A 72,089-nucleotide genomic window follows, 5' to 3' on the forward strand; every position below is an offset into this window, starting at 1 on the left:
ATAACACCACCAGGTTCAATAGTGGATGGGGGAGGGAAATAGATTGCAGGTTTCATCTCTGCTGGAAACAAATTGAGAGTAACCCCAGTGGCTCTCACTGATTGTGAAGTTATGTTTTAACTGACCAATGCAAACGCCCACTGACCATAAATCATGTCTTCAGTGACTGGTCCAGTGCCCATTGGCTTTGGGTGGCCTTCTGTTTATATTTTTCATATGGTCACTTTAAGACTGCCACACACTTCGGTATGGAGACATATTACAGAGAACAGTGCTGGTAAGTGTCATATTCCTGACTGCCACAGAGCCAAACAGCTGGGAGAAATCATTGATCTCAATCAAGGCATACGACATGTTCATGTCCCTCACAGAAAAGTCTCAAGCCTCAGTTCCTCCTTCTGTCTTATGAAAATGACGGCATCTGGGGTGACAGTAGGCGAGTATTTCTCATCATTCCTGGCTTTCAGGACCCATGAAAATAAAAAATGAAGTGATACATCAGCAGGTGTATAGTTTGTTATTCAGACTGATAAGCACCTTCCAGTAGTCTGATGCTGATGGAACTGTTTCACAACATGACTCAGCATATTCACAGAGGGAATTGAACTGGGAAAAAATAGCAGCTTTCCCCTTGCAGTCAGCTGACATGAAGACTAATGATAAGTAACAATAAGACTCCGACAAATAGTAATAGTTGTGAAATGAATGTCATCATTACCCATTGAAATATCGAGGGATTTCCTCTAGCTTGATCTTTAGTAATACCTGCACCTGTAAGTCTTTGCTCCACAGATTAGACTATTACATTATCTGACTATACCTGACACAGACAAGCATATAAGCTGAAGACAGAAACGTGCACTGGGGTTTGAAACACAAACCTCAGTTCCTGGATTGATTATTCTCTGGATCAGCAACTTAGCAACGCCATTATACCATTGTCTTTACAGAGGTACAAGCAGGTGCTGACTGCATTGTTTTGCCAAAACCCAAATGCATCAAATAAAAGTCAGAGCATGGAAAGCAGGAAACTGAGTTTGCTAAAACAAGAGGCATTGCAGAAGGGCAAGAGGAAGCAAAGTCTCCTCAGAGTGGAAGAAAAGGCAAGAAATGGAGTGGCACGGTGGCTCAGTGGTTAGCACTACAGCCTCACAGCGCCAGGGACCCGGGTTCAATTCCAGCCTCAGGAAACTGTCTGTGCAGAGTTTGCACATTCTCCCTGTGTCTGCGTGGGTCCCCTTCAGGTGCTCCGGTTTCCTCCCACAGTCCAAAGATGTGCAGGCTAGGTGGATCGGCCATGCTAAATTGCCCACAGTGTTCAGGGGTGTGTGTGGGTTATAGGGGGATGGGTCTGGGTGGGATGTTCCAAGGGGCAGCGTGGACTTGTTAGGCCGAAGGGCCTGTTTCCACACTGAAGGGAGTCTAATCTAGACTCAGGAAAATACTCCGTTCTGCAGGGTCTGGGAGTGAGATAGGAGCCCAGGCACATGGAAGTGTTTAGGTTATCTTGGGAGATCCAGCACTTGGTGATAATAAGCAACTGACAAAACTAATAGTCTGCCAGTCAAGATTTGGTTGCACATCATTCCTGGGAATGGCAACTTTGGTGAGATGGGAGGCATTTTCTTGGATGTTTTATCACATGATGTCCCAGCAACACATCTTTTATCTGTCACTCATCTGTGTAGTGGCTATGCTTCCATCAGGGTAATTTTATCTGGTGCAGTTTGTTTTGTAAGTTCCCACAACATATGCATTAGACGTGGGTAATGTGTTATTGAAAGATTCAACAAATGATTACAACAGCTCCTGATATGTACAAATTTTACAGTCACAGGCACTTTAACTAATATTATGCTATTAATTTACAGCTAGTAGCACACTTTCATGTCATGCTTCTCATGGCCCCAATTAAGATGGAATTTGAGTGTTTTATACCTTCAGGTCACATGCCGCGATTCAGTGTTGATATTACAAGTGTGTCTCTTAAAAATACACTGCATACTAATCATGAAGCATAACAAAACAGTCATCAATATTTTTATAACTGATAAAGAGAAATGAAAAGTAACCTTATTTTAATGATTTTTCTTTTTGATTTTCTGAATTTTTTAGTTCATGGACAATCCAGAAGGGTTGACAACTTTACTCAGAATGTTACATACAAATATGGATTGTGATATTTATAGATGGAATAGGACACACTTGCAACATAACTGTGAGCTAGGTAACACAAACTGCATGAATCACAGAATCTCTACAGTGCAGATAGATGTCATTCCATGCATTTGGTCTGCACTGACCCTCCAAAGTGCATCCCATCCAGGTCCACACTCCACCCTTACCCTGTAACCCCGCATTTACCATGGCTAATACACCTAGCATGCACACCCTAGGGCAGTATGGAGTAATTTAGCAGTCCATCTAGCCTACACATCTTTGGACTGTGGGAGGAAATCTAGAGCACCCAGTGGAAACTCACGCAGACATGGGGAGAATGTGCAAACTCCACATAGACAGTCGCCCAAGGCTGGTTCCCTGGTGCTGTGAGGCAACAGTACTACCCACTGAGCCACTGTGTCCTATCGAATGACTTCGAGTTTCTCAAAATGCTTTTTCTCTTTCATATGCGTGTATAAATATCAGGTCAAAGTTTACAATTATTTCTATGCGGGTTGGTGTAAACTTCCTGCCAGACTCTTAAAGCCACAATTGACCTATGAACCATATATGTCAATGTGAACCTTTGCCTGAAAATGATCACATGACTTTTTTTCTACAAAAGACAAGCTGAGAGGATCCACCTCAATTTGATCGACATGTTTTATGCTTTCAGTTCAAAGGCAAAATATTTTCAAGAGTGCACCCACCTTCAAACTCTTTGAAATTAAATGTCATAAAAATGCTTTAACAATAGTTAAATTTCCTTGATTTTCCTGCCTCACACAGACCTGTCATTTTGGATCTATTCTTAGGCCAGTCCCTTCATATTGAATTTTGCTTAAAAGAAGGAAGAAGTTCACAACTCTGAAGAGGTTAGTAGTCCATCGAGAGGATTTTTTAAAAAAAAATGGGGTAACAGCTTGAATAAATAACCTACAAACATTAAGGATATTGAATTACTGAAAGGCAACAATTTTCTGAGGACATAATTTTCAAGCAGTTATGGGGAAGATATTTGAATAGAAGGCAGTAACTTTTATTTCCTTCTCCTGGAACAGTACCAGTTGCACTATTTGATATGATTACACAATAATGATATTGTAGGAATGGAATGGGAATCCACTAAGCCTCTGCACCAACAATGACCCTCAGACAATCACTGAGCATCGCATCACAGAATCACTCCACATGCAATAAAATTTGCAGGGGGAGAGGAGTGGCAAAATTAGCAAATAACCAAACGGAACATTAATTATCTTTAAATGCTAAATTAATATACAAACCGAAACAAAAGTATTTCATAACTAATGACGACTTTCTTCTAATATTTCAAAACCTTTGCAGAAATTCCCCTGGTGACACCTGTTGACAGAAGAAGGTATTACAAAACTAAAAGCTGCTTTGGTATGACAAATCCTGAGCATTTAAAGGCCATAGCGTTTCATTCTGATGCTAAAAATACAGCTGTGACCAGGTTATGTTAACTTTTACCTGGCAAAGGACTCTGAGCACTGTTGTTTCTACATGTCGTATTACGACTAACACTTCTATAAAAATACTTCAGATACTTTGTCATAATAATCTCGAACATAGAACTAATCTCATTCTGTGACTTTACACAATTTGCATAAAATGTGAAGATATGAATAAAACAGATGTTTCAACTTCATGTCAGCTACGAGGAGATTGGAAAGAAATATTCAACATCAGTTCAAATTTCCTTCTCTGTCAATTTTGATTGTTTCAATAGTTTATATTTACATAGAGCCTTTAGTGTAAATAAATATCCCAAGGCACTTTGCAGTAGCATTATAACCTAAATGATGACACTGAGCCTCAAAACGAGATAGTAAATCAGATGACCGCAATTTGGACAAAGAGGATGATTTAAGGTGTTTATTAAAGGAGGAAAGCAAGGTAAAGAGACTAATAGTTTACATAAACGTTCAGAAAATATCAATTCCTCAATATATATTCTCTTCAGATAAAATATTAAGTATCATTGCTGAATTATTGGTGTCATTTACTCCTAATATTTTGGTCACAATTGCACATTCTGTAGAATCCATTTTATAGGGATCTATTCATTTCAGCAGAATAGGTATTTCCCTAGCATGCACCCAGTGAAGTAGCCAAGTCATTGGGAGAGATCGTGATGTACTGGTAATGGCATAGGACTAGTAATACAGTACTCCAGGTTAATGATCTGGGTCTATGAGTTCAAATCCCACCACAGCATCTGATTGAATTTAAATTCAATAGATTAAATATGGAATTACTAAACTAATCTCAGAAATAGTAACCACAAAACTACCACTGATTGTGCATTGTGTTCATCAATGCCCATTACAGAAGGCAGACTGCTTTCCTCATGTGGTCAGGCCTACATGTGACTTCAGACCCACTGCAATGTAGTAGGATTCTACCTGCCCATGAAATGGCCTGGCAAGACCCTCAGTTAAAGAATGGCTGATAAACACTGGCCATGCCTGCAAGACCCACATCCTATGTCACACAACACTGGATTATAGTCCAACAGCTTTATTTAAAATCACAAGCTTTTGGAGCACTCTCCTATGCCTCTGAAAGCTTGTGATTTTAAATAATTCTGTTGTACTATAACCGGGTATTGTGCGATTTCTGACCTTGTCCACCCCAGTCCAACACTGGCACCTCTGCAGATTTGCAAATAAGCAAAGCACTAGCACTTTGGCTCTGGCCAGAATGCACTCAGCCTGATGTGGGCTATATCATAGAGTCATACAGCATGGAAATAGGCCCATTCGGGCCAACCTGTCCATGTCAAACAAAACTAAACTAGTCCCACCTGTCTGCTCCTGGCCCATATCCCTCTGAAATCTTCCTGTTCATGTACTTATCCAAATATCTTCTAAAGGTTTTAATTGTACCCATATCCACCAATTCCTCAGGACATTCATTCCAAACACAAACGAGCCACTCTCTTAAAAAAAATTGCCCCCATGTCTTTTTAAAAGCTCTGTCACAGGATGTAGGCCAGCATTTATTTCCCATACCTAATTGTCCCTGGAAGGTGGTAGTGTGCCGCCTTCTCCTTGAGGTGCAGGGACACCCACAGTGCTATTAGGAATGGATTTGCAGGATTTTGACCCAACAACAGTGAAGGAATGCAATGGAGCTTGAAGTCAGGGTGGTGTGTGATCTGAAGGGGAATTTGCAAGTTATACTGTTCACCTGCAATTACTGCCCTTATCCCTTTAGGCAGTAGAGTTTGTGGATTCAAAAGATACTGCCACATGAATCTTGATGAGTTGCTGCAGCGCATCTTGTAGATAGTACACACTAGTGTTACTGTGCACAGCGGTGGAGGGAATGAATGTTGAAGGTGGTAGATGGGGTGCTAATCAAGTGGATTACTGTGTCCTGGATGGTAGAACATAGCAGCCGCACTCATCCAGGGAACTGGAAGGTATTCATCACCCCTCCTGACTTGTGCTGTGTAGATGATGAACAGGCTTTGGGGAATCGTGAAATGAGTTACTCACAACTGAAGTCCCAGCTATTGACCAGCTCTTGTAGCCACAGTATTTATGTAAATTGCTCAGTTCAGTTTCTGGTCAATGGATTCAGCACATGGTAATATAATTGAAATTCAAGGGGAGATGGTTAGATAGTGTCTTGCTGCAGATGGTCATTGCCTGTCACTTGTGGGTGTGATTGCTGCATTTTGCGATGACAATGACAGCGAAATTGTCACTGTCGCAGCAATTTATAAGCCTGCACATGCACAAAATAAAGGGGAACTCTAGAAGCTGCTGTTGGTGGGTTTTTGTTCCTCAATACGGTGTGCTGTTGGACCGATATCCCTAGCCTGCAATCAAGTGGAACTCTCTATGTTAGCAAATTCTTCCACTCTGTGCCCTTCCGCTCGTTGTAAAAACCCTTGTAACTGGAACTTAAGCTCACAATTACTGTGAAACATCCTCATCGCTTTAGATAAACATACAACTTATTTTTTCTGATGCTGATTTCACCATTAAGACTTAAAAATTCCACACTTTTAAAAAAGTGTGTAAGGTTTTGGCTTTTATCATAATATAAAAATTATTTCACTATTTGAAATTCTGAAATCATAAGTGAATAGATTCACTGCTTTTACCATTCTGGTTTTGCTCTTTTTCAGTGTTTGGCTGCCAGATCTGATGTTGAGATCACTGGTGCTGATATCCGGAGATCCCCTTGCCTTGTTGCCAGATCCAACTAATTGTCAGGAAAGGTGAAAACCACACCATGGAACTCAAAATCTTCATGGGCAGACAACACAAGCACAGTTGCTTCACTGCTGACCACAGAATACCATCTGGTGTGTAAAATGGGCTTTTATTCTGCTGTAACAATAAAGAGTGCTCAAAAAGTCTTTATCACAATTTTAACAGATCCATTTTAGGTGTCAACATGAAAAATGGTTCTGCACTGAAGTATTTCATAATCACCAATTATTCAGAGTGACATTTTCTTTGATTGCCATTTTGTCAATAAATTAACCACGTTGACTAGTCAAAAAGCTAAGACACATTCCAAGCTGATAGCAGTCAGGATCCATTGTAGAATGCAGGAAAAGAGAAAAGAAAACAAAATTCACCTTCATATCATCATATGGAATCCCTTTTTGGGGAAGGGGAGCTTATCACTCAGTTGGTTAAAACTTAATGACACCAACATGCCTAAATTCAGTCTCTGTGCTGGCGGGGTTTTCTTGGGTAACACGTCCACATCTTGCCCATTAATAATATCACGACATCGAAATGCATGGACAGCCAAGATTTTTCTCTTTCCATATATCTGTCTTATAACGTGTGAGTCACAACACTACTTTCTGCATTGACTTAATGAATATTATCAAAACATTCAAATCCATCAACATAATATTAAGATTTGCAATGTTGGTAATCTCTTTCAATCCCACAAGCCTGTGGGATCTCTCCCCAAACCCCTTCCAAATCCACACACAGCTCCTGATATGCCTGTATTTGACAAACGCAATCACTTTGCTGGCTGGAACCTTCAGTCAGTTTTCATACAAGAGGAATAGCAACTGGAATGAAATGACTGGGAGTGTTTTAGACAAGAAGGTAATGCTCATGAAGATATTGAAAAAAGAATTGTAAACACAATTGTCACTCTTAAGATCTTAACAAGGCATTTTTATGTAGAAAGTGCGCTTGTAAATTGACTGTGACGATGTCAGAGTGGGTGGATCCAGTTTAGTAATTACAAACCTCATATGACAGACTTATTCCCTTGATGTCTCATTTCTTTTGCTCCTCACTTCATTTATCCACATAGTTGAATTTCATATCAATGGAAAATTTTATGTGTTTGAGTATATGAAAGCCTACTGCATACAAGGTTGACAGTTAGGGGATGAATTATAGCCATTAATCATATTGGTTAATTAGTTACAAACTTCTACTTTTTTGCCAAAGAATATATGTTACTCATTTTTACAACTTGCCCATGAAACAACTTACTTAACTGTCTCAATCTCTACTTTTAACACATCTCACACCTAAATTCAAATGAAAAATTAAATAACTGGTGTCATTTGGTATTTGGGAGTTCCAGGTTATGACTCTACCATCCAAATTGCTGAGCATCAATCTATCTGCATGACCTTTCTTCAGGCGTTCATTTGGCTCTCTGGAAAATTACATTTCACCATTAGTTGCTTATGCTTATTATGTGAAATAACAGTGGCCTGACACAATATGCTGCAAGCTGCCTCAGGTATAAAAACTGCTCATTTGCTTTGACCTTGGGAACACATCCTTAGTGGGATGATTTTTTTTGTTTCAAAAGCAATTCTAGCTCGTTTTCTATCTTCTAAAAATGTTGACTCTGTGCTAGTCCTACAGGTCTCACCCTTTACATTGTCAAAGTGGCTGTTAACTACTTGTGAGTAATAGCAGTGAGTGATTCTGTGGGAGTGTCAAAGCCAACATAATCATACCCTCACCCAAAAGCAACACATTTTCAACTGTAATAACTAAACAGCGGATGAGAAATGGGAGCCATGACTGTTCTTTTTAGTACTGCAGTCAATGTGTGACCCTATTTACTCTTCCTATCTATAGGAAACTTTGATGTCAACTGATTTCGTTGACCAAGAAAGAGTCAACTTGATGGAACTCTATAATAAAAGGGGCAGTCTAAAATATTTAACCTGGCTAATATCCTCTTCCACAATCCAGGGCATTGAAGCTAAGTACAGTATCCCTTTAAAGAAACCAGCTGAGAGACAAGAAGTACTTAATAACTAGTGATTCAGTTGCTCAATAGATGAGCATGGACTCAAACAGAGCTCAAGAAAGATTTTCGTTTCACAATGTCTCCTCAAGTCTCTTGGATACAGCTGTGTAACAGAACTTCCAGTAGCAGATGGCGTCTGTGAGGAAAGACACTGAGCAGGGGAGCTCAAGCAGTCAGGAAATGACATCCACCAATTGATGCTGTTGATGAGAGAGACCAATTGGAGATGTCCAATAGACCCACTCTGAAAAAAATGGTTTATTTGCGTAAAAGGAGAACTCATGGAAAGAAGGAGCAGATGAGAAAAGGATTCCTCAACCAAAAGTAAATACTTCCTTGTTTAGCCTTAATTTTTCATCATGTTTGTAAAGACCAGCTGCCGGTGAAATAAAGAATTATGATTTTTGGATGCTATGAATGTTCAAATCTCATGCAACAAAATCAAAGTCCTTCTGGTTCAATAAATTACAGTCAAGTGCAGATGCTTTTTATTTAAAGGAAGCAAATTGTCCTGAGATTGAAGCAAAAGTATTTTCCAGGGCTTTGGGAAAATTCTATTCTTCTTTGATTAATGCTTTAGGCTCTCCAGTGAATATGGATGCGAGAATAGTTCGGGGTTGAAAATCTTCAATGAGGATAGATCAGAGAAGTTGGTGCATTTACCTTGCAGCAGATAAAGTAAAGAGGGGACTTGATGGAAGTGTTCAAAATAATGACAGGTATATAGAGTAGATAGGAAGAAGCTGACAGTACAGTTTTAAAGTATTTTGCAAATGAAGCAAATGCAACAAGAGAAAAGAAACGTTTTCACACAGCAAAATGATCTGGATTTGGAAGACACTGCCTATAAGTTGGGTAGAGGCAGTCCAGTTGAGGTATTCAAGTAGGCGTTGGACAATTACTTAATGAGAAATAATGCACAGGGGGGTTGGGGGCTAAGGCAGGAGATTGGCACTATGTCAGAATTCTCAAAAAACTGTTGCAGATATTATGGGCCAAATTGTTTCCTGCTGCACTGTAATAATTCAGTGAAACTTTGTAGTGTTTGGTCTAAGGTTGTTTGAACAACAACTAAAAGGCTTCAATACCCATTGCAAGGAGTGCACTTTATGCTACACTTGCAGTTTCAAGCAGAATTTTAATTGTTTTTGAAGATTTTCCAAAATGTGAAATGATTCATAAGGTACTTGTGGTAATTTTGAAGATTCTTGAAATGACTAGAGTTGGACAATACGTCATAAAGGAGAGGCGTAATTGTAATTTCAGGTCTAACTATGTAAAAATACTAGATAGAAAGTACAGCACAGAAACAGGCCACTTGGCACAACTTGTCTATAGTGGTGAAAATAAAGTGTGGGGCTGGATGAACACAGCAGGCCAAGCAGCATCTGAGCAGTACAAAAGCTGATGTTTCGGGCCTGGACCCTTTATCAGAAAAGGGGGATGGGGAAAGGGTTCTGAAATAAATAGGAAGAGGGGGGAGGCAGATTGAAGATGGATAGAGGAGAAAATTAGTGGAGGGGAGACAGACAAGTTAAAGGGGCAGGGATGGACTCAAGTCTCCTCCTACTCATCATTGAATAGATCATAGAATCCCTACACTGTATAAACAAGCTCTTTGGCCCAATAAGTCCACATTGACCCGGAGAACATCCCACCCAGACCCATCCCCCTATAACCCTAACCACATGTCCCTAGACACTACAGGCAATTTAGCAAGGCCAATCCATCTAGCCTGCACATCTTTTGGACTGCGGGAGGAAACTGGAGCACCTGGAGGAAGCCCACACAGATACAGGGAGATGTACAAACTCCACACAGACAGTCGCCTGAGGGTGGAATCGAACCCAGGTCCCTGGCACTGTGAGGCAACAGTGCTATCCACTGAGCGACCATGCTACCCCTACACGCCTCCTCTAACTCTGTCAGCTTTGTCTCATAAGCATTTCTCCCTGTGTTTATTTAGGTAAATCAGCCTGGATACTAAGACTGACCTTGATACCTTTGCATCAGAGAGTTCTGTTGATTGAGTTTTCCTGAGCAAGTAACAAAGATGGTTGATGAGGGGAGGGTAGTTGATGTCATCTATCTGGACTAAAGCATTTGACAAGGTCCCTCATGATAGGCTAGTTCAGAATGGCCTCACAGGCATCCATGGCCAGTCAGCAAGTTGATACAAAATTGGCTTGGTCATAGAAGACACTGGGTAGTTGTGGAGGGGTGCTTTTCTGACTGGAAGTCTGTGATCAATGGTGTTCTACAAGGATTGGTGCTGGGACCTCTGTTGTTTGTAATACATAAATGATTTTGTTGAAAATATAGGTGACTTGATTAGTAAGTTCACACATGACATGAAAATTGCTGGAGTTGTGGATAGTGAAGAAGGTTATCAAAGGATACAGCAGGATATATATCAGTTGGAAATTTGGCCAGAGAAATGGCAGAAGGAGTTAAAACTACATAAGTGTAAGGTGATGCATCTTGGGAGGTCAAATGCGAGATCAAATTATGCAGTAAATGGCAGGATCCTTAGGAGCATTGATGTACAGAAGAATCCTGGGGTGTAAGTTCATTGCCTCTTGAAAGTGGCACCTCAAGTGGTAAAGAAAGCATATGGCATGCTTGCCTTTATTAGTTGGGCATTGAGTATAAAAGGCAGCAAGTCATGTTGCAGCTGTATAAAACTTTAGCTGGGCCACATTTGGAGGAGTACTGTGCGCAGTTCTGGTCACAACACTAAATGAAGGACGTGGAGGCCTTGTAGAGAATGCAACAAAGGTTAACCAGGATGTTGTCTGGATCAGAGGCTAAGGGGTGACATGAAAGAAGTAATTAAAATTTTGTGAGGCATGGGCAGGCTGGATTATTAGAATCTTATTCGGAGGGTGAAAAATATGAGGTGTATAGGTTTAAGTGAGAGGGAGAATGTTTAAAATACATGTATGAGGCATACGTTTCTTTACATAGAGGGTGGTAAATGCTTGGAATTTGCTGCCAGGGGAGGTGGTCGAAGCAGACATGTTGGCAATATTTAAGAATCAAGGCAGACAGATCAACAGACAGGGAATAATGGGATACAGACCATGTGCAGGCAGATGGGATTATTTCAGAATGGCATTGTGATCAGTGCACACATGGTGGGCCGAAATGCCTGTTTTTGTGCTGTATAGTTCTATGTTCAACGTTCTAGGATTACTACTTGATGTGCTTATATGTGGATGGTGGCAAGAGCTAGAAACTTGGCTTTGATGCTCCTTGAATTTGAATAGCCCATTGATCCATGTTACAATCTTACCAGAGACCAATAACAAAGATGAAATAACATTTAGAGAAATATTAGAATCCCTTATTGTTTATTGGAAGAATAATAATTCTAGCATACGATAGCATTCATGCTATAGTTTGAGAGAGAGAGAAGGTAGACTCAGACGTTATAGCCTGACAATTCTGCAAAAATAACTAAAAAGACATGGGGGAGGAGCTGGCCAGAGCTGATTGTAAGGGAAGCCTAGTGGGGAAAACAGTGGCGCATCAATGGCAGGAGTTTCGGGGGTAATTTTGGAGGCACAGCTGAAATTCATCTCAAGGAAGAAAAAACATTGTGGTTGATAAGGGAAGTTAAGGACAACATAAGAGCAAAATAAAAAGCATACAATCTGGTGAAGATTAGTGGGAAGCCTATAAAAATCAGCGCAGGTTAACTAGAAAAGCAATTGGATGGAGAAGATGAAATATGAAAGTAAGCTGGCTAGTAATATAAAAGAAGGCTGCAAGGGATTTTTTTTAAAAAGTAACCAAGAAACAAGAGAGAACATTGGGCCATCAGAAAATGAGACTGGAGAAGTATTAATCAGGAACAAAGAAATAGGGGAGGAACCGAACAGGTACTTTGCATCAGCCTTCACAATGGAAGCCACCAGCAGCATAGCAGAACTTCAAAAGAATCAGGAGGCAGAGGTGAGTGTAGTGGCCATCACTGAGGTGGTGGTGCTGGGCAAGCTTAAAGATCTGAAGGTGGATAAATCACCTGGAACAGACAAACTACACCCCGGAGCAGATCACATGATCATCTTCAGCCCTCCGTTTTGTTTTACATTATAAGGATAGTCCCATAATTTTACAAAATTCATATCTGTAACACCCTGACTAAAGAAAACTTTGCATTTATATAGTCATAATTTCATCATGTCCTAAAGCACTATACAATCAACAAAATACTTTTTGACGTGAAGTCACTGTTATAATATAGGGCACACAGCTACCAGTTTGTGCACAGCAAGCTCCCCATGCAAGAACGTCCAGATCATCCACAATAGTGATGTAGGCCAGGAAATGGATCTGGGATTAGATACTGGAGAAAACCAGGATCTAATCCTCTTCAAGGTAATACGAGAGCTTTTGCATCCACTAGAGACAGCAGACAAGGACTCAGGTCTTTGGCAGTACAACATTCCCTAGGTATTGTCGATACAGTGTCGAGCTGGAAAAACACAGCAGGTCAGGCAGTAGCAGAGGAGCAGGAAATTCAACACTTCAGGTTGATACCCTTCACAGGATTCCCTCAGTCTTGCACAGGAGTATCAGTTTACCTTTGAGCTCATACAAATATTACTAACAACTGTCACTTGACCTTTGACATCCCAGACAACCAGACAGGATCAGTGACTTTGCAGCATTGCTGCATCGAGAAATCAATTTATTTCAGATCAAAGGAGAAAGCTGGCATGGGGAAGCAAAAATATTCACTTAGCACTCTTAAAATTGTTCACTAGATCATAGTAATCTAAAAGGGCAGAAGGCAGCTCGTTCAAACATGACTGCAGATATCCTTACAAGACACAAACCAAATGCAGGGCGTTAACCAAATACTCAAGAACATGGCAACAAAGAGATCCCTTTATTGTCTCATGTCCAGACAGAAATACTTCAGATGGGCAGGAGATCAGAAAAAAAAAACTAGGGAGTGACTCAGACGGAAGCAAAGAACAGTATTAGTTACCTTTCATGTTGTCCTTCACATAATAGGATCACAGCAATCTTATATCATGAATATGGTAGCTTTAAAGAGAACACACCCAGAAAATATGAAGTTCAACTCAGACCACTAATACTGTGCCCACAAAGTAAGACGGTAGAAATTAGAAATGCACCTTTACAGTATGAGCTATATTCAGGCTGGCCTGTAATCAGGCAAGCAGCTAACCAGTCATGTATGTCCTCAGCTGCTTAATCAGATGAAGACACTTCACCAAAGATCACAAAACACTTCATTACTGTAGAACTTTAAGACGTACCTGTCCTCCTTTTGGCACAACAAAAATACAGCGGGTGTCACAGACAGCCCGGGATTGCCTATCTCAGCTTTAACTTTGCCAGGACATGGCTGTGGGCCAACTCAGAATTGAAGCCAGCTAGATTTTGTCTTGCATGGTACATTAGACAGCCTGGTGGGTGCTTGAGGTTTGCTAATTCATTTCAATTGAGACCCAAAGCCAAACTTGACTTGGGCTGCCTCCTGCTTGCTGGAACGTTTTAACAAATTGTTTTTAAAGGGAGCATTCACACCATTGTCACCACTGTCAGGCTCTGTCACCATGATCCACTCCCCTTTCCAAAAGGGCAAATCATTGGCCAACTCCATGCAGAAACTGACAAATTTTTCTGTCACATCAGTCCTGCAAGTTTAAGAGTGATCTTTAGCACAGGCCATCGAATTGGTTCAGGTTCTTCAACTTTGGGTACAAGTTCGTTCCATGAATGCACCAACTATATTGCACTAGTTTCAGGCTCAGCCTGAAAATCATCCCTCCATTTTAGAATAATTCTTTCCAACGGCAACATCAGACTAAAAACCATTACATACAAACTGCTCACATCTATCACGACCTCATTACAAACTTTTCTTTAAGTTGGAAAGTGCAGGACCGAAGGTAAGAACAGACTTCCATCTTTATCATAAACACAAAATGCTGTGGGCACTGCAGAGCTGACGTAAGAGATAGAATGCTAAGAAACTCAGGAGGTCTGGAAGCATGTGTAGAGAGAGAAAGAAAGTTAATGTTGAGTCCAAGATTTTTTCAAAATCAAAAATGATGCTGCCGGACCCGGTGAGTTTCTCCAGCACCTTCTGTTTTTATTTTATTTAACTATGTCAAACTGGGGAGCAAACCAGGGCTAAGAGTTGAAAGGACATTAAACTGATTCACACTGAAGTTAGTTTCAATTTCAGCTTTAATCATTTTGTTTATCGATGTGGAAGCCACTCTTGCACATACTAACCGCAAACTCTGGGCGCATGCAGTCATCTGAAAGGTGTAACATTATTAGTTTAGAAATCCTTTGTTTAAAGAAAAATTTCCAGTTGTGCTGGTGGCTTCGATGCTGTTGATGCAAAACTGAAAAAGTAGTTGTCATAGTTCTACCAGATGACAAGGCTGCTCTCTCATTAGAGGGAGATCTACAAAATCATGAGGGGTATAGACAGGGTGGATAGCAAAAAACTTTTTCCCCCCCAGAGTGGGGGACTCAATTACTAGGGGTCATGAGTTCAAAGTGAGAGGAGGAAAGTTTAAGGGAGATATGCGTGGAAAGTTCTTTACGCAGAGGGTGGTGGGTGCCTGGAACGCGTTGCCAGCGGAGGTGGTAGACGCAGACACATTAGCGTCTTTTAAGATATATTTGGACAGGTACATGGATGGGCAGGGAGCAAATGGACACAGACCCTTAGAAAATAGATGACAGGTTAGACAGAGGATCTTGATCGGCGCAGGCTTGGAGGGTCGAAGGGCCTGTTCCTGTGCTGTAGGTTTCTTTGTTTCTTTGAGATGATTGGTGGTGAGTTTAACCCGAGGGTCACCACACCTCAGGGAAGGGGTAAGGTTGAGAAGATGGGTTTTCATGGTAATCTCAGCTTGTACAGGAATTGAACCCACGCTGTTGGCATCACAGCATTGCAAGCCAGCTTTCCAACTGAGTTAACTAACCACATTGCTCATATCATACCAATCACCACACAACAAAACCAAAGGCATTTGGCTAGAATTTTTTCTTCATAAAGTGATACATCTTCTGTCAATTCATTTTGCATGTAAATTACTATACTATTGATGAACATTGCAAAGCACTGATCACCAATACAAACTAGATGTATGAAATGGGTAAATCTAAGTCCAGGTTACATTGGTACCTCATTTATCTTGTAGCTGCAGTGGCTTGCACCCTGCAGAGGGTGCATCCCTCTCTTCAGTCCACCCCAGCCGCTTGCAAATAAAGCAGATCTATTCCGAGCTGTTATTACCATCCTCCTGGGAAAGGACTGCAAGACTTGGGCTTATCTGCAGCATTTATCAGCAGCACTCTGGTCACCTAACAAGGAAAAAGTCTCTCAAAATTACAAAGGTAATAATATACTCCAGCACCCATTTGACCCCAGTGAACTGGTGCTACGCTGACCAATTTCTGCCCTGATAATTTCTTTACCATAGAGTGGCTAGTTTTTGTAGAGAAGTGTGTTTGAATTTCAGTTGTATAAACATCAAGTTATTTTGCAATCTTAGAAAGAAGCCCCATTGCAAATATTGACCTCAATATGTGCACCTATAATTTGCAGCTAGTCATCAGCACATCCAAGTCCTTCAGGATGCCTAATACTATTTGTCTTTGGATAGGTTTGAAAACCAAGTTTAAATCACTTTGGGGAGATGTACATGCTCTATTTTGCAGGGTTTTTTGGGAGGAGGGAGTAGACAGTGCATAGCAAATATAAATGAGTGAATTTGACATTATTATGTTCAACAAAATATTTGTCCGTATTTGTTTCACCAGATTAGGTCAATGGAGAGATCTGCCTGAAGGTTACCACCATCATCATGACCTCCACTCACATCCCAAACATGCAAGTCTAGATGGTAGAAGCCAGCTGTTGGCAAAAGGAGAATGAAATACAAAAGGAAACTGGCCAAGTGTTTTTTGTGTTGTTTGGGAGGTGTATGCATTACTTACGTAAAGCAAAATAAGACTGTTATACATTGTGGGGTCTTGCATATCTGGTGAAAATTATACATGGATAATATAATGTAGGTATCTCAAGCTATATTTATGTGGGTGTGTCCTAGCAGCAATTCATTAACAAACTCATTAACTAAAGCTATGCCTTGTAATTAAAACTGCACTTCAGTTGGAACAAAACTAAATAGAAAATGACTTGAATACAGCTCATGGATTTAAACAAAAAAAAAATCTACATAAAGAATAGTTAATTTCCTCAAAGCCTTTTTTTTGCAAGTGGCAGGCATTTTAAAAGCATTTTGAGTCTGATAACACATTGAATAGTTAAGGCAATTCAACTTCCAAAAAGCTAAGCAATCAGTTCGTTGCAAACTTGAAATTGACCCTGCTCCAAGTATAGACTTGGCAGGATGAACTACTCCAGGTTTGAGGAGGTCTAAACCTGTTCTATTTTTGTGATGCTCAATCATTCATGTGTGATTCATTTGCTGCAGCATTGATAAAATGTGGTGGATTTATAATGCATCACTGTAGAAACACCCTTCAATGTCTGGAGAAGCAATGCTGTACTGGCATGGTTGACCGGTTAGGAAACCCACAACTTGGAACATCTTGGCTCAGTTTGAACAGTGAATCTTGACTCAGTATAATCAGCACTTTGAATTTCATATCATTTTACAAGTTCATCCCACCTCAAAAAATGCACTCAAAATATTGACAGGCCACAAACTGGGTGTCACTCAGCAAAAATCATCTATTCATACAATCTATCCTTCAAAGTTTTAATCTATTTCAAATCCTTATAAAAAGGTCAGATTGCACTCCCAGTGGCAGCTGCAGTTAAAGCAGCACGTACCAACAGTAACAAAATTATATAAAATAAAGAACTGTGAATGCTGAAGATCTGAAACAAAATCAGAAACTGGTGGTGAAACTCAGCAGGTCTGGCAACATCTGTGGCGTGTCAGCAGAGTTAATATTTCAAGTCCAATGGCCCATCTTCAGAACACTTCAGTTCTCAAAATATTAGCTCTATCTCCACCGATGCTGCCAGACTTGCTGAGTTTCTCCAGCAATTTCAGTTTTTGTTTCTAAGTAGCAGTTCACCTGATTCATCCGAAAGTTGTCTGAAAACAGAAAACAACCAATTCATAAGTTTCAACTTCATTAAAAGGGTATATACTTTTGTTTAAATTACTCCCTAAAAACATAAAATATAGGAGGAAGAGTAGGCCATTCAGCCCACTTTGCTTTTCAGTATGATAACTGATTATCCAACTTAATGCCTTATTGACATTTTTCCCACATAGATTTTTATCTATTTAGTGTTAAGAACCATATCGACACCCTTCTTGAAAGTCTTCAATGTTTTGGCCTCAACAAGTTTTTGTGGCAGAGAAATTCCACAGGCTTACCAGTCTTCAGATGAAAGAATTTCTCCTCATCTCTATCCTAAACAACCTATCCCTTGTCCTTAGACAGTGACAATTTTTTCTGGACTTCCTGGAACCTGGACTTTTCTATTGAGAACTTTCTTCATTTACCTATCATGTTTAATAATTATAATTTTATAGATTTTTATGATATCCCTCTCATTCTTCTAAACTCTAGTGAATATAGTCTCAAGCAGTTCAGTCTCTGCTTATGTCAGCCCCATCATCCCAGGAATCAGTCATTGGAAAAATAAAGTTTACATAGGATCATCTTAAGGAATCTGAGATAACAAGGTGTGAAGCTGGATGAACACAGCAGGCCAAGCAGCATCAGAGGAGCAGGAAAGCTGACAATTCAGGCCTAGACCCTTCTTCAGAAATGGGAAAGGGAATTCTAAAATAAATAGAGGGGTGGGGGAAGATGGATAAGGAGAAGAGAGGTGAAGAGAAAACAGACAGGTCAAAGAGGCAGTGATGGAGCCAGTAAAGGTGAATGTAGGTGGGGAGGTAGGGAGGAGATACGTCAGTCCAGGAAGGACAGACAGTCAAGGGGGCAGGATGAGGTTAGTACGGAGGAGATGGATGGGGTCCCATCTCCTACCTGCCAGGAGGGGGAGGGAGAGGGGGAGATGACAGGAAGAGATAATGAAAAGGACAAACTATCACCCCATCCTCCTCCCACCCGCAGCAGAAAGCCATGTCTGAAGGACATTTAAATTTTATCCATTCAGAAACATAAAAAAGGAGTTAAAGACTGAACACCACACTGATCTGTGCGCGCTAGTGAACGGAGGTTGGGGTGTACTAGCCTAGGGTCAGATGCTACTGTGCTGTGAAGATTAATTTAGTCATGGGATAAGGGGCGTTGTGTCGCTGGTTCAGCCAATATTTATTGACCATCCCAGAGGGCAGTTAAGAGTTAACCACATTGCTGTGGGTCTGGAATTACTTGCAGACCAGATCAGGTAAGGATGGCAGTCTCCTTTCCTAAAGGTCATTTGTGAACCTGATGGGTTTTTCCAACAATCGACAATAAATTTATGGTCATCATTGGACTCTTAATTCCATATTTGTTATTAAATTCAAATTCCACCATCTGTGGCAGCAGGATTCAAACCTGGGTCTCCAGAACATCGCCTAGGACTCCGGATTAACAATTCAGCAATAAGTATCACAAGGCCACCTCCTCCCCTACAAAGCAAATGCAAAGAACCACTCATTAGTCACCCTGCATTGCATTTAAAAGGGGTTCTGAGCGCTCAAAGCCAACTACTCATAAGCCAACCAGAAGGAAACAGAACAAGGACACTCCCACTGAGTGCTATCAGCCAACCACTTTTAAAGAACACAGGTCAAAAGAATTACAAACTAACCACAAAAACCAAAAACCCTGAAATCTATCTACATTCCGCTATCTACTCTACACAAACCACCCAGAGAGATTGCTAAATAAACATTTGCACCATATGGTTAAGCAGTGCAAAAGCGATAAGTACTTTAATAGTCCGGTGTGATGAGTCAAAGCTATGACTGCTTAAATGACAATATTCAGCTCATAATTCAGTACAACTGCAAACTAAAAAATGCCTTGCTAAAATTAAAACATGACTGCAGTCTTGCTACTATCAATGACAAAGGTTAGATGTGGAGTGATGAAAAGAAAGCAAAGCACAAATCAATAAATGATTTAAACATCAAACTTTCAGCCAGTCTTAAAATCAGTTACAAATAAAAGGCACTTTATTTCCATTTTCTCGTAGACTACGGTGGTGATGAATAATTATTGCTCCACCAATGTCACTTTAAAATCACTTGAGAAGCTATGGGAAACCAAGAAACTCCTCCCTCTGCATGTCATGTCCCAACATTGAAATAGATCAATGAATGCAAGTCCAGATCCTACCATAAAGAAATGCTATCATCAAACAAAACTTGGATTCTTATTGTCCCCCTCCTTCTCCTCCTGCGTATCTCAAATTATCTAAAAACTACAAAACTGGTTTGGAGACAGCTGCTGCAGCTACCAGCACAAAGAGATAAAATTAACATTTGCTGAGAAAGGGCATGGTAAAAGCTGATTAAGGTTGAGCCTACAAAGATTAATTCACCCACAATCACTTTTCAGTGTGACCTCAACAAACAAAAACTGTATTAAAGCAAACAGCGAGTGTATTCTCAGAGATCTCAATATAAATCAAAAGGTACAATAGGATTAATTGCGACATATGATGACAGTATTTAAGTTATTTTTCCCTATGTCCCCATTCCTTGTCCTTATACGAAACAATGGTGAAAGCTCAAAAACAGTGAGGAAGTGTGAAATCAATAACTGGGACAATAAAAACTGAATCCGAATCTCTCTAGATGGTTGTTGGGTGGGGCTACTGTTATAAGATACTGGCCATAGATGTCAGCATAAAATTATCCATTACAATAGAACAATTGGATAAAAGAAACTGTAATGAATATATATTGCTAAAAATATATACAATTGCAATAGAATAAACATTGGTTTAGTTTTAGGGTCAAGATTGCATAAGCAAGGTAAAATAAAGAGTACACATTGAAAGTAAAACAGGAGAAAATATGTGGTGTTCTGAATACTAGTATTGTTAAATTATTGTTTACTATAATGTTATTGTAATTATTTTATAATTACATAATATATTTGAGTGAGAGAGGAATCAATTGATTTAAAATAAATTCTGATTTCTTATTTGAAGAAAAGTGCAAACTAAACGTTTGACTTTTTCAAAGCCTTTATTGGACAATGCATTTAATATAGGAGTTGCCACGTGCAGGCTGTGCAGGACATTGATCAGACCACTTTTGGAATACTAAGTGCAATTCTAGTCACCCTGCTATAGAAAGGACGTTGTGAAACTTGAAAGGGTTCAGAAAAGATTTACAAGGATGTTGCCAGGGCTGGAGGCTTCGAGTTACAGGGGGTGGCTGAATAGGCTGGGGCTATAATCCCTGGAGCATCAGAGCCAAGTAAACTACACAAGTGTGGTGAATATTGCTCAGTGACAGCAAGGAATTTAGATAGCTGCTCCAGGAGACAAACAACCTGGAACACCACAGATGTACTAACATAAATATGATCATGTATAATACTGATGTTTGGGGGATATATTTAATTATCTCCAAAGTTACAGCACAAACTTACAATTAGCCAAGAGACAGAGCTATCTGTGAGCAGAAACAACTAGAACTATGCAAAGCATTGTCACTCAGGTATGAGAGTGATAAAGACAGCAACTTTTATATGAAAAGAAATGTACACTTGCCAAATATCCAACAAGTACTACAGGAAATAAAGCAAAAGCACTATTGACATCACAAACCACTTAACAGGAAGAATCTAATTTCTAAAATATATTAAGATATAAAGTGATATATAGTGTAAAGTCAAAACAAAGTGCCAGGAAATTCAAATTTAGCAGTATGTGCAGAGAGAGAAACAAAGTCAACGCTGAGTTAAATATGATTCCTCTCATTCAATTCAGACCTTTTTAAAGCATCACTGTTTTTATTTTGGATTTCCAGCATTCATAGTATCTTTTTTAAAGCATGTTTCCCACCAATTCTATTTATTAAAACATTAGAATTGTTCAAAATCAGCCTAAACTTCAAAAGTTATTTAGACATCAATATCAGTTTTTATCATACTGAAATACATTTCTATTTGTAGGACCTTCTCAAGCTTGTTTCCCAGTGCACAAGAGGACCTTAGGACTCAGTGGTAGTGTCCCTACCTCTGTGCCAGAAGGCCTAGGTCCAAATTCTACCCGTCATGGAATGTGTCATAACATAGCTAAATCAAATTGATTACACATAATCACAAGAACTGACATTTCCAATGGGCTTGTGGAGTAGATATGTTCAACTCACATCACCAAAAACAAGTTGATCTATGTAATTTATACAACAGACATGCTTCAATTCAATAGACATATTAATAGGACGATCTGTTTCCACATGGAATTGGGTTTCTCCTTTGAGATATTTAAATAGCGTTGATCATCAAAAGAAATTATAATTTATGGGACCATTAAGGAATGACCAAAACTCAATATTAACTGTATAATTGGGAAGAAACAAGTATTTGCAATACTTTAAATCAATGAACAAATCAAATCACATCTATTGCAGCCGTCATGTTGGGAACAAAGACAGTAGCCCATTTTTCTAGATCAGGTGATGAATAGACATTTCTGCATGTCTCCAAGGTGGATCAACAAACTGAAATTCTATCAAAGGAATGCATTATCAGACAATTGCTGTCATGTTAATTAATGATTTCTAAACGCATCTCAAGGAAGGTCTGACAAATCCAGATTAGGTTAGATAGATCAGGGGTTGCGAAATTCAAAAGAACCTGGCTGGCACAGATGTATTAAGGATTTTATCACCCACATATTAAAAGGTTACCATACATTAGATTTTCTTAGTTAGTCTTGTGCTGCCAGATTGTCAACTGTTCTCTTCTGGTTCTGGTGACCTCTTATTCAACAGGACTGCAGCAATATTCTTTAGAACCTGTCAGCAAGATGATCAGTGTCATGAGGTTCACCAAGATGGATTTGTGGATCACGAACCCAGTATACATTAAATTCATTTTGTTATTTACATGCCCCCGAGGTGAAAAGGATTATGCTTCCAAACAAAGAGGTCTACTTGCAAATGTTTAGGAAAACAGCTTTTCACTGATTGAGAAACCATGACACATGAGAGCATGAGATGAAGGATCTCACATATCCAGCACTGAAAGACCAGTCACATTCATCCCCAGCCCAGGGCCAGGAAGTCATGATTCCTTTGACACAGGGTCTCCAGGTGTCCATGGTGCTGACAAAGTACAACTGTTTTCGGATTATGTGGTTGCAATTCACTGCAGTTAAGTTCCAGAAAAGCCCATACAGTTGGGCCTGAATAGCAGGTTCAGCAAAATAACCTTAGAAAAACAAACAACCTTGCCCATCATTACCAATGCAATTGCAGTAAGTAATGCAATATCAATCTCAAGCCTGTAACATGCTAAAGCAGTACTGAAATGCCAGGTCACTTTCGTGTTGAAGCTGTAAAGAAACCCATATGTGTCACAATTTTGCAAGGAATCATACAACTGAGATGAGGAGTTAACGTTGAGAGGCACATGTCCCTTTGCAAATTCTGTCAATGATATGGCATACAAGTTTGATTAACTCTGTAAAACCAAATAACACTGAATAGATATTTTATTGAAAGATGTTAATTTGATTTACATAAAGTACAAATTAACAGAGTACAATTCATTGGTGGACTTGAATATCAGTTTCATCTACCTTGCTGGTGTACAAGTACTTTGCCCCAGACAAATTATGGCATACATCTGACAAAGGACGAGTTAACATCCTTTCAATTGTTTGTTGTTTAAAATTGTGCATAATCAACCACTGAAGAGGAGAAAGTACTATTAAAATTTTGGGCTCCTTTACTAATGGTCATCCCAAAGATGTCATATGCTGCCTTCATTCTGCAGCACTACCTTTTATATTTAAAGTTGGGGAAGGAGAGTTCTGAAGGTTATATTAGCACAACCTTGCAGCCAATCAGGTTTAGCTGGAATTAAATTCCACCAGTGCATATTCTGCAGGCTTTGCCAGTAAAACTTGAAGCAGAGCTGAAAAATTACAAAAATCTTTTCAGGTCAAATAGGAAGGCAAGCAAAAGAGGGCTTCACACAAGCATGACAGGATGACAAGAGTCACAGTGACTGCAGATGGGTTACAGTGGATGCACACGGATGACGCAAGACAGATGTACCATAACAGAAGATTGCTAGCAGGGAGTAGTTAGAATCAGTAGCATACCGTGTGTTCAGGAACTGAGTAAACAATGTAATCTGCTAAAACTGGCAAGGTGTTAAGCAGGACAGAGGGAGCACATCAAATTAGTCTTCTCCTGTTGCCAAAATGAAAAACACACCAAAGTCCATTTGCGTCTTCTCTACATCATTGACTCACTGAACAATACAAGGCTCATCAAAGCCAATATTTTACTGACGATGGAGACAGTTGTTTTTGATAAAATTCCATCAAATACGGTTTGTGTATAGATACTTAGATTAAACCAAAATAAAGAGAGTCATTACTGGAGAAATTTAACTTTTCTTGGTTTCTCTTGAAGATGTTAACTCAAACGAGGGCACAGTTCGTTTGGTGCCAGTCCATTCTGAAAACTCATCTGAATGACAACCTTTATGTGAGGTCAACTTTGGACTATCAAAGTAACTCAATCTGATGGTAAAGCCAGGATTTAAAAAAAAACCACAGCAGCACTCAGCCCTATCCTATCCTTGCCCAAGAACTACACATAACTACATTACACGTGGGACTGTTAGACTAAACAGTTGGTCCCATCATATTTTATCAGAACAGTTCTGAGGAAGGGTCACTAGGTCCAAAACATTAACTCTGGTTTTGTCTTTAGACCCTGCTAGACCCGCTGAGCTTTTCCAGCAACTTTGGTTTTTGTTCCTGAATTACAGCATCCACAGTTCTTTCCGTTAATATATTTCGTCATCCTGGCTCAAGAATACTGAACAAAATATATTATCCTGTTTTCCCAATTAGCTCACTCTTCTTAAAATGAGACAATTTTCAGTCAAGCCCCTTAAGGAGAAAGAAAAATCATACCACAGAAATTACCCTTTTTGACACTATGTTCACAAATTAATTTGAGTCTCGAGTTTAATATGCTGAAGCTACCTTATTCTTTCAGTATTTCAGCATCAGCAGAACTTGGCTTTTACTCAAGGTTTCATTAAAAACCTTGTGTAAGTTTCAAATCACAAATAAAAGGTTACCTATTCTACATTTGCATTAATTGGGGTGGCAACTGCACAGATTCTCCTAATGCAACAGATGGGTTAGCATTTGTCATTATTTTTGGTCAATGCACAAAATGTTCATACAGCTGTCAATTTACAGTTAGCAAAGTGCAGAGCAGGGTAGATACGCAGTCATGCTTGGTTGGAAGTTGCAGAAAAGGGCTTTTGCTGGTTTTCATTTAAAGGAAACAATGGAGAATCTAACTAAAAACCTATAAATGCAATGTACTTAATAGAATGTTGTGTAAAGTACACTCATTTATGCTATGGATTTTTATGATGTGCAAGCTTTAATTATACCAAATATTAAATGGACTTTTATTTCTACTGATATCCTTGGGATCACCTGTGTCACATTAGAAGACAGTTTGGGTAGCACTGACAAATGTATTCATCCAGCAACCGAGCCATACAGACCTGTCATCGAATCCCCACAGTGTGGAAAGAGGCTTTTTGGCCCATTGAGTCAACACCAATGCTCCAAAGAGCATGTCACCCAGGCTAAGTCCCCTGCCCTATCCTAGTAGCTATCACAGCTAATTCAGCTAGATTGCACATCTTTGGACTGTGGGAGGAAACTGGAGCACCTGGTGGGGGAGTACATGCAAACTCCAAAGTCAGTCAGCTGAGGCTGGAATTGAACCTGGCACTGTGAGACAGCAGTGCTCACCACTGTGCCACCATGACCCCAGTCAGGACTAAGAATTAATTCTTGGTCAATGCAAATACTTAATCTCCATTGGAAATACAGTAAAGATATCAATCTCTGAAATAAGGAAAATAACTGTGAAGTTCCTGGAGTCTTGTAGCCCGCTAACACTTGACAATTATTACATGTGAAAAATGATCACAAGGGTTAGTAACTTTGGAAGGGTGATTTACACAGTGGGACAACAGGAGAAGTAAATATTTGAGAATATGATTTCAGGAGAATTTAATAAAACAGACAGGTTGGTTGTTATGTATTTATTTCTTTAAATCCAATCCATTTAACTGAACTGTTGCCTTCTTCCAAAATGAAGATTGACCAATCAGCTTCATGAAACTGTTTGCCCTGCCAACATAAAAAAACAACTGTAAGTAATAAGTTCAAACCTAGGTGGAAAGAATAAATGCAAATCTTACAGAAAGCATCAAGAATTATGTTATCCATAGCTGAAATGAAAAATGCAACCCAACTTGTTTTTTAGTTGAATGTTTGTACTTGTCAAACTTAAGGATCAGTCCTGCAAAGTTAACCATTTCCTACTCAAGCTACCTATAACTATATCAAACACTCCTGGGAGAGTGGACACATTGTCTAGGGGATATAACACATTGAGACAAAGTCCCTTAAATCTGGATAACACTGAACTTGTGAATTTGTAACTGAACAGCAAGACTGACATCCAATACTTGGATAATGTTAACAGTCATTCAATGGAACGGCTGAAGTGATACTGTCAGAAGCTGCCTATTCACAGCCTTGATGATAGCACTGACTATTTAAAAACAATTAAGGCATTCACAATATACCTAAAAACACTTCCTAAAATAACAAATTCAGAGTATTGATTTTGCCTTTTAAAAAGATTTTTGCACATTCCAAAATGAAAAAAAAACCCACAATAGTCAGAAAATTTAAAATAACCAAAACAAATACCTTTATAACTCAAGATTTATATTAATATCCCAATCTTACTTGCCCAAGGATTCCCTGAGTTGATTACTCAATGTCTAACCATTATATAGATATCAGAATGCACTTGATATGAAATAATTTAAGCCAAAAGGTAATTATGCTCCGAAGAGTCATTGGACTCAAAAGTTTAACTATTTTCCCTCCACCGATGCTGCCAGACATGCTGAGTTTCTCCAATGTTTTTGTATCAGATTTCCATCCACAGCTCTTTAGATTTTTTACATAATCATATTAAGTTAGTCAGATATTTCCTGTAGTTATCAATTCTGAAAGACCTGAAAACCACCAGCAGTTTCGAAGACGATTCAAAGAATCAGTTTTATTGCAAATAGACATTCCCAAACCTGAATTACCAAGGGTCAGTGAGAAAGAAGTGAGATTCATTCATTTCTGATTTAAAGTGTAACCTATTTGTGGGATGTCACTTTGAAAAATACATACATTATATTTAAGAGATACTAGGAACTGCAGATGCTGGAGAATCTGAGATAACAAGGTGTAGAGCTGGATGAACACAGCAGGCCAAGCAGCAGAGGGGCAGGAAAGCTGATGTTTCGGGCCTAGACCCTTCTTCAGAAATGGGAGCGGGGAAGGGGGTTCTGAAATAAATAGGGAGAGAGGAGGAGGCAGATTGAAAATGGGTAAAGGAGAAGATAGGTGGAGAGGAGACAGACTGGTCAAGGAAGCGGGGACGGAGCCAGTAAACGAGAGTGTACATAGGGAGGTAGGGAGGATGGATAGGTCAAGGCGGGGGGGCGTGAATGAGGTTAGTAGGTAGGAAATGAGGGTGGGGCTTGAGGTGGGAGGAAGGACAGGTTAGGGAGGTGGGGACGAGCTGGGCTGGTTTTGAGATGCGGTAGGGGGAGGGGAGATTTTGAAGCTGGTGAAGTCCACATTGATACCATTGTCTGCAGGGTTCCCAAGTGGAATACAAGTTGCTGTTCCTGCAACCTTCAGGTAGCATCGTTGTGGCACTGCAGGGGGCCCAGGATGGACATGTCGTCTGTAGAATGGGAGTGGGGGGGGAGTTGAAATAATTTGCGACTGGGGAGGTGCAGTTGTTTAGTGCAAACCAAACGTAGGTGTTCAGCAAAGCAGTCCCCAAGCCTCCGCTTGGTTTCCCTGATGTAGAGGAGGCCACAACAGAAACAGTGGATACAGTATACCACATCAGCAAGTGTGCAGGTGAACATCTACTTGATGTAGAAAGTCTTCTTGGGTCCTGGGATGGGGGCGAGGGGGGAGCTGTAGGGACAGGTGTAGCACTTACTGCAGTTGCAGGGAAAAGTGCCAGGTGCGGTGGGGCGGGAGGGGAGTCTGGAGCAGACAAAGAGTGGTCCCTCTGGAAAGCAGATAAGGGTGGAGAGGGAAAAATGTCTTTGGTGGTGGGGTTTTATTGCAGATGGCGGAAGTGTTGGAGGATGAAGCACTGGATCCGGAGGATGGTGGGGTGGTACATGAGAACAAGGGGGATTCTGTTTTGGTTTTTATTGCGGGGAGGGGGTGTGAGGGACGAGGTGCGGAAAACACGGGAGACACAGTCTAGGGCGTTCTCGACCACAGCAGGGTGGGGGGGGGGGTTCCTTGATAAACAAGGACATCTGAGATGTTACTTGGCCTGCCGTGTTCATTCAGCTCTACACCTTGTTATCTTGGATAATACTTAAACTGCTTCCCTCAGTTTGCTGAGAAGTATCATTTCTAAATGTTAGCCTGACAGCTCCGATATGCACGCAAAATTACACAAAGACAAGAATTAAGTCAATGCGATTTATTTGATGACATGGCAACAAAATAAATCATACAATATCATAATCTGGTAATTAGTCAGCATATTAGAAAATACTGCATATTGGGTAATATACTTTAGAAGGTGCACACCTAGGTAAGGGAAAGGAAAAGGAAAAGGAAAAGGAAAAGGAAAAGGAATAAAGGGATCTCAGAGTTTAAGGACAGGCGTCATGAAATTGCACTACGGTATTGCAAGGTCATAAAACAAAGTCAAACTGAGCACTTTCAGAGGAATAAAACTGAATAGCAAAGATGTTATACTGAATCTGCACCTAACCTTTGGTTAGGCCATATTTTGAGTACTGCATGACATTATATGACAACTTTATAATAAGGATTAAAAACACTGCAGATGATGCAATAACAATTTACAACAATAGTACCAGAAACATGTGGACATATACAACAGCGAAGTCCCAATAAAAGGGTTACTTTTCTCTCAGCAGCTGAAATATGACCTAGACACACTTCTGACAGATTCTGATGCAGTGGATGCAGAGAGAATGTTATGTAGCAAAGCATGACTACAGGTCATCGTGGTAAGAAAGTTACCAAGGACCCAACAAGGAATGCAGAAGAGACTAATCCAGATTGGTGAAAGCAGAACTCACTACCATGGGAGTGGTTGAAGTAAACAGAAGTGTTGCACTTAAGGGGAAGCTGGATAAGCATGAGGAAAGAGGAAATACAGGACTATTGTAATAGTTTCAGAAGAAAGACAGGAAGAGACTCTGAATGAGCACAAGCACAGGAGCAGACAAGTTAGGCCAAATGACCTGTTTTCTTGCTGTATATCCAGTGTAATCCTATGCAGAGAAGTTTAGCAGCTACTTCAAGAAAGCAGCAAATGGCAATACATTAACCAGAAAAACACAATGGCTCAATGGTTAGCACTGCTATCCCATAGCAGCAGGGATGCAGGTTTGATACCACCCTGGGGAGACTGACTGTGCGGAGTTTGCACATTCTTGCCATATCTGTGTGGGTTTCCTCTGGGTGCTCCCGTTTCCTCCCGAAGTCCTAGATCTGCAGCTTAGGTGGATTGGCCATGTTAAATTGTCCATAGTAGCCAGGAATGTACAGGCTAGGTGGGTTAGCCGTAGGAAACGAAGGTTTTAGGTGCAGGGTTGGGGATGGGTTTGGGTAGAATGCTCTGAGGGTTGGTGTGGACTCAATGGGCCAAATGGCCTGCTTCTATGCTGTTGGGATTCTATGCTGTGTCTGCCCACACTCTGACAAGAGTCAGTTTAAATGTGAAGTCTTCGAGTATTTAGCTACATAAGGTGAAGAAAAACATTTCTTGTAGTTTAGTGCATCACAAACACAAACATTAGGAGGATTAGCCATTTCAGCCCTTTAAGCGTTCTGTGCCTTTCGATTAGATCATGTCTAATCTGTTTGTGTTCCACAAACTAGACTATCCCCAATCACAAAATAAAACAAAGAACTGTGGATATTAAAGGTCTGAAACAAAAACAGAAATTACTAGAGAAACCCAGTGAGTCTAGAAGCATCTTTGAAGTGAACACTAGGTGAACATTTCAAGGGCAGTGACCCTTCTTTAGGTATCACTCGAGGGAACGTCCTCTGAATTGGATTATATAGATTTACATCCTTCCTTAAATGAACAGACAGAAACACATACTTCTATCTGCCAATTCTTTGCGCACACTTCAATTGTCTACATCAGTCTGCATGCTTATTATGGCACATTCACAGCATACCTCCCTATCTTTATCTCATCTGCAAATTTTGCTATTGTGCCTTCAACTTGCTCACCCAAACCATTGATACAAATAGTAATTAGTTGAGCATCTAGCACAGACCCTTGCAGGACCCCATTTTCATACACTCCCAAGTTGAATCAGATCCATTCAGGCATACTTTGTTTTCTGTCAGCCAGCCAATTCTCTAGTCATCTGCAACAAGTCATATTTGAATTCTGAAACAGAATTCTACAACTACATGCAGACAGAAAGCATAAATACACTGCACCGCAGCAATGATCAAATCCTGTTGCATGGGAGCTTTAGACTTTCATAATAGAATACAAAATGACTAATAACTATTCAAACATTATACAGCATTGTTCAAAAGGCAAATGGATTAGGATTTGATAAAAAGATACAAGGGGCAAGGAAGCTATTTCATTAAATAGCTCCAGCAAGGCAACCATAAGCACAGGTCAAAGAGCTTCAACCTGTGCTGTTATTTCTGTGATCCAATGGAAGACAATTGCATTAACGCAATCTTTCCATCATATTTTGCTACCAAAGAACACAATCAGCTAAAATCAGTGAATTTTGACTTCTAAATGTCGTGTAGGTCCAAGTACATATTGCTAAGCTAAATTATTAAGCTAAAGTTTTACTTTCTGAATTTTGTTTTAAAACTGCTTTCACATAGGCATGTTTGATTTTTATTTTCTGAATTTAGTGTTTCTTTTCTAATATCCAATAACTGCCATACAACTTACACATTTGAAAAAGATGTACATTCATTACATTTGATTCTTTTTCATTAAATCTGACATATAAACTCTTGTCCTTATAATTGAAAGCTGTTCTGTCGGTTCAGGAATCATAGCTAGTAATCAAATCATATGCTGTAAAAGACCTGAAATTGTTAAGGTTACAGAAGGTATCAGTGTGAAAGGCTGCCCAAGGGTCACAAAAATTCTTCATTATACTGACACTTTTTTTGCTGTTGCAGCAGATGAGTATTACTTGCCTACAATTCATACAGCCAACAGCAGAAATTGACATTGCAGTTGTACCTAAGAGTTCAGTATGTTACATCTTATACCATGAGCTACCTACTGAATAATGCTGAGTCAATGTGGATTTTAGTTGGTTTGATATAATTGAAGTGTTAAAATGTGAATCTTTGCATACGATATTTTGTACAGAAAATTCAGAAATCTATTTATCATCCTTCCAGGAATTAATCAGTTGCTACAGTGATTGCAATACTATTTTAACCAAAGAATATCTTGCTTCAATACAAACCCCAACTTGAAAGGCTTCCTACTATCTTCAGAGAAAGCACTGGAGGACCACTAACTTCAAGTTGTGAAACATGTAGGTGATAGTTAAGCAGGAAACAGAAAGAGACAGATACCAGTGGATTCATCCTCAATATTTATAGACAGAAATTTACCAAAGAGCTTGCTTCTGTTGGTAATGGATACATGACACCTTTCAGTTAACGCCACTTAATTCCAGCTACACAAAGAACTTTAACAAAACAATCCAATCAAAAATCTGTACAAATCTGAACATGTAACAGATTGAGATATATCGCTCAAATCAAAAATCTCTTACCCAATAGTCAAGTTAATCCAGTGCTTTTATTATTGCTTCATTAGTTTCTATGCTAATCAATGCCTCTGCCCGTTCTACCTCACCAGACGCAGATGATAGTTCAGCATTGGCTTTGTCTAGGTTAGCCTTTGCAGCCTGTAACAAAAATTCATAACTGTTTAACTCAGGGCAAAACAACGTGTACACCATTTCATTAAAAGTGGGATATAAATCTATTTAAATTTTGCCTTTTTAACAAAACAATGCAAACTGCTTTGTTCAGTCAGTTTTTGGAAAATACTTGTTACATTTATCACTAGCCCAAAAATATGGTCTATAACCCACTTAGTTGGGCTGTCCAAAAGGAAGACATGTAATTCTCTGAAAATGTAAACAGAAGTACAAAATTGTAAGGAACAGGAAAAAAAATTATTTTGTGAAAAATCTGATCCTGAAAGAAATGGTCATATTGCATACATTGCTGTGCTTTTACGGGGGAATCATTATTCAATCCAATTTAAAAAATACAGTTGTCAGTGCCATTCCTATGCATAGAACCACAAAACCCCACCACTATGGAAGTGAAAATGGACTTGACATTTGAGAAGTTTAACATTACGCTTACATTCTTCAACAGAAAAAAGTGATGACATTTCTTCAATAAAATCATGATTCACTAGACTAACTGTTTTATGTATTTCACCACAAAACCTGTAATTGTAACAAAGAATATGATCCATAAATAGTGTTCATAACTTGGGCCCAGTGCTAAGTACAGGAATTAAAGAAGTGAGCTTGCAGATTTTGTATTTTTCTTAGTTAACAAATCAATGAAGTGAGAAGGTCAAATGTGCAGGACATGACTGAGTTTGAAGTTAATCATAAAGTTGCCCGAGTTCAGTCAGTTCTACCCTACTTGCCAAAAAGGAACTCAAAAATGTGATTAGTACTATACTGCTTGACACCTGCATACAAAGTAAAATATCATCCGTGATAACAATGACAAGTAGGGCATCATAACAGCAATACCAAATTCACAGTGTCCTTTAAATACTGAGATTTTATACTGCAAAGTAAAATTTTAACCAAAATGGGTAATGCTTATTTTCCAACTGATGGGCTTTTTGGATATGTCATCCAAATAATAGCCATTTGATCCTCAATGATGGTAAAAGCATTGGCTGGGTGGTTACAAGAAACAACGAGTCTAATTGGGTTCAGTTTTTCCCACCTGTGAAGTGAGGCGTAATTTGATATCTGCCAAAACTACAGATGAGATTACAGACTTTTAGCACTACTCAGACAAATTGCACCCTCTGCATATCATGGGTGGCACAGTGGCTCCAGTTTCCTCCCACAGTCCAAAGATGTGGAGGTTAGGTGGATTGGCTATGCTAAGTTGCCTGTAATGTTCAAGGATGTGTAGATTAGGGGGATGCTCTGAGTTTAGTGTGGACTTGTTGGACTGAAGAGCCTGTTTCAGCACTGTAGGGATTCTATGATCACCAGACACTGTAGCACAATTGGCAGCAATAAGCCAAAAGACCAATCATTTGGCACATGTACACAAAATCATAACTGGGTGCTCTATAGCAAAATTCAAAATCTCACTTCAACAACTATCAGAATGAATATGCACTAAATATTAACAGGTGCTTCAAGGTCACCGAAAAGGTATGTCACAACCTAACTTTTGCTTTAAAAACAGTTATGTGGAAGACCATTTGGACTAGAGAAGTGGGTAAAGTACCTGGGGCATTGCCATTTTTTAAATCTCTATTAATGACTTCAACTGGGGGCTACAGGACAGTTTCAAAATTGAAAATGATTGCAAACACATTGGAAGATGGTAACAGACTTCAAGAGGGTACACAGTGGGTCAACTGAATGGATGGACAGCCTGCAAGTGAAATTCAGTGGGGAAAAATGATGCAGAATTTTGGCAAGAGAGAAAATGAATGTTAAATTATATAATTTCAAAGGGGTGGGAGATCAGAGAGACCTGGAGTTGTTCGAGACAGAATAGGTCACCTTAACAGTTAAATCAGATGTAAATGTAATAAACTGAGGCAGAAAGTACAACAACCAGGAAGTTACATTAAACTTGTATAAAAGTCTAATTTGACTCCAGTTGTACTATTGTGCTCAAAACATGGGCACCACACTTTAGAAAGAGCATGAAGATGAGAGAGGGTACAGAACCAACTTTCTAGAATAGTTCCAAGGTTGAAGGATTATGTGGTCATAATGGCAAAGTTGGTGTTGTTACACGTTGAGAACAGAAGGCCAAAAGATGTTTAAGAGGTGTTTAAAATTATGAAAGGTTCAAGTAAAAAAAAAAGTTTTCAATGGTTAAAGGATCAGTATTGAAATGGCACGTTTAAGACTCATTGTTTAAAGAATCTGAGGCAAAAATCTTTTCTGTGCACAGACGATTAGGATTTGAAATACACTGCTCAAGAGGCTAATGCATATGGATTCAATTACAGTGACCCAAAGGGAAATGAATCAACATTTGACCAATAAATATAGGGACGGGGAGAGCAGCAAAATAACTGTTAGAAATATAAAAATGAGCTTTTGGAATATTTCCAAACATTAAAAGCCTCATTTGGTACCCATCTTCGCAATTCTCTACATACATTGTCTGAAAAAATAAACCAGTAAGTAGGCCTTACAGATTCTTTTGGAATTGCAACTCTTATTAAAACACAGGAGGCTTGGAACTAAAATGAACTTCAACCATTCCATACAACAATGAAATGCGGCTTTAAAAGATTTGATTTGGGAGCAAATAGATCTTTGATGCTAAAAGATCAATAATTGCACAATTATGTAAACTGTGCTGAGGTTAACTAACTATACTTGTTCAGTGATACTAATATCACAGGAAATCAAAGTATGTATTTACTCATTAACACAACCTTTAACGTAAAGATTTTTTTTCACCATTTAAAGATTAATTTACCGGAAACCTCAAACTATACAATCAATTACGAAGAAGGTTCAGCAAGTTTCATAAATCCAGGCCGTAAATTACTCATCTGGAGTAACATATTTCAGGGAAAGCTACCGTAAACCACAAGTAAACACAGCATTGAGTAAAATTTGAAGAGAGAATGAGAGAGAAATGTATGTCTCAAACAGACCATCAAATGAGGCTCCGATACCTCATGAGCGGTGTTACAAATGCTGATTCTTCCCACAATTAAGGAAGTAAAAATCTTGGGTCAATAAAACTGGAGAACAATTTAAACACGAATGTAATGGTTTCTATAACAACGAGAGACAAATTTCTATCATCCTAATTCCCAATAAAAAGTTAGATACAGGAATATTTTATAAGACTTCTGGCTAATGAGAATGCCCCCAAAACTACACGTTGTAATCTTTGAACCAAGTTGAGTTAAACTGAAATAACTCTCCCAGCTAAATTGGGGGTGGAACATTAGACAATGGCAAAACAAAACTGCATGACTCAGCAGGGTTTTAAAATATTCTGGTGTAAAGTTGGACTGAAAGTTGCAAACAAAAACTATCAGTGCATTCCTCTAGATATATTAAAAAGCAAAGTGACCATAGCCCTAGAGGATGATAAGGCTGTTCTCTCAAACTCACCACCAATTCTCTGTTAACTGGAGGGCTACCACATGTCAGGCAAAGGGCAAGGTTGAGAAAATGGGACCTTCATGGTGATATCAGGTGGTACAGGAATTAGACATATACTGCTGGCAAACCAGCTGAGCAGGTCATAGATCAGATCTGGGGAAAGTCAGGAATGCAATATGTTTTAGGTAAGTGAAAAGAAAGGTGTTAGGAAAGACAGCAAAAAGGAAAATCTGTGATGGGGTAGAAGATATTAACAAAAGTGTTCGCAGTGTGAGGCAGTTGGAAGAGGTAATGAGAAATAAGGGAAATGATGCAAGACACATCCATTGAGAATCTAATCTTCTATGCCTAGAATGCTCTGAATATTTAGTGTAATCAACAGCAAGACCAACACACTTTTCAAGAACAAAGCAAATCAGATATGAGAGGACAAGACAGAAAAGTGGATTTACGTGTGATTTCAGCCATGGTATTATTATTATTATTACTGTATTGCGTGCTGTTGGCAAGGCCTCCCAATTCATTACGGCTCCGACAGGATAGTGCAGAATGTTACACATTAGGAAAGAAGGATGAACTAGTTTCCCTACATCTTTAACCCACCCTTTGGTTTGTTGCAACAGGGTTAATTTAAATTAAGAAGGGACCCTTCTTTCCAGACCCAAATGAACTCCTGCTCCAAAAGGAGATCATTTAACTAAGTTTTTTGAATTAATAAACTGTTTATTAATTACTATGCAAGGAGGACTAGAAACGCAAGACACAGCACAGCAAGATGACAGCAGCCCAAAAAGTTTAAAAAACAAATTGGTTTTTGAATTGTTAGCCAAAAGCGGATGGCTAAATGTCACGTCCGTTACCAGAAGTATTAACGTTGATATCTGAACAGTCAGTTTTGAACTTTAGTTTTGTATATTGGTTGAGATTCTGTTCTGATTCCTTTCAAACTGATTGAATTATAGCATTTAGGGTGAGATAGTGCTTTTCTGCTTTCCGATTTCGCTTTTGTTTGGTTGCTAGTGAGATGAGTTCTTGCTTTCAGGGAGATGGGGCCGTTATCTGCAACACGGTGACAAGCGGGGTACTTCTTCAACTACAATCTCTGCAATACCCATTCAGCCATCTTCCTGAGGCTTCCATTACTTATGTTTAGAAATTCAGTCACCATAGGAAAGCTACAATCCTACAGAACAAAATAACTTAAGACAGTACCTGTGGCACAGTGGCAGTGTCCCTACATTTGGGCCAGGAGATTTGAGTTCAAGTCCTGCATACTCCCAATGTGTGTCATAACATACCTGAACAGATTGACTAAAATAAAAACTAAAAGCACTTTTAGTTATAGGCAAAGCTGTCTCTATTAGCATACATTGTTGAGAGAAGCTTTGAGGTTGCTAAACAGCATCGATGAGCAGAACTTCCATTCTGGGGCACGTGACAACTAGCAGCACAAGTGACAGGAGAGAAAGAAATGCCAACTAAACAAAATCAAGTAGCTCATACAGTAGGAAAAACAAACTTGTACTTAAACCCACTATTACTTGAGAGAAATGCCTCAAATCAATAAACAAGTACGAGTTAGATAAGCACTAGTCAATGTCACAGCAAATTACAAAATGACCAAATTGGTCATGGCAATTCTAAATCACAACAAAAGCTCTAGATACGAGCAAATCATAAATCATAATAGCAAACTGATTCAAATAACATTTTCAATTTTAATTAAAATACAAATTTATACTTACTGATATGTCTAATTCATCCAGGGTCGCTGCTTCTTCAGCTAGGAGCTGAACTGACGAGTCTGCATTCACTGTCACAGAACCACTGCTCACTAGAAACCAGTAAACAACACATTTCAAATGGTGTAAAAACTCTAATCTGTTCTAATCTAAAACTAACGATTTCCAGTACATTTCACTTGAGTTTCCTCTTTCAGCTCAGGATGTTTTCATATTTTTTGAGCCTAGTATGGTACATATTCTTACCCACATCACTGACAATTATTATTCCAAATAAAATACCTGTCATTTAGAGCAGCACTTTACGCTGTCAACAGCTTTCAGATGACAAACTATTGCCATAAGGTTAGTTCACCCAGACTAGAATGGCACTGGGCCCTGAAATGTTAATGAATACTGAAGATGTGCAGATACCAGTGTTGGACTGGAGTGAGCAGTCACAAGTCTCGCATCACCACATAATGGTCCAACGGACACACTTAAAATCACAAGCTTTTGGAGCACTGCTCCTTTGTCAGATGAAGTCATATTCAGTCTTTTTGGCCTGTTGATAAGTTCCTCATCCTGAAACTGCTCAACAACCTTTAAAAGGAATCAAAGACATCACTATCTTTTCAGTATTTGCAAACACAAACTTCAGTGAAAGAAGTTAACTAAAGTTCTATCTATTTCGGAATTTCAGGTTGAATGAAAACTGAGCAGGAGTTAGGAAACAAAAGCAGAGAACTGTGGAAACTGAAAGAACTGAATCTGAAATGTTAACTCTGATATTTCCTTCACAGATGTTGCCAGACCTGCAGAGCTTTTCCAGCAACTTCTATTTTTGTGCACAAAATTGTGGAGGTGGTCTTGGTGATAAATGGAACGATACTAGCTATTCATAGACAAGGGCTAATGCTAGGACACAGCAGCTGGTTGACTTTAATTTTAAATCAATCATTCTGGAATTGAAAATTTCACCTCAGTAATGGCAACCATGAAGCTATCATTAATTGTGATGGAAATCCATGTGGTGGCCCAAAGTTCTTTAGTGAAGGAAATCTGCCATTCTTACCGCATCAGATTAAAATGTCACTGACTAACTTTGGTCTGAAATGACCTCGCACGACACAATGGAATGAGGGATGTGGCACAGATGCCTACCTTGCCGGAGACACCCATATCCCGTAAAAGAGTAAAGAAAATGACCATTTATTTCCTAGACTGCTATTCTACTTTACCGCCACTAGATGGCTTCTATAAAAAGTATTGTAAAGCAAAACTTCCCAGACACTTTACCACTGTAACCCCATTTCAAGACTTGAAAATTGCCATGACCACTAAGTGATGAGACGAATTAGGAGAGAACTGAGAGCAGGGACTGGGGTATACAAGGGAGGGACAGCCTGAGAGCTGGTGGAGAGAGGTAACTTCTAAGCTCAGATGGTAAAGGAGGAGCACATCTGTAATAATCATTCAGAGCTTCACAGCAGCTGTTGCTGTGTCAGAGCTTGTAACTCCCAAAATTACAGCTCATCACCCCACTTTGGGAAGGCCTGGTATAAACAGAAAACCATTCTCTGGTAAGCTGAAGACAACAGTGCATAGTATGGTGATTTAACTGCTCAAATCAAAAAATATCAAAATAAAATGTTTGGAAGCATGAAATGGAAATATCAGGTTGGACTAGCTTGGGGGAATAAACCTTATTAAGAAGGTTTCCTGCAACGATAATGAATTTCAGAAAACAATACAATAGCCAAAGGCAGATAATTTAAAATCATAGAAATGATCTACGTTAAAGGTCTCACATTAAGAAAAAAAAGATGTTTTATTGTACACTTAATTGTCTGCAACAAGGCTTAGTTGAATTCTGAAACAGAGGTGTTACAATACTACAGCTACATGCAGACGATAGCATACATACAAACTGATACACTGCGCTGCAGTAATGATCAAATTCTGTAGTTTGAGAGCTTTAGACTTTCATAATAGAACACATAATGACTAATAACTATTCAAACGGTATACAGCATTGCTCAAAAGGCAAATGGACTAGGATTTGATATGAAGATACAAGGGGCAAGGAAGCTATTTCATTAAATAGCTCCAGCAAGGCAACCATAAGCACAGGTCAAAGAACTTCAACCTGTGCTGTTATTTCTGTGATCCAATGGAAGACAATTGCATTAACGCAATCTTTCCATCATATTTTGCTACCAAAGAACACAATCAGCTAAAAATCAGTGAATTTTCTAAATGTGTAGATTCAAGTACACAAGTCTCATGGTAACAACTGTTAGATTGCTCAGCTAAATTATTAAGCTAAAGTTTTACTTTCTGAATTTTATTTTAAAACTGCTTTCACATAGTCATGTCAGATTTTTATTTTCTGAATTTAGTGTTTCTATTCCAATATCCATAACTGTCATACTAGTTATAATTTAAAAAAGATGTATCCTCATTACATTTGATTCTTTTTCATTAAAACTGAGATATAAGCACTTGCCTTTGTAATTGAAAGCTTTGTCAGTCAGTTCAGGAGTCATAATTAGTAATCAAATTGCATGCTGTCCAAGAACAGGCATTGTTAAGTTTATAGAAGGTATCAGTATGAAATGCTGCACAAGGATCAATATTAGCAACAAAATTCTTCATTATACTTATGCTCATCTGCTGCAAAAATGTCAGTGCTAATTGCCTACAGTTTATTACAGCCAACAACAGAAATTGGCAATGCAGTTGTACTTAAAAAGTTCTCAATTGTGAAATTTCATTTTTGAATTACCCTACTGTATGTACTGGAATTGACATACCAAAATACTTTGTCTGTGCACCTTCTTCATCATATACTGTTACAACTCCAGGTTTTAGTACTTGTAACGTGGGTACATGGGCAGGTAGAATACCAAAGCTTCCAGTCAGTGTTGGAACATCAACTTGTTTCACATTGGCTTCATTATAGAACACCTAAAAATGAACAAAACAGCCATGAACACTGCTGCACGTCTCGATGCACCTTATTTATTGGAATCATATTCATTTTTAAAAAATGAACTGAAATACACACTTTTCATAAGGCACAAACGCTACAAAGGTTGTATATTCTATCTTTAGTCTATTCTAAAGGTAATTTCTGGTGAGGTATTGAAATGCTAGTGTTGAACAATTGCCTGAAATGTAGAAACAAATTTTTAAGAGAAATAGAGGTAACAGTTAATCATTCCATTGGCTAATTTTCCCCATTACCATTATGCACAGGTATCACAAAGACAAGATCAAGACTGAGTCAGTCATGATGCTTCTCGACATCAACTTGTCCAGAGACATTCAGCAAGTTCAGATAGGAATAATGATCACTTGCGTCGGTACAAGATTATAACCAATACATTGATTCAATCTGTACTATTGTGAAAATATATTTTAATGGTTTTAGAGATGGAAGTTCATTCACAAAAAAAGCAGGATCAAAAAACATGTGGACTTGCACAGCTGATAAATTGAAGTCACACTGCCAACACTGCTTGCAGGGAAATGATTCTAGGCAGTTAAAGCTAGATGTAGTGAAAACTTTGAGCAAACTTTGAAGGCTGTAAAACCCAGTTACTTCATCAGATCAAAAGAAGAAATTGGTAATTGAATAACTAAAGGCTAATTCATGATTCCTCACAGCCGGCCATGCTGTCATGACAATGGATGGAGCTTAATAAGGTTCTCTAATTTCATTTGTGTTTTTACTGGGAAACATTAGTTGGAATTTGAAGTGGAGTTCTCAAGCTAATAACAAATAAAACGCTTCAAAAAGTACAGGTGCTGCTTGCAGACACAAAGCAGTAGGGCAGGAAAAACAGAGGAGAAATACTTGAGATCAGTCTCAGTCCTGGGGAAATCACTGGAGACAGTGAAGCCACAAATAGTCAGGCAGTTTGAGTTGTATTGGGTTTCTAAAAAGTCCCATTGCATGGTCTTTGAAAGTAAAATATTGAAAACCCTTGAAAAGGAGGCAGTTTGAAAAAGGTTTGGTGGCCCACAGTCTTTCTGATAGCTGGGTAGGATCTGTCTTGACGGCATCGACCAATTAAACTTTAGCCCATGTAGTGATCAATCATCACAAATACCTGCCCATTTATCTTACGTCCTCATCATTCAGCACTCCAGATATACCTTCCAGTTGAAGCAGCGATTTACCTGTACTTCATTTAATTTGATCTACCATATTTGCTCTTCACAATATGGTCTCCTCTGTATTGAGTAGGGAAAACACAGGGTGGGTGACCATTCTGCAGTTCTGTCCACAAAAATGACCACTAGCTTCCAGTTGCTACTTCAACACACAGTGTTCCCAAGTCAACATTTCTGTCACAGGCCTGGGGTAGTGGTCCAGCGAGCCTCAGCACAAGCTCAAAGAACAACATTTCATTTCCCCTTTGGGGTCCTGCAGCCTCTAGGACTCAACAGCAAGTTCAATAATTTAAAGCCCCGGTTCCATCTTGCATGTTTTTTTTTAAAACCCAACTTATATCTGGTTGGGTTATGACATGAGTTGCTTTCAGCACAATGGCCCAATCTCATCTACTCTGAAGTCCATTATCACATTATTTGTAGAAATAACAGCGTGAAGCTGAAGGAACACAGCAGGCCAGGCAGCATCAGAGGAGCAGGAAATTTGGTGTTTTGGGTCAGGACCCTTCTGTGTTATCTGATTCCAGCATCTGCAGTTCTTACTAACTCTGATCACATTGTGCATTGCATTTAGCATAGCTCACCATTTTCTCACTCCTTAGCTCTTATTATCAGTTATTCGCCATTTTTCTGTCCCGGTCTGCTGTTCACAATTTTCTTGTTTACCCTATCTTTTTCATATCTACGACCACCACCCCCCGCCTACCCCCCCCACCCCCTGCCGCCCAAGTCTCAAACTTAACTTTTTATTATTTAAAGTAGACATTGGTCTGTAGCCAGATCACAACATACATCTACAGTCTTGTCAAGGATTATAACAATATCAAAGGAATTCAATTTAGGAGACACTAAAGGCACAAAGCTCAAGTCCCTTGGAACAAGAAACATAAATAGAGGGTTCTATTTTGGTTGAGGAAGATATTTAGATGTTTACACTTTCCCAGAACTTAGAAGTTTCTCAATTACCAGGAGTAATTAAATTAATAAATCCCATGTTTGGAGTTGCAGAGAGGACAATGGATGCAGTTGTTGGGCACTAATTATCTCAGCTCCAAAATACTGCTGCATGAGTACCCCAAGTTAGTATCTTAGGACTGAAAAGACCAAAATACTTCAATGAACTTTCCATCATTTAATCAGAAGCAGGAGTCTTCAGTGATAGCTTCAAAGTTGCTTTACATTTACAATTCCTCAGAAAATGAAGCAGTCCTCGCCCGCAAACAGCAAAAGCTGCAGAATTCCAAGTCACAAATTGATATTAAATTCTGAACCAGACAAGTGCAGAGCAGAAACCACTCCAACAAGAGAGAATATAAACACCTCCCAGTATCATTCCATTACTATCACAAATCCCCAACCAGTAACAGCCTAGAACTCAAACTGACCAGATCAGTCATATAAATAACAGACTGGGTACGAGATAGGGGATTGGTGGGGATGGTAGCACAATTTGGTCCTTGCTATCGTGAGTGAGGGCATAAGTAAATATCTTCAAAACATTTAGTAGCGCTATCTTTGCCATCATACTTAGTTTCTATATTCAGCTGACTGTCCTCTGCCTATTCCAGCAAATACTAACATATTACTCCACAATTCCAGCATTCCTAAGAAACTGTCCTCCATAAACACCTGATTCACCTTTCAATCTAGTCCTGTAAATCACATCATTGCTCAGGATGCAGTCTCCTTGATATCCAGGAGACCAAACTCTGGTCGATCATTACACAGAACTCCTCATTCTGACTGCGGCCTAACCCTGAGGGTTTCAGTTGTCTGTTATTTTAATTCTGTCCTCTGTGTCAAAATGAAACATGACAAACTGCAGCTCATCTTTGCAATTGGGCACTTTACTATATTACTCAGCATGAAGTCCAACAATTTCTGCACTTTTTTTTCCCCCAGACAGCTGATAATAATATTGCTATTCATATCTAAATTGCTTCTAGACTCATGCTCTGCTTTACTGTTTCTTATCTCATGATTAACATTGCTATTTAATTTATCTCATCTTGTACCATATCATAGAACTCAAAAACAAAATGTTGCAGATTTGAAAATCTGAAATAAGAGGAGACAGTGCCTGTGAACAGACAAAATGAACACTTCAAGTCTAATAGGATTCATCTTCAGGATCCACAATGAAGAGATCAAATGCAGCTAAAAGGCCTGATGGAGGCATCTAAGTTGAAGGACCTAACTCATGACAGGTGAAAGGATCTGAGAGATGGGGACAGGACTCCAGTCCAAAGAAATGAGCATGAAGATGAAGATGACAGAAGGCAAGTTCAGCAGCATGTCATGCCCAATGTTCATGGGATAAAGCTAACTCTTTTGCTCAGCACAGATTGCTCAAAGAAGGGAAAATCAGAAGGTATAGTGAATACATAGCAAGAAGTGGGATTAGACAAAAATATGGAATCAGGAACTGCTGATCTAGAAGGATGTCAGTATCCTTGTGCGCGACGAGCTTCCATTTCATAACGTGAGAAAGGAAGACAATACGAAATAAAAAATGAAATGAATTGGGTGCCAGAATTGCTTCGAGACAGGGCAAGATAGTGCTGAGAGAGGGGTTGAAAGTATACATGCACTTGTCACGGACAGTGGATCTCAGGGTGTGACAGCTGCTGTCTGAGGAGCATTGCAGGTCTAGAGATATCTGTAATCTTCGTCAGGTTTGAAACGTTACAGATGGAACTTCAGTTAGAAACTGTGGGGTGTAAAGTCAGAGCTAGAGACAGTTACCAAGGAAGGCGATGATAACATGAAACTGGATTTTGGCAAGGACTAGGAGGGAAATAGAAAACAATGTTGGTGAGCAAGCAGAAAGATAAATCAGAAATCAGTAAGAACAGCAAAACTTTTGCAAGGTTGATATTTCTGGAAGAGACGTGGCAGTGAGATGAACAAAAAGCAAACTGCTATGGATACTGTAAACCTGGAACAAGCACAGGAAGTGCTGCAGACAAAGTCAACATGGTCTGACATCATCTGTGGAGAAAGTTAATGTTTTAATTCTGATCTGCAGAAGTCACATCAGGCTTGAAATTTTGTTTTTCTCTCATACAGATGTGGAATTAGCAGAACTTTGAAGCAGAGTTAATGAACTTTCCCAGTTCCAGTGAAAGAAGAAAATGGCACCAAGAGTAAATAATGCACTGAAACAAAAGGTTACAGAATGGACCTGCCCTGGACAAACAAAAAGTGCTGGAAAAATCAGGTATATCAAGACAAGAAAAACAGTGATCACCTCTTAAGAAATAACAAAGTGTGGAGCTGGATGAAAACAGCAGGTAAAGCAGCATCTTAGGAGCACAAAAGCTAACGTTTCGGGCCTAGACCCTTCATCAGAAAAGGGGGATGGGGAGAGGATTCTGAAATAAATAGGGGGGGGAGGCGGACCAAAGATGGATAGAGGAGATGAGAGGTGGAGAGGAGAGTATAGGTGGGGAGGTAGGGAGGGGATAGGTCAGTCCGGGGAGGACGGACAGGTCATGGGGGCAGGATGAGGTTAGTAGGTAAGAAATTGAGGTGCAGCTTGAGGTGGGAGGAGGGGATAGGTGAGAGGAAGAACAGGTTAGGGAGGTGGGGACTAGCTGGGCTGGTTTTCGGATGCAGTAGGGGCAGGGGAGATTTTGACACTGGTGAAATCCACATTGATACCATTGGGCTGCAGGGTTCCCAAGCGGAATATGAGTTGCTGTTCCTGCAACCTACGGGTGGCATCATTATGGCACTGCAGGAGGCCCAGGACGGACATGTCATCTAAGGAATAGGAGGGGAGAGTTAAAATTGTTCGCAACTGGGAGGTGCAGTTGTTTATTGCGAGCCAAGTGTAAGTGTTCTGCAATGTGGCCCCCAACCCGCCGCTTGGTTTCCCCAATGTAGAGGGAGCCACAACAGGTACAGCGGATGCAGTATACCACATTGGCGGATGTGCAGGTGAACATCTACATGATGTGGAAAGTCATCTTGGGGCCTGGGATGGGGGTGAGGGAGGTGGTGTGGGGACAAGTGTAGCACTTCCTGTGGGGCCTCTTGAACACTGAAGTTGATGGGTGGAAGATAACAATATTAGAAACACTACTATGGGTCTGGGAAGGAGGGGGAAGTGATAAAAGCAGGTGTGAAAATAGAATATAAAATGTCAAAGATTCCATCAGTCACAGAGAGAAATTTCAGTTGGGGGAGAAAGGCAGTATATCAGACACAACGGTAATGGAGTGGCTACATCAGATACAACAGGGGTAGGAAGTCATGGAGTTGGACAGCATGGGCACACCTTTCAGTCCAATTTGTCCATGCTGACCAGATATTCTAAATAAATCTAGCCCCATTTGCCAGCATTTGGCCTATACACTTCTAAACCCTTCTCATTCACATACCCACCCAGATGTCTTTTAAATGTTGTAATTGTTCCAGCCTCCAACGCTTCCTCTGGAAGGTCATTCCATACATGCACTACTTACTGCATGGAAAAAGTTGCTCCTTAGGTTCCTTTTATACCTTTACCCTCTCACCTTAAACCTATGCTTTCGAGTTTTGGACTCCTCTATGCTGACGGAAGGTCCTTGTCAATCTGCCCTATCCATGCCCCTTGTGACTTCCTAAACCTCTCTTAGGTCACCCTTCAGCATCTGACACTCCAGGGAAAATCGGTCTCTCCCTGTAGTTCAAACCCTCCAACCCTGGCAACATCTCCGTAAATCCCCTCTGCACCCTTTCAAGTTTAAATACCATTTTTCCAACAGCAAGGAGACCAGAACTAACAGGCTCTCTCTTCTCAGGGAAAGAAGGCCGAGGAGATGTGACCTGATAAAAGTTTCAGGGTGGTTTCGGTCATGTTTACCCGAACTGAGTCCCCGCTGTTGGAAACTGGACAGGCAGCAGTGGATTACAGTTTGCTCACTTCTCAACGGGAAACCTCCCTGATACGGTGATAAGAGGAATTTGGTCACAACGATAAACAGAAATAAAAGCGAAGCTCATGCTGGGCCTAAATGATCCACATTCGCTCCGACACGGGCGGCCTGGAGTCCCAGAGCTGGGAACGGCGGCGCTAGGCCCAAGCCTTGGCCTTACCTCGGTGGGGGAAGCAAATGTAAAAGACATCTTGGTGGCTGACGATGGCGCCGCTTCGGCATAACACCTGATGAGTAATCCCTGTCGGAGCAAGTGCAGCCTGTCAGGACGGACGATGGAGCGGAAAGCGGCGGTGAACATGGTGCAACTCGAAGCCTCTCCCCGAATAACCGACCGCAGCTCGACAAGGACACACCAGTACCCAGCCTGTCCCGCGGTACCGTGCATGCGCGGAGAGCCATCCGACACCGCGCTGCATGCTGGTCTTTGTAGTCCCTTCACTTCACCTACAGGGCAGAGAATTACAACCACTAGTGCGCAAACATGCCATGCTGACCACTCCAGGAAGACTCTGGCTCGAAGTCCACCCCATGAGTGATCATAGAATTGTTACAGCACAGAAGGGGACGTTGTGTCTGTGTTGGCTCTCTGCAGGAAGAACTGTGGTCACCCGGAGCCACCCTGCTAATTCGCTCCTTAGCCAACCCACTTTTGACAGCCAATGTTTAATCTGCTTTCACCACCCCTTCAGACAGTGAAGAATTCCAGCGTTTAATCACTTGCTACGGCGTCTGCACCTCCTCAGTCCATGACTTTATATCAATGGCCCTGTGACCAATGGAAATAACCCTTTGTGTGTAGGTTAGCTCATTTGGCTGGACAGCTGGTTCACAATTTTAAAGTAATACAAGCAGCACGATTTGGACTCCTTCACTGACTCAGGTCACCGTGAAGGACTCCCTTTCCAATCTTTCCCCTTGCCTGAGGGGTGATAACCCTCAGATTAAACTACTAGCAGTTGTCTGTCAAAAAAAAAGCAGCCCATTGGTCTGGGATGGCTATTGCAATTTTATATATCTATTCCAAATAACGCCCTCATGATCCAACATATGTTTTATCAAATTTCCCCAAAATACTACCACAATTTCTCCAATATGTCAATATCACCATTGAAGTACTTCATCTCTGAAACGGCCCTCACAAATATTTTCTGTTACTTCTATCATATACAATTCGAGGCTAGTAGGAACTGCAGATGCTGGAGAATCTGAGATAACAAGGTGTAGAGCTGGATGAACACAGCAGACCAAGCAGCATCAGAGGAGCAGGAAGGCTGACGTTTCGGGCCTAGACCCTTTTCTGAAGAAGGGTCCAGACCCGAAACGTCAGCCTTCCTGTTCCTCTGATGCTGCTTGGCCTGCTGTGTTCATCCAGCTTTACACCTTGTTATCACAGTTAGAGGCTGTTGGCTTTATTAGCTTACCACTCTCTGAGTCTTTAGTGTATTTATTTGGATAATGGAATAAGGTTTTCTCACTCAGTTCTTTTGCACTATTTACACATTACAGATTTCTAAATACAGTTCTCTAGTCACTAAAACCTTTCCCATTACAGGCTGCTTCTCATCGGTCTAATTTTATCTCATCTTTGGAGCTATCTGCTAATATCAGAGTATCATCATCATCATCATTTGTGTGTTTCACAATACTGTATCTCCCCTCCAAGTTTCTTACTTGGATTACACAATGTCAGCACTTCAGTTTTAATTATTTACATTGTAACTGTTGTCAGTAATATCATTCTCACTATTTCCCCTCACCCTCAACAGATCGAATTGATCTGGAGTTCTGACTGGCCACCTGATCTGGTTTGCTTATTTTCCACATGATGGTGATAGTTGCCTGAAACTGCTGCACTGTTCTTTAGAGTATTCAATGTCATTTGGTTATCTCTTGTCCCCCATTCAGTGATACTCATTCTCAGTCTCACTTCTCAGCTTGTAAATGGTTAATATCTTCTTATATTTCCTAAATATCCCTTCAAGTATTATGATGATATATGATATTGGTTCATCTAGACTATTTCTTCTGCTTTTCTCTGTCATAACTGGACTTTCTAACATGGTTTCAAAGTGTTAGAGATAATGGGAACTGCAGATGCTGGAGAATTCCAAGATAATAAAATGTGAGGCTGGATGAACATAGCAGGCCAAGCAGCATCCCAGGAGCACAAAAGCTGACGTTTCGGGCCTAGACCCTTCATCAGAGAGGGGGATGGGAGAGGGAACTGGAATAAATAGGGAGAGAGGGGGAGGCGGACCGAAGATGATTTCAAAGTGTTTTTGCCTTGTGAATAGAGTTAAACAAAGAAACAAAGAACGATTCTGCCCATTGAACCTGTTGCGCCATTAAGTATGATTGAGTCTGGTCCTCTATCTCCACACCATACTATCACATTCTCCCCATTCTGTTTGATGCCTTTAGTGTCTAGAAATCTGTTTATTTCTTAAACATATTCAGTGATTGAGCCTCCAGAACCTTATATAGTAGAAAATTCCCCAGGTTCACCACCTCTAGCTCCTCTTCCCTTCCCAGTCCAAAATGCCTACCCTATATCCCAACACCATGCCCCATATTTTAGATTCCTGACCATTGGATGCATCATCCCCGCATTTAGTCTGTCCAGCTCCTCAGAATGTTACATATTTGAATGAGCTCCTCTGTCATTCTCTAAAATGCCAGTGGATACAGGCATAGCTGCCTTATTTTTTCCTCATATGACAATCCTGCCATCCCTTTGAATATTTGTTGCACCCCCTCTATATCAAATCAATGCTTTCTTAGGTGGGGAGACTGAAAGCGCACACACAACAGAAGTGCCACTTCTATTGCTTTTTTTTGTGTAGTGTTTGTCTGTTTTCTTAAACTCTCACAACAATGAGAAGGTTATGTTTGGCTTGAGACTGGATTTTCACACTGGTAAATCTGTACTTTCACTGTCCTTCCATTAGTAATTCATCTGATGAATACCTATTGTTTAATAACATTGCTCCGAAGGTGAATAACGCTAATTCCATCTGCCTTCTTTGACAAGTAACCTTACAGGCTTGTCTGCCTTTTCTGCTTTTTCACTTTACTAAGTTTAAAATTCCTAAATGTCCCCCAAACATGTATCTAGAATCTTGAGCTTCATCAGTTTCAGTATAACCATTCTATTGTCGTGCCCAACTCTTAAGTGTTGTTTTTGTTCATGATATGTTAACAATACTACTTCTTAGACTAAATACTGATTTTCCTCTACCACACTAGACAAAGCAGGCCCTGTAGATCCCATTCTAAGGGGAGGATCATTACAGCAAAGATATGATGATGAAGATTCCAACTGGTTCATACGAAATTGTGACAGTGATGGTTATCTGAAGATTTAGTTTAGCAAGCCATTATGACATGACAGGAATAAGAGAATTTAACTCAGAATGAATTCCCCTGAACCTCGAAGAAATTTGGATACAACTTTTAAGAATAACTCAGGTAGACTGTCAACGTTGGCAAGCCTAACTTGCAACCTGCAGCAGATAAACATATGGAGAGAAAAAAATAGTGTGTATAAGCTGAAGTAGGCCATTCAGCTCTTCAAATCTGCTCTGCCCTTTAATGATTGTATGGCTGGTCTTATAACCCTCAGATCCATTTTGTTTCACACAAATCCACAGTCAATGGTCAAAAATGTTTTAAAACTTGGTGAGAGAAGTACAGAAGCAAGTGTGAGCTATAAGCTACATGGTGTTGACACATGAATGACACTTAGTCATTAGAGATTGCATTGGGAGCCAATGAAATATAGCAGCAGTCTTGTGACAAGATTTAGCTGAGAACAAATGGACATCAGAGACTCTGTAAGTAAGGCTGAAATCCTTGGTGGGGAAGGGGAACTCAAAACAAAAGATAGCCCATTTACAGTCTGATAAAGGTAGGAGTAAGGAAGAGGTACTTACAGCTCAGAGTGAGCATTGCCACTAAAGCAAGTCATTGGCACTTAGCACATTTACAGTTGGAAAGAGTTCTTAAAAACTGGCACACATCAGATGCCAATGTCTGCGGGTGTGGGGTACATGTGGCTGTTGTCTATGGAGCTCTGAAATGTTGCTACTGGTGTCTAATATGGAGATCTTTTGGAGCAAGAAGTGAGCTGAAGTTTCCAGGTGTCTGCTCTGAATTCCATCTTGAGAATTTTCAGCATCTAGTTTGCCCATAGTGGGTTGTATAATAGCATACTAATGAGGTAGGATCTACAGTTTCCAAGGTCAACATCAAGCAAGCATGAACAGGCAATAAAAACCAAAAGAACTGCAGATTCTGTAAATCAGAAACAAAAACCGTAATTGCTGCAGAAGCTCAGTGGGTCTGGCATCACCTATGGAGAGAAATCAGAGTTAACGTTATGAGTTAGGGTCACTCAACCCTAAACAGTAACTCTAAATTTCTCTCCACAGATTTTGCCAGACCTGCTGAGCTTTTTCAGAAATTTCTGTTTTTGAAGCAAGAATAAGCAACTCACTGCCTTACAAGCATCACTGCTCAACTCATATTATTCAGGCTCCTATAAAACCCCATCCTTGATCTTTAACAACAAAATATAAAAGAGTGCCACTTAAAGCCCAAGGACATGATTTGGAATAAACCACACATTCTGTGTACAACATTGGTTTTCAAATTCATATTAATAATAAGCAATTTATGAAACAATGCAAAAGGTTTCTTCTTCTTATAAACCACATCAAGTTCAATGTTTTGGTTTAGGTCAAATTTCACATTTAGGATACTTAGAAAAAAAGGGACTAGTCCCATTGAGAAGCAGTACCTTACAAAGTTTTATGATATCTTAGAGATCAATGTGGATGTGAGACTGCTTGACGTGTACAATGCAGTCATTAAAATTAATTTTCATGGTGAACAGTTTTCTACTCCTCTCTGGTAGATATTGAAATGGTCAGTAACCATTTTGATCCATTAATACACTTACTGTGTTAGAATCATAGAGGTCTACAGTACAGAAAAAGGCCCTTTGGCCCACTGAGTCTGTTCTGGTTAACAACAGCCTAGCTATCCTAATTCCATTTTCCAGCACTTGGCCCATAGCTTGTATGCATTGGCCTCACAAGTGCACACCTAAATTCTTCTTAAATTTTATGGTGGTTGCTGCCTCTACCATTCTTAAAGACAGTCAGGTCATTACCTAAATCCTTCATAACTCAAAGTTCAAAGATGTCCCATTTAAATAAACCAAACAAAATTAAAAACAGCATTGTAGATGTCATTAATTGGAAAAATAACATCCAAAATACCAAACTCCTAGCTAACAGGTGTCCTTTGCCCATAAAGCAAAAAGAACTTTTAAAATAATTCAAAAAGGTAAATTTTCCTGACAGTCATGACCATCAGACATGTCTACAATGTGGGCATGATTTAATATAGCTTGTACAACCCCTTTTAAAAATAGTAATAATTAAAATTAATATCGACTCGTCATCAAGATATTGTTTAAAAAGGTTAAAGATGAGCTTCCTACAAATCATTATTGCAGATTTTGTAGGAATAAAAAGTAAAAAAAATCATTTTTTCTTCATTTGTAGAATGTGGGCATTGCTGGTTGGGACAGCATTTATTTCCCACCTTTATCTGCCCTGGAGAAGGTGACAATGAGCTGCCTACTTGAACCACTATTTGGCATTGGTACACACACAATGCCATTAGGGAGGGAGTTTCACAATTTTGACCTGGCAACAACAGAGAAACAGCTGTATATTTCTCAGTGACTCCTGTGAGTGGTTTGGAGGGAAACATGCAGGTGGTGATATTCACACATATCCATTGCCCTGTCCTTCTGGAATGTTGTGGTTGTGGGTTTGGAGGCTCTGTTTAAAGAGCCTTTTTGCATTTCTGCACTGCATCTTGTAGACAATACATACTGTGGCCGCAAAGCATCAGTGATGGAAGGTGTAAATGTTTGTCATAGATGGTATCAAATACCTTGCTGGTGCTGTACTCATCCAGGCCAATTGGGAGTACTCCATCATGCTCCTGACTGTTGCCCTGTTGATGATAGGCAGGCTTTGAGGAGTTTCAGGAGATGAGTTAATCACTGCAGTATTTCTGACCTATGACCTGTTCTTGAAGCTGTTGTATTCTTATACTTAATCCAGTTCAGTTTCCAATCAATGGTAACACCAGGATGTTGAAATTCGGGATTCGGCAACAGTAATGATTTAATTGTAAGGGATTGATGGTTAGATTTCCTTTACTGGAGATGGTCATTGCATGGCACTTGTGTGGTACAAATGTGTTTGCTACAGGATGTTGTCCAGTTCTTGCTGCATTCAGACATGGACTGTTTTAGTCTCTGACGAGATGTGACTGATGCTGAACATTGTGCAACCATCAGTGACCTGATGATAGAAAGAATGTTGTTGATGAAGCAGCTGAAGATGGCTGGGCCTAGGATATTACCTAGAGAAACTCCTGCAGAGAAACACCTCAGGAGCCTACAGCCAAATTGCCTAAATGTGGATTTTACCAGATTCAAAATCTCCCCTCCACACCCCTCCCCCCGGCCTCATCCCACAACCAACCCTCTCTCTCACCACTATCTCCTTGATCTGACACAACCAGTCCATCTTCTCTCCCACCTATCTGCTCCTCCTACCTCACTGACCAATCCCCACCACTCCCTACCTGCATTCACCAACCACCATCCCACCTACCTTCCGCAGCCCAACCCCTCCTCTTTCTATTTATTTCTGAGCTCCTTTCCCCCAACCCCCATCTCTGAAGGAGGGTCCCAACCTGAAACATCAAATTTCCTACTCCTCTGATGCTGTCTGGCCTGCTGTGTTCCTTGAGCTCCACATTGTGTTATCCCTGACTACAGTATCTGCAGTTCTTACTATCCCTGCAGAGATGTCTTGGATCTGAGATGACTGACCTCCAGGTATGAGTCCAATCAGTGGAAATGTTTTCCCTATTGACTCTAGTTTTGATAGGACGACTTGATGCCATACTCAGTCAAATACAGCCTTGATGTTACTTTCACCTCACCTCTGAAATTTGGATCTTTTGTCCATGTTTGAACCAAGGCTGTAATGTTGTCAGAAGTTGAGTCGCCCTCGAAGATACCAAACTGGGTGTCTGTGGGAAATTTATTGCAAAGCAAGTGCAGCTTTATAGGGCTATGGATGACACTTTCTATCACTTTACTCATGATCAAGAGTAAACTGATAGGGCAGTAAATGGCTGAGTCAGATTTATCCTACTTTTTTTGTACACGACATAACTGGGTAATTTTCCACACTGTTAGGGAGACTCCAATGTTGTAGCTATACTGGAACAGCTTGGCTAGAGTTACAAGAAGTCTTCAATACTACAGTTGGAATATTGTCAAGGTCCATAGCCTTTGCAGATCCAGTCCCTCGAACTGTTTCTTGATGTCACATGGAATGAATGGGAATGACTGAAGACTGGTATCTGTAATGTTGGGGACCACTGGAAGAGACCAGGATATATTATTCATTCAGTATTTCTGGCTGAAGATCGTCATGAATACTTCAATTTTATCCTTTACTCTGATGTGTTGGGCAGCCCCGTACTTACAGTCATAGAATCATAGACTATTACAGCATGGAAACAGGCACTTCTGCCCAAACTGGTCCATGCTGACTATGGCGCCCACTCAGCTAGTCCCAATTGGCCGCATTTGGTCCATATCCCTCTAAACCCCTCCCATCCATGTACCTTTCTAAATGTTGTTTTAAATGTTGCTATTGTACCTGCCTCAACTACTTTCTCTGGCAGCCCATTCCATATCAAGGATTGGGATATTTGTGCAGCCTCCTCCTCCTCCATTAATTTGTCCAATTGTCCACTGCCATTCAGGATTGGATATGACAAGACTGTAGAGCTTAAGTACAATTGGTGGTTGGGGAATTATTTAGTTCTGTCTCTCACTTGTTATTTCTGTTGTTTGACTTGCAAATAGTCCTGTGTTGTCGCTTCAACAGGTTAACATCTCATTTTTAGACAAGCTTGGTGTTCCTCTTGGCATACCATCTTCTTCATTGGACCAGCATTGATACCCTGACTTGACGGTAATGGTAGAGTGGAGAATATGCCAGGCAGATTCTGTTGGAGTACAATTCTGCTACTGCTGATGGCCAACAGTGTGTCATGGAATCCTAATCTTTATTTTGTAGATATACTCAAAGTCTATTCCATTTAGCACAGTGATAGTGCTGCACAACACAAGGAGGGTAATTTCATTGGGAAGTGAAGATTTTATCTCCACAAAGCCTATTGGGTGGTCACGCCTACTGGTCCCCTCATTTGCAGATGTGTCTGCAGCCGACAGGTTGGTGAGAATGAGGTCATGTATTTTTATTCTCCCTTATTGGTTCTCTCATCTCTGCCTGTTGATCTCATCGACCAAGAATAAGTTTTAGGAACAAACTGGCTCAGTTAGTGTCAGTACTGATGAGCCAATCTTGGTGAGGAACATTTAAGACCCCACCCAGAGTACATTCTGCACTGTTGGCACTATCAGTGCCTCCTCTAAGTGCTGTTCAACATGGGGTAGTACTAATTCATAAGCTGAAGGGCGACAATAAATGATAATCAGTAGGAGGTTTCCTTGTCCATGGGTTGGCCTAATACCCCAAGACATCATGGGTCCAGAGTCAACATTGAGGACCCCAAAGGCAACTCCCTTCCAGCTTTACACCACTGAGCTGCTCTGGTGGGTCTGTTCTGTTGGTCCAGTAATATGACTGCAACAAGCTGTTGTTTGACTAATCCATGAGCCAGCTCTTCCAATCATGGCACTGGCTACCAGATGTTGGTAAGGAAGATTTTGCAGTGTTGACAGGGCTGAGTTTGATATTATTACTTCCACTGCCTAGGTCAATGCTGGATGCTTCATCTAGTTCATTTCACTAAATTTAAAAAAAAAGCGGATATCAAGATTAAGACAAGTACAGACAAGACAAACAAAGACTTATACAATGAGAGTCTCAATAAATCTCTGTCATATGTTGTGGGGGCCTGTTGCTTGAATTTCTTGTTGAAGAAGAGAGGGTAACACTTGAAGTTAGAACCAGCTGCTGCAATAGCTTCTGTAGTTGAATATTTGGTTGACTTGTGTGGTTAGACTTAGCAGGCCAACAGATTTTAGGGAGAGGGCCTGGTTTTTTGTTCTACAGGCCTGCCACTCTAAACTGCCTGGTTACTCTCTACAGTGGACTATCAGCTATTTGCATATCTTTCTCTCTCTCCCTCAATGAAAAAGTATTTCTACTAGTTGGTTTTCTAAGATGGAATCTCTCTATGGCTAGGCAGCTTCCTATTCTGAATCATATATTGCTACTAAGCTAAGATGGAAAATGCTATCAGGTGAGATATGTTTCATGCAAAGCATTGGCATTCTAGAAGCTGCCTAGCTTTTGTTATGACTCAATGTCTAATGCAATGAATTTTCAATGGAATGTTGTTATCCTGTGGACAAGACCACAGTGAGACTTAATTAAATCGATGATTATCTTTTGCCTTCTCTGAGGTGTAGTCTGAACTTTATAATTCTGTCTGTGCCTGGAACCACTTCAAAGCAGTCTTTTCCAAGCATTTTTTGTTTAAGAAAACTGTAGACTTTAGTATATATAAAAATCACTGGGTCATAATTGCGTAGTCATGATGTGACGTTTGGCCACAGGCTCTATCTTTCCAACATAAATATTATTAAAAGAGACAGTGATATATCTCAACAGTAATTTAAACCTCTTTTATGATTATAGATTAAGACTTCCTAGGCTTCCATAATGGGACCAGGTGAAATTACAGTGCGGCCTCTACCTGCATTATGATTTGGGTTTGATTCAGACATTCTAATGCAGTTGGAGGGAGATTTTTTCTTTCAAAAATATAGTTCAGTCATAAACTTTGTAAACAGAAGCATTGCAACTTGAATATTACATGATTTACAAGAAAAGTCAACACATTCCAAGGCAACAGCTTCCACTTGATCCAATTGTAACAGACTAAATGCTGGGTCTAGGCCCAAAATGGCAGCCTTCCTGCTCCTCTGATGCCGCTTGGCCTGCTGTGTTCATCCAGCTGTACACCTTGTTGTTTCAGATTCTCCAGTTCCTACTATCTCTAAATATATTCCATGTCAGGTATACAGTATGAGGGCAAAGCACTTCAAAATGGAATTAACAGAAAGTGTAATTGTTATAAAGTTTTCTGTATAATCTGTTTCAATCTGAGGTGCCTCAATGTATTGTTGATACTCCTGATTTACAATGCACGCATGAGGGCACCTACAGTTTCCAGCCCCACAGCATACTATGTCTGAAAGTTCCAAGTTCCCCATAGTCCCTCTACTGTGTCTGCACCAGGCTTGAGTACATTCTACAGTCCTTGGACCTTGGAATGTTCCAGTCTGCAACAATCATTTGAGTATAACACCATGCACTAGAAAACCTGCAAGCTTTGGTCAGGTGAAGGGAATCTTTCACTGAGTTGATCATCTTCCAGATACACATGAAGTTTTTCTTACTATGCAACCCTGGGAACAGCTCATAGAACATAGAGTATGGTGCCATGGAGCTGCTTAGGACTAAACTCAATAGAAACCATTGCATCGCTCTCCATAATGAAGTGGTGTTAAATTTTAACGGCTTTCCATACCACTTCTCTGAAGAAAGCTGCTGGTCATCTATCTCCCTCCCAACTCCTTCTCCTTAAATCCTTCTTTGTTGGATCTTGAAATATTTTCTACCTTAATGATTTTATGTAAAGGTATGTTGTTGTTGTTGACAGCCTCTCCTTTTTTTCTCATTTGTTTCCAGACATAGCAGGTAGAGTATTGTCAGCTGTTACGTCCTGCCAGACATCCTCTGGTAATGGAGTATGAGAATGCCAAATACATAAAGTCTCCCAATTCTACTCACCTCCAGCAGCAATACCACCATCTCTCCATGTGTCAACCAGGGAATTTGGCTATTGTAACCATATCTAAACTTCCAACACACACAAGCACATATATAATAATGTCACCTTGCATTGTTTGTTTGACTGTCATTTTCCAATAAAGTATATTTGAAATGTAGTTACTTTTGCATTGTTAGAAGCACCACTAACCAAATTGCACGAAGCAAGGTCCCAGAAAGAGACATGACCGAAATGGTACCTCTGACAGGATTGTGCTATCAAAGATTTGGATTAGGGTTTGAGCCTACAACCTCCTGTTTTAGAGGTGAGAGAGAATTATGACAAAGCTCTTTTGCAACACTATATCAATCAGCACATTTCACACCACAATTGCAGCAGGAGACAATCATACCATGTGAATGGTGCTTCAGCGTTCATGTGGAAAAGAGTAATGGTAAATAAAACAACAAGTGCTCTCATTTTAAGAGGAGTAGCACAATGATGGAGAATGGTTACATAATATTTGGCATGTTCAGGCGCTTGATATCATCTTGTTAAACGTGTTTTGCTTACAGGTCAAAACAGCTCGCAACAATTGGGAAGGAAAGTAGAAAGGAATTGGACTAGCCATATAAAATTATTTGACAAAAGTGGTGTCTGTGCAAGCAGCCAAAGAAGGGTCTATGCCTGAAACATCAGCTTTCCTACACCTATGATGCTGCTTGGCCTGCTGTGTTCATCCAGCTCTACACCTTGTTATCTCATTTGCCAGCATTTGGCCCATATCCCTCTAATCCCTTCCTAATCATATACCCATCCAGATGTCTTTTAAATGTAAATGTACCCACGTCCACCACTTCCTCTGGCAGCTCATTACATACACACACCATCCCCTGCCTGAAGAAGCCACCCTCAGGTCCTTTCTAAATCTTTCCCTTAAACCTCTGCCCTGGAAAAAGATCTTGGTCATTCATCATTATCCATGCTCCTCATGATTTTATAAACTTCTAGAAGGCCACACCCCAGTCTCTGACACTCTAGGGGAAAAAGGCCCCAGCCTATTCAGCCACTCCCCATAACTCAAACCCCCCAGTCCTGGCAACATCCTCGTAAATCTTTTCTGCACCCTCTCAAGTTTAATAATATCCTTCCGATACATGGTCAACCAGAATTGTATGCAGTATTCTAAAAGTGGCTTCACCAATGTCTTTCCACCCACAGTCCTAAGTTGTGCAAGGCGGATAGATTGACAATGCTAAATTGCCCATAGTGTCCAGGGATGTGTAGGTTAGATGTGTTAGCGATGGGAAATATAGGATCGGGGGATGGGTCTGGCTGGGATGCTGTTCGGAGGGTTGATGTGGACTTGTTGGGCTGAATGGCCTGTTTCCACATTATCGGGTATCTATGATTCTATGAGTAACCATATAAATCCTTCCCTGGTTTGCTCTACCAAAATACAACACCTCACATTTATCTAAATTAAACTCCATTTGCCACTCCTTGGCCCATTGGCCTAAATGTCAGATTTAGTTATGCATTCTCTGCTATGCCTAATGTACCCCATAGAAACAATTGCTGCCTGTGAGGCAAAAAACAGCAGTTCCATTTACTCAATAAATATTAAGTGGATATTTAGGCAACTCAGTGACTCAATAACATGGCTTTAGCAAAATGTAAATAAATTCTCATAATGAATATAAATGTAAATGAGATTATTAATAAAGATAAATTGCCTCTTTATGATGTCGATGTAAACAATAAGTGATGCTGCAAGAGTAGGCAAACATGTATGCTTAATTACAATATTTAGACTGTATTATGAAGCTTACTAGCAAGAGGATGGGTGGGCTTATGGGACCTCATGCAGTGTCTTCTATTCCTAGACCTCAATTTAGCTTCATCATTACCATAGGGCTTTGGAATTTCTTTCTACTGATAAAGATTCCATTGAGTTCAGACTTCCTCAAATCAACTATGTCCACAACATAAATCTGTCCTTAATTTATTGAGTCTCAATAATGCATTTGTAGCACAACTATTAGCCCAGATAGTGATGCTGTAAGCTATGCCAGTAGCTATTGCACTTAATGCCATTTTGGTTTAGCACATGAATATCTCTTTTCTACAGCACAAGGTGATGTTTAAATGCCACTATCGACTTGCATATAATATCTAAATCAACAGAGAGCAACATTATCAGAAAGTTCTGAATCAGATGTTAAACAAATGCTTGCCAACTGGTGGATGTATATTCCATACATAGTCCATCGAAGAATAAGGAGTTATCATATTTAAGTTTAATTCTGAACCAACAGTGCCAAACAAAGTCATGTAATCATTTATCCTTTTGATGTTCGTGAGATTCAGCAAATTGGCTTTGTTTGCTACTAAAAGCGACTGTAAATTATGTATACACTAGGTGTTATTGGCCACTAAGCTAGCCACTATTCCAATTGTGCCTTGTCTACAGTCCTGCAGAAGTGCATGTTAGCAAGCAGAGAGAAGAGTTATTTTAATAAATTTTGCAGGAAGACATAAATATCAATTAAAGTCAAGAAAGGTTCAAATATTGATAATATCCAATATGTAATTTTAATAACCTTTGAACAAAACACAAAACATTTAAAACATTTTTATTCTGTTTGTGCAAGAACTGAGTGCAATTCTATTCTTCTTTGAGTTATCAGGATGTAAAAAGTAAACAAGCTCATGTTCACTGGAATAGAGTCAAGTTTTATTTGATAACTGCTTCTGTGAAGTGCCTTGGGATATTCTGTCTTGTTAAAGATGCTATGTAAGTGCAAGTTCTTACAATTGTCTAGCAACTCTGCCTAAGTTTGTTTGTGAATCAAAAGATATTTAGAGATGAATATTATATTTCAGTTAAACATTAGCAAAAATATTAAAAAGCAATTTGAATGGGTCCTGCATCAAATAGAGGTCAAAGAAATGGTTCAATCACCTTGCTTAGCATACTGTGAACTTAATGGACTTGCAATATATTTGCAGAAACAAAATAATTAAATGTAAATTCACACAACAGCAATGCAGTACAATCATTTTCCCTGACAAAAATACTTATGATCAAGCATTGAGATGATCAGTTGCACATTTATTTAACAAATCTGTTAACAACGATCTATTAATGAATGCATAAAATGTACCTCTCAGCTATTTTTGCCTCAATTTGTTGTTGCAACTTTAGTTTGAGCAGATCAAAATCTCAGTTAAAATGCAGGAGGAAGTAATTTCACCACATTCAGCTTTTGTTTATTTTTATCCTATGGCACATTTGAAAGTTAATCATTCCTTCTGGTAGCATATTTCACATTCTTGCCACATTCTAGGTAATCAAGTTGCTTCTAAATTCTCAATTAGAATTCTTGTCAACTCCCTCATATTAATGATCTGTAGTTTACTTCTTTCTCACAAGTAGCAACACTATTGTTGGGGTCACTTGTGGTCAAGAATTTTCTGAATTTTAAGGACTCCTATTTGGCCATACACTCCATGCAGCTCCACGCCACCTCCTCCTGTCTCCACCCCTGATATATTCAATTTTCTGGAGAATGGACATTAAGAAAATCTATCTTTAATTGATGGGTGTAATCTCCTATTTCCAGTATGATCCTTATAAATCTTTTCTATATCCTTTCCAATGTCTGCACATCCTTTATAAATTCAGATTTCAGAATTTCTTGATCTGTGATTTTGCCCTTTCACAATTGCTTTTCATAGATATTCTTTACAAACACAACATTTTTTTCATTCAAGCACATTTATGGTATATTTTAGCTAAGAGGTTAAGCACACAATAATGAAGTCTCTAGCTTAGTAAACATCATTCCACTTAATGTGCAAGCATCACAGGGGAACAGGTGGCCAAGCTAAATAAAGCACATATACTTTGGCCACTCATTTGATGGTTATATAAACCATTATTTTACAGAATATCGTGTTACGCGCCTGTCTAAGAAATTGGCAAAGTCTTATCAGTTATTAATCCAGCTCACAATTACAGAATCAATAACATGTAAAGATGAGTGTCCACCAGCAGAGGTCTCTATGGCTCTACAGCATTCAGACTGGTTACCTGGGCAAGCAGATAAGCCAAATGAATTATATTTTTAAACTTATGCAGCCATTTTTCAAAGTAACAGTCCTGGCCTTTATAAAAACAATTACTTTAGGAAAAAGAGGGATTCATATTTGACCAACACTTGCAGTATATTTTGAGTAGCTCATAGCTCAGTAAATGGAATATTTACAAAGCTTCAATTGCGGTCTGCCCATGTGTAGATCAAAGAGATCAAATTTCACTTTATCGTCAACTTAAACCCATGTAGATGTAGAGGAGACGTCAGAGGTAGTTTCTTTACTCGGAGAGTGGTCGGGGCGTGGAATACATTGCTGGAGAGGGTAGTGGAGTCGGCCTCATTAGAGCATTTAAGCGGCTACTAGATAGGCATATGGATGGCAGTGTAAGTTAGGGGTGGAGGTTAGATAGACCTTAGGATTAGGGTAAAAGTTCAGCACAACATAGTGGGCTGAAGGGCCTGTACTGTGCTGTACTGTTCTATGTTCTATGTGGCCTTAGCTTTTGGGTCATCCAACTGAAATTGAATCAAACTTAAAAGATCTTGACAATGTTGATCCAATGGAAAGAATTCATTGCAGCTTTATCACACCCAAAACAAAATTGTTTCATGTTGCCACCTTGTCAGTATTTCCATTTTCACTTTCCACAAATTATATCCTGTCCAGGATGTATAAGTTCATGTCCTCCATCACAGCAAGTCCTGTGCCTCAATTCATTCCAAAGAAGAATCATACTAGACTCGAAACTTTAACCCTGCTTCTCTCTCCACAGATGGTGCCAGACCTGCTGAGTTTCTCCAGCGTTCTTGGTGTTTGTTCCTATGCCTCAATCGCTTGTCGAGTTCCAATCAAACATTATGCATTAACTGGCCCTCTCTTCTTGAAGTCATAAAATAGTCTCACTTTCGAAGTTCTTTTATCAACAAATTTTACCGCACTACGGAAAGAGTGCTACATTTTTGAAGCTGCCACGATTCATAGAACATGTGAATAGAAATAAGCTATTTAGCACTTCAACTCTGCCCTACCATTCAATTAGATCAATTAGTTATCATTGGCCAAGGAAGAGAGTTCTGCAAAAGGCAGGCAATGACTGGAATTGCAGTCAGATGACATTGTGAGGCTACAAAATCAATCTATGCTGATAAGTGAAGGCTAAGTCTCCAAACTGTGGGGTTCCCTGTCTACCAACTTGAACTGACAGGTCCCCAAGTGAATGGTGCCTTAAGCATTCTACTTGCGTCTGCAAGAGCAAGAAAGCCTTGCATCAAGCCCCTCACGGAAGGCTTGTGCCTCCCCCTGCCTTCTAACTCTTTGTCAGAACTGAAGATAGCAGGGTAAGGGTGGTGTTTACGTTGATGATAGGGTGTGGGAGACACAGTACAGTACATGGAGATGGTGGGCTGGAGTTATAAGAAAGCCTGACCAGGCAAGGACAGCACTTAGCTTCCCTCTAGGATGTTAGTGAAAATGATGGATTGGAATAACAAGATGATTCTGGCTAACAGTCTCCTGCAGGGGCATCAATACATTAAATTAATATCCAAGTTGCTTAGAGATACCAAGACAATTTATAAACTTTAACTATAGAAAGTAAAGGTTCTAATCCAACTTTCTTGATTAAATTAAAATCACACTGGTCACTTTCAATTGTGAAGCCAAAATTCTTCCTATCTGTTAAATGGTAAAGAGTCTTTAATCACCTTCACTTTAAAGCTTTCCAGCAAACATAGATGTTCCTTCTGCTCTTAATCAAATAAATGAGTAAGAATGGAATGAAAAAGCGAAATGAAATGGCACTGAAGCCCAATTGCTTTCTGCCATTCTCTGTTTTTAATGCTGCAGGATTCAGCAGAATAAGCCCACTTTGTCCACAAGTATGACCTCAAGCTTCCAGCCACTGTCATTTTAACTCTTTACCTCACTCCATTGCTGGCCTTTCCGTCCTTGACCTGCTACGATGTTTTGATGAAGCTCAATACAAATTATGTAACAACATCACATTTGTGAATTGAGCTTGAGTTAGAGTTTGATATATTGTGTCAAATGTACTGAGATACAGTGAAAAATGTTGTTTGCATGCTATACAGGCAGATCATATCACACAAAGTGCATCAGGCTAGTAGAATAGAGTGCAGAATATAGTGCTACAGCCACAGAGAAGATGCAGAAAGATTGACATTAATATTTAACAGGTCCATCTGAAAGTCTGGTAACAGTGGGGAAGGAGCTATTTTTGAATCTGTTCGTAATGTGTTCAAACTCATATATTCTGCCCAACAGAAGAAGGTCGAAGAAAGGTGGGAGGGGTTTTGAGTATGTTGGTTGTTTTCGTGAGGAAGCAGGATGTATAGATGGAGCCAATGGATGGGTGGCTGGTTTGGGTGACGGTCTGGGCTATGTTCACAACTCTCTGTAGTTTCTTGCGGTCTTGGGAAAAGCTGATGTCAGACCACTATGTGATGCGTCCAGGTAGGTTGCTTTCTGTGGTGAATGTATAAAAATTGCTATGAGTCTTTGTGGACACGATGAATTTCCTTAGTCTCCTGAGCTTTCCTTTGCTTCCTGAGGAAGTAGAGACACTGTGGTTTTTTGATGATCACCTCAACGTGGATGGATCAGGATAGATTATTGGTGATCATTATTCCCAGGAACTTGATGCTCTGGATCATCTCCACCTCAGCACCATTGATGCAAACAGGGTCATGCCCTCCACTCCACTTCCTGAAGCCAATGATCAGGCCCTTTGTTTTGCTGACATTGATGGAGACAGTGCTGTCATTACACCATGCGTTAAGCACTCAATTTCTTTCCTGTATTTTGCCTCGTCATCGTTTGAGACCCACCTACAACAGTAGTGTCATCAGCAAACTTGTAAATAGATTTGGTGTGGAATTCGGCCACATAGTTGTGTGTGTGCGCATAGGGAGAGGCTTGGATAGCAGCCTTGCAGGGCACTGGTGTTGAGGAGTATGGTTGAAGAGGTGTTGCCTCCAATCATACTAATTATGGTCCATGACTCAGGAAATCAAAGATTGTCTTATAGATGAAGGAGCTGAGACCTAGGTCTCGGAGCTTAGAGATGAATTTGTTGGAATTATGGTGTTGAAGGTGGATCTGTAGTCAATAAGTAGGAGCCTGACATATGTATCCTTGTTATCCAGATGTTCCAGGGATCGATGTAGAGCCAGGGTGATGGCATCTGCTGCAGACCTGATGCAATGGTAGGTGAATTGCAAAGGATCAAGACAATCTGGTAGGCTGGAGTCAATGTGAGCCATGATTAACCTCTCAAATCACTTCATAATTATGGATATCAGAGCCACAGGGTGGTAGTCATTGAGGCGTTGATTTTTCTTTGGCACTAGGATGAAGGTGGTCTCCTTGAAGCGGGTATGAATTTCAGATTGTAGTAAGGAGAGGTTAAAGTTGTCAGCAAGAACTCCCGCCAGCTGATCCCCACAGGAAATGATTGCACGGACAGGGACTCAGTTTGAGCCAATTATTTTCTATAGGCTCACTCTCAAGAAAGTCAATCTAACATTTGCAGCACTTTACAGACTTCTGGGCTCAACATCAAATTCAATAATTCAAATTATAACATCTGCTCCCACTTTTGTTTTCTGTCTCTTTTAGCTGGTTTGGTATTTATGCTTGTTCCTTTCTTTTCTCCTTTACTTTTCATCAAGGTAGATGCTGTCCCACTATTCATACCACTAGACACACCTCTTAACGTTCACCTGTTCTATTACCATACTCTTGCACCATGAAACTTTGTTGTTTCATCCCACCTGCCTTCAGCTCTACCACAGATTTTCCCTTTTGTTCCACATCCCAAATTGTACATTTGACTTGCGCAAAACCTATTACATTTTTAACATTACTTGCTTGTGATAACAGGCACAGACTTGAAATGTCGGTTAAATTTTTCCCATTAAAGGAAGAAAGCATGCCTTCGGGTTAATCCGGGCCATGACTGGCCTGAAGTTGGACCATTACCACGCTCGTACAAGGGCGCCCAGATCCCTCTACACTGCAGCATTCTGTAGCAAATTTCTTCTTGTTAGCTTTTATTCCCTCTTTCCTCGGTCCATTGGGTTTACTCTGGATATCAATAACTCAAGGCGCTTCTAACAGCAGAATATAACCAATGTTCTTTACTAAAACAAAATACACTGCAAAAGTACTGCAAAAACCTTATCCATACATTGCTTACAATCACAAGTGAACCCTTTATGTGGACCTGTCTGAAGATTAGATCAGAGCAGTTAATCAGCTTGATGGATCTCAACTTCTAGACATTCATCAATCAACCTCTTCCCCAAACTAGCTGTTTCTTTGATGTAAGGCAAGCTTGTTTTATATACCTTCTCTACAAAGAAGCTCTGCATTTACATTCTTTACAAAGTAATCTCCTGCAAATGATGTCTTTGACCACTGGAAACATCACAGATGACATATTCTCCATGTCAATTTAATCAATTAAATCATCATTGTTTGAGTCTCCTTGGAAAGGCACTCATTTCTTGCTTTTAATGTAAAATTTGAGCTTTAGATTAGATTCCCTACAGTGTGGAACAGGTCCTTCGCCCCAACAAGTCCACACCGCCCCTTGGAGCATCCCACCCAGACCCATCCTCCTATAACCCACACACGCCTGAACACTACGGGCAGTTTAGCATGGCCGATCCACCTAGCCTGCACATCTTTGGCCTATGGGAGGAAACCGGAGCACCTGGAGGAAACCCATGCAGACACGGGGAGAATGTGCAAACTCTGCACAGACAGTTACCCGAGGCTGGAATTGAACCCAGGTCCCTGGTGCTGTGAGGCTGCAGTGCTAACCACTGAGCCACCGTGCTGCCAAATGAGTTTGCTGTTCATCAAATCAATCCTGTGATATTTACAAGCACAATTCCATGACAATCACAAATTTGGCCGACAAATTGTCCACATTTTTACATCTGATTCACTATGTCTTATTTTAACAAAACTTCAGCTTTGCGACAATTCCAACTAATCTTCAATTTAACATTCACATTCCTTCAGCTTAACGCAGGCATGTTAAAAAATGGTCATCACCAGGTTTCATATGACCATACTAGGTCATCACTCCTCTATTTGCGTGATGGAATACTCTGCACTTGCCTGGTACCTTATCCACAAACATTTGTTCACTACACCACCAAAGCTCAGTCGCAGTGATGTGTACCATCTACAAGATGCACTGCAGAAATTCACCAAAGATTCTTGGATAGCACATTATAAACCCATGACCACATCTTCTTTCCAGAAGGACAAGGGCAACAGATACAAGGGAAAACCACCACCTACATGTATTGCTGCAGTTCAAGAAGGCAGCTCACCACCACCTTCTCAAAGGTAAGTAGGGATAGGCAATAAATGTTGGCCAGCCAGTGATGCCTATATCCCAAGAGTGAATAATGAAAAAAAACTTCAACTTAATTTTATTTTACTACTTCCCATCTAAATCAGTCAATTTTAGGTTACTATCTACACCTTCATTTCAATTTTTAAAAAATTTACTCATGGGATAGGAGTGCTGCTGATGGGCTGAATTATTCAACTTTACAATTCTTTATGAGCCCTCCCACCACAATAAAACATTTGGCAATGAGTTTTTAATTATCTCTTGATAACTTACTGCTCAAAAATGTAAGAAGTGTGTTGTTGTCAGTCAGAAAAGCAAGGTCAATTGATAAAGTAATGATAAAACTTGTTCTGAATAGAAATTAATTTTCTACGAACAGGATTTCATTCCATCCACAAGTAATCTTATAAGGAGTTGATTGAGTATGTATAAGACCATAAGACACAGGAACAGAATTAGGCCATGCGGTCCATTGAGTCTGCTCTGCCATTTGATCATGGCTGGAAAATCTCTCTACTCCATTTTCGTGCCTTCTCCATGATCCTCTTACTAATCAAGAACCTATCTATCTCTGTCTTCAATGCACCCAATGACTTGACCTCCATAGCCCTATGCAGCAGTGAGTTCCACAGATTAACCACCATCTGGCTGAAGAAATTCCTCGTCACCTCAATTCTAAAGGGTCGTCTCTTCACTCTAACACTGTGTCCTCCACTACTAGTCTCTGCTACCCGTGGAAACATCTTCTTCACATCTATCTATCTGGGCTATCTATCTATCAGCCTCCTATGCAGCACCTTGTCAAAAACCTTCTGGAAATCCAAATAGATCATGTCTGTTAATGTCCTTTGTCTAACTTGCTCATTATCACGTCAAAGAATTCTAGCAGATCTATCTATCTCATTATTCTGTAAGCTTCAATCAGATTCCCCTCGCAACCTTCTAAACTCCATTAAGTACAGACCCAGAGTCCTCAACTGTTTCTCATATGACAAACGCCTCATCCTTGGGGAGTATTCTTGTAAACCTCCTCTGGACTCTTCCCAAAGCCAATTCATCTTCTCTTAAATACAGGGCCCAAAACTTCTCACAATATTCCAAATGCACTTTGATCAGAGCCTTATACAGCCTCAGAAGTATATTCCTTGTCTTGTATTCTAGCCCTTTTGAAATGAATTGGAATATGGCATTTGCCTTCCCAACTGCCAACTAAAACTACACGCTAACTTTAAAGACAATACTGAACTAAGACTCCCAAGTCCCTTTGTGCTTCCGATTTCCGAAGTTATTCCCCATTTAGAAAATTGTCTACTCCTCTATTCTTCCTACCAACATGCATAACCTCACTCTTTCCCATATTGTATTCCATCTGTCACTTCTTTGTCACTTTCCTAGCCTGTCCAAGTCTTTCTGCAGCCTCTCTGCTTCCTCAATACTGCCTGTGTCTCCACCCATCTTTGTGTCTACAAACTTAGCAACAATGCCGTCAGTTCCTTCTTCCAGATCATTAATGTATAACATGAATAACTGTGGTCTCAACATTGACCCCCGTGGAGCTCCACTAGTCATCGGTTGGCATCCTGAAAAAGATACCTTTACCTCTACTCTCTGCATTCTACCAGTCACCCAATCTTCCATCCATGCCAGTACCTTGCCTCTAACACCATGGGCTCTTGTCTTATTTAGCAGCCTCCTATGCAGCACCTTGTCAAAAACCTTCTGGAAATCCAAATAGATCATGTCTGTTAATGTCCTTTGTCTAACTTGCTCATTATCACGTCAAAGAATTCTAGCAGATCTGTCAGGCATTACCTCCCCTTGATAAGCCAAACTGCCCCAGTCCTATTTTACTTCCAAGCACTCTGCAGTCTCAACCTTCATAATGGACTTAAAAATATTACCACCAACCGAGGTCCAGCTATCCAGCCTACAGTTTTCTGTCTTCTGCCTCCTTTGCTTCTTAAAAGGGCTGTTACCTTAGTCATGTTCCAGTCCTCTGGAACCCTCCCTGACTCCTTTGATTCCTGAAAGATCACCACCAATGTCTCTCCAGTCTCCTTCGCCATATCCTTCAGAACTCTGGGGTGTAGTCCATCTGGTCCAGGTTATTTATGCATCTTCAGGTCTTTCAGTTTCCCCAGCACCTTATCGTTATTGATAGCCACTGCACTCACCTCCGTCCCCAATTCTCTTGAAGTAGTCGTATGTTGCTTGCGTCTTCCATTGTGAAGAAGTACTGATTCTTTGTTCCATATTACTACTTCTCCAGCCTCATTTTCCAGCAATCCAATGTCCACTCTTGCTTTGCCCTTACCTTTGTTCAAATTAATTATATCTCATTGCAATTGCTTTTCCCCCCCTATAGTTGCTGGAGGCTGCATTTTATAAGTTTTACAGTAGGACACTTGAATGCTCTGTTCAGTTACTGTGATTGAGCATTTTGGGGGATGTATTTGATTCTAAAGATTGGACATACTCATATATCCATGAAGTAATATTTAAAATCTATTGTAAAATGATGCCAATTATCAGTCTATCTCCAATGGTGTATAAAACCATAATATTGTAATGCCCAAAGGGCAGCAACAGAATGATTCTAATTTGTTTTAATTTTTTTTAAAAATTGCTTAAATTCTTTTAAAATGGACTTTTGCTGGAATTTAAAATATCTGCTATTGACCACAGAACGAGCAATTGATTGCTTCTAGAAATGTGTATCAATTACCAGGACAAGTGTGAATTCATCCCCTCTTCAAATGTAACATCTCTTGCATTGCATGAACATTACAGCCAAGCCAACCCAAAGGACTACTAGACAAGATGTCCACTTAGTCCATAGTTAGTGGTTCCAAAAAAACCCACAATCTTTTATGATAAGGCAACATCAAAATCTACCTTGAGGGGAGGCGATGGCCTAGTGGTATTATCACTGGACTGTTAATCCAGAGACCCAGATAATGTTCTGGGGACCCAGGTTCAAATCCCACCATGACAAATGGTGGAATTTGAATTCAATAAATATCTGGAATTAAGAATCTAATGATGACCATGAATCCATTTGTTGATTGTCAGGAAAAAACCCCATCTGGTTCATTAATGCCCTTTAGGGAAGGAAACTGCCATCCTTACCTGGTCTGGCTTACATGTGACTGCAGACCCACAGCGATGTGGATGACTCTTAACTGCCCTCTGGGCGATTAGGGGTGGGTAATAAATGCTGCCTAGCCAGTGATGCTCTCATCCCATGAATGAATAACAAAAAGCTGAGTACCTCAAACTAAAGCTCCAGTCAGATAACTGCTGGTTTGTTTGAATCATCAATAACTATGTAGTTTTGTTTGTGGTTCATCAGTCTGCTTGTAACACAGGAACAGTAACCAAATCCAGGGTTACCAAAACACCCGTTCTGTAATCAGTATCTCTCACAGGTTTGATTCCTGAAAGTTCCCATCTTACAACTACTATAACCTAACCAGCAGTTCATTTGCTTTTGTATCCCTATGAAAGTGACTTCTATGCACAGTCAACTGTACATTAACTTACTTTGTTTTCTAATTTATGTGAACTGGTTCTGATATATTTGATTTTAAGTAATTTGTAACTGCCCTCCTTTCCCTTTCTTATTATTTTGGATGCATGTCTTCCATTTTTAAATGGGGTTTTGTAATCAGGATTTAGGTAAATACTCCATTGTCTTTTATTTTTAAACAGAAAAAAGGAAAATTAAAAATGCATCGCTCAAATGAACAGGATTGGAGGACAGTAAGAATAATTTAATTAATTTCTCCCTCTTGGCCATGACAATATAAGCCAAGCTGTCAATTCAGAATAGTGCTCCTTGCCCTGTTGGAATTATATTTGCTTGAAAACTCAAACTCTTATTGTGGAGAAACAGAATAAAAGTGGCCTGATAGATACAAACAGAAATAAAAATTCATGCATGAATCATGAATTCGTCATGAATTATTTATTTGTAACAAAATGGATGCTGTATGAATGAAAACATTATTGACCCTACTGCAGTGTTAATAACTTGAGATGAATCATACAATGATTATGTTACATACACTTTTTAATCTTTGCTTTGCATCATTAAATCAGAACTAATATTTTAGATGTTAATTTGTTACAGCTACAGAATAATTCAGTATGTTGTTAATCTGAGCAGACAGGGTATTGTGAAACCCAAATCAGCTGTTTTCTCTCTGGAAGTAACAAATTAAAAATTGATAAATCAGCATTGGTCGGTCAAGGTTTTAGTAACGTAAAAACACATTTACAATTTGTAAGCAGAATTCCAAACACAATTCAGATCAGTAGAATGGAAAGTTTTAAAAGCAACTTTCCACCAAACTTTGCATCATTTTGAAAATTATTTGTCAGCAAACGGAAGCATCTTTAGATTATCAAAAACTTGGTGTTAAATGTTCACTGAATTCTATTGAAAGTAAACTGTATAGTAGCGGCATGAACTATTCTTTTGATGACATAGCAGTTGCAGCTGTTTGAGATTATTACATACTCAAAACTGACTTCAAGCATTTGCCAATTTTTAATGGAGTTAATTACATGACTTTCCTCCACATTTATATTTAGACTGATGGAGAAGCCTTGGTTTACAATGGAAAACCATAATTTTTGACATCAGTTCATTTCACTGTATTGAGTACAATTAGTGTGTAGAAAACAGTGACATTTAACTGAACTCAAGTAGTATTGGAGTGGAGGTGACATTTTGAAATACCAACTCCATTTACAGGTATAAATTTCAGTCGAGCACCCTATAGCATGGAGCAGATCATTTCCCTGACTTTTGGAATGATTTCAATGTGGCATTTTTGTCATAAAGAACAAGAAAGACAGAAAGAACATCACATTGAATTTCACACTTGTACAATTGCTATTAATCTTCAAAATCCAAAACTAAAACGTACTCTCATTCTAATATTGGTAGGCTTTCAGTTTCAACCATAAATGTGTAATTGAGTGCAGAGTTCATTAGACTCAATTGATGTTCTGCCCTAAAAATAGATCACTTTACTATATGAAACTCTTCTATTGCAAACTGTTGATGATTCAAGTGGAACTGTCAGAGCCCATTCTGCCTGTGATTATTAGCTACTGTAAGGTGAATGAGTATCACTTGCTTTTATTTTGGTGATGCTCAGAGCTAAAGGTGAATGAACAATTTGATGGAATTGTGTTCCAACTAATTGTTGAATCTGGTATTGGCTGTCATTTTAAGTTCTGTTGAAAGTAAAAATATTCATCTTAAATTCTGGTAATTAAATCTCTCTACAATGAATTTATGAAACAGTATTCTTTGTTTACTGAAAACAAATCACATAACCAATAACCCAGTGAAACGACTTCCCACCTATTGCATTGAAGAAATCAACAGGAAGTGGCAGAAAATTGCATTATCCATAGGCCTCCCAGTCACAGAACGAAGGTAGCATTAACAGTTCTGAGGAATGGTCTCTGGATCCAAAATGTTAACTGATTTCTCTCCACAGATACTGCCAGACCTGCTGAGCTTTTGCAGCAATTTTAGTTTTTATTTCTGATTTACAGCATCCTCAGTTCTTTCGGGTTTTTATTCAGCAAGATCAGCTGGAGGGGTTGTGCCAGGCTGGGATCAGCCTTTGTATGCCATGAGTAGAGGCTCCATTTCAGTGTTCAGCAATAAGTTATGTTCCTTCCCAGTCA

General features: G+C 39.8%; 1 protein-coding gene across 1 annotated transcript; it reads right to left on the minus strand.

Moving 5' to 3' along the window:
• Window positions 1-25,716: 25,716 nt before the first annotated feature.
• Window positions 25,717-46,351, minus strand: atp5f1d (ATP synthase F1 subunit delta). Its single transcript, XM_048559373.2, has 5 exons — window positions 46,134-46,351; window positions 39,686-39,839; window positions 36,894-36,982; window positions 31,561-31,695; window positions 25,717-25,819 (listed from the first exon to the last, which is right to left on the minus strand). The coding sequence occupies exons 1-4, from the start codon at window positions 46,272-46,274 to the stop codon at window positions 31,573-31,575; spliced, it is 507 nt and encodes a 168-aa protein (XP_048415330.2). The 5' UTR covers window positions 46,275-46,351; the 3' UTR covers window positions 25,717-25,819; window positions 31,561-31,572.
• Between the last annotated feature and the right edge of the window lie 25,738 nt (window positions 46,352-72,089).

This window comes from Stegostoma tigrinum, chromosome 30 (genome assembly GCF_030684315.1).
Source record: "Stegostoma tigrinum isolate sSteTig4 chromosome 30, sSteTig4.hap1, whole genome shotgun sequence".
Taxonomy (NCBI): Eukaryota; Metazoa; Chordata; class Chondrichthyes; order Orectolobiformes; family Stegostomatidae; genus Stegostoma; species Stegostoma tigrinum.

Excerpts from the sequence above, each read along its gene's own strand:
- atp5f1d (XM_048559373.2), bottom strand. The coding sequence starts at position 46,274 with ATGTTCACCGCCGCTTTCCGCTCCATCGTCCGTCCTGACAGGCTGCAC. Across the intron at positions 36,983-39,685 it reads TGCACAGACAAAGTATTTTG|TGAGCAGTGGTTCTGTGACA; the intron begins GTATGTCAATTC and ends ACTGGTTTCTAG. Across the intron at positions 31,696-36,893 it reads TGGATGAATTAGACATATCA|GCTGCAAAGGCTAACCTAGA; the intron begins GTAAGTATAAAT and ends TTTTTGTTACAG.